The following is a 65,074-nucleotide window of genomic DNA, read 5'->3' as shown; positions in this document are numbered from 1 at the left end:
GCCAACAGGAAAAACACCCCCCAGTTTTAAACCCACAAAAAAAGCCCCAAACCCCGGCGCCCCGGCCCCCCGGGGTTTACCCCAAATTTAAAAAACCCCCATTAAAACAGCACAGACCCCTTGACCCCCCTTTTTTGCTTTTTTTAACCCCCCAAAAAAGACTAAAATCTCGGTTTTTTTTTACCAACAAAAAATTCCAAGAAAACTTTAAAAATTTAACCTAATTTTTAAAAACATTAAAGGGTTAAATTTTTTTTTTAAAATTTAAATTTTTGGGAAAAACATATAATTTTATTAAAACCACTTTTAAAAAAATTAACTTTTTTTGTTTAAATTTTTGGGAATTTATGGCTAAACTTAATTTTTAGGGGGGATTTTCACCTTTTAAACCCTTTTGAAAAAAAAATTTTTAGGGGGCTAATTCTGTAAATTTAAAGGAAGGGAAAATTTTTATTTTTTTTTAAACCAGCTTTTCCCTGCCCTAAATTTCTTTTTTTTAAAAAACAAAAAAAGACCGGGTTTAAAAAAAACCCAAATGCTAAAAACATTTAAAAAAAAGGAAAAAAAAACCCTTTAAAACTTAAAAAAAAGGGAAAACATTTTTTAAAAAAAAAATTTAAGGGGGGCCCGGCCAAGCATTTATGACAATGTTTTCCCCTTTAGATACCCCCAAAAAAAATAATGGCCAAAAAAAAGGGTTCCCCATTTTTAAAGGGGTTTTTTGGCGGGTCAGAAAACCAAAATTAAAAAAAAAACCGAGAAAAGCAAAAAATTTTTTAAAAAAAAAATAGTCGGCGGTAATTAAACTTTTTTTAGCAAAACCCGGAATTTTTTTTTTTTTGGCGAAAAAACCCCCAAAATTTTTTTAAAATGAAACCCCTGTCTTTAAAAATCCATTTGAAAAATTTTTTTTTAAAAAGGGTTTCGCGAAAAAAGGGGGGGGTTTTTTTTAAAATTTTTCCCGTGCGGGGGTTTTTTTTTTCCCCCAAAAAAGTTTAAAATCCGGACTTTATCTCTCTTTTTAAGGGGTGAATCACAATTCCAAACAAAAAGGGGGATTTTTTTGCTCTAAGCGTCCTTTTTTTGGGGGCCCCCGTTTCCCCCATCCTGATTTGTTTCCCCTTTTTAATGAACCCAATGCTAAATCCCCTTTTACAAGGGGTTTTAAAAAAAAAGCAATTTAAAAATATTTTGGGGTTTAGTAAAAGAAAAAATTTTCTTTTTTTGGGGAAAAATTTGGTTGGGTTTTTGGGATTTTTTCCCTTTTATTTCGCTTCAAAATGCCAAAAGGGGCCCAAAATTAAATTCAATTTTAAAAAAAAAAAGGGGTTTTTGAAGAAAAAAAATGGAAAAAATTGTCAACTTTTTGGGGTTTCGTCTGGGGTTTTGGTTTAAAAAAATCAAAGATTAAAAATTTCTTTTATGAAACTTAGATAGGGTTAAATAAATTTTAAAACAAACAAACAAAAAGAAAATGAAAAAAATTTCCCCCTAAAAGCAAATCAAAAAAAGGAAAAAAAAACTAAATCAGGAAATAATTTTTTAAAAATTTTTTTTCCCCCGAACGGGCGGGGCCCCCTTTTAAAAAAACCCCAAACCCAATTTTTGGGTTAATTAAACTGAAAAGTATGGAGCCAAATTTTTTCTTCCCCCCAAAATTTTTTTTAATTTAAAAATTGCCCATTTAAAGAAAATTCGTTTTTTTCCCAAATTTTAAAAATAACTAAAACAGAAATTAAAATTTTTAAAAAAATAAAAAAATCCCCATTTTTTTTCCTCCCTTTTTACCCAAAAAATTTTTTAAAAAAAAAATTTTTTTAAAAAAAAGGGTTGATTTGGGAAATTTTTTTTCCCCCCAAAACAAAAAAAAAAAAGGAAAAAAACCCAACAAAAAAAACCCTTTTTTTTTAATAAAAGGCTTTTTTTTCCCGGGGTTTCTTTTAAACAAAAAAATCATTAAAAAAAAACTTTAATAAAATTTAAAAATTTTAAAAAAAAAACCTTTAAAAAAATAAAATTCGGGGGGCACTCCTTTTTAAAAAAACCAATTTTTTAAAATTTTTTTGGCTTTTTCAGTTTTCCCAAAAAAAAATTTCCCAAACGGGAAACCCTTACAATTTTTTTTTTCATTTTAAATTAACTTTTTGTCGGGAAAAGGTCGGGAAAGAAAAATATAAAAACAAAATTAAACAAAAAAAGCAAGAAAAAGATTAAAAAAAATTTTTAAAACAAAATTTAAGCCCCCAAACGGGGTTAAAAATTTTTAAAAAAAGAAATTTTTTAAAAAAACTTTTTTTTTAAATAGAAAAAGGCCTTTTTTAGGTTAAAAAAAAATTTTTAATTTTTAACCCCCCTTTTTAGAAACTTGTTAATAATTTTCCCTTAAAAGGGGGTTTTGGGGGAATTAGGTTGGGGGTTTTTTGTTTTTTTTTTTTCCCCCGGGGTTTATTTTAAGGGGCCTTGGGGGTTTTAAAAAATTTAAAAAAAAAGGGGGGAAAAAACCTTTCAAAAAAGGAATGTTACCTCTCAAATGAAAAAATTCCCCGGGGCCTGGCGTTGGGTCTTTTTTAATATTAAAAAATTTTTTTCGGTTTTTTTAAAAAAAAAAGGGGAAAGGTTTTTTTCTTTTTCCCTTTTTCAAAAAAGGTTTAGTTTTTGTTTTACTGCGGTTTTATTTTAAAGGGGTTTATTTTAAAAAAAAAATTTTTTAATAAGGGGTTCATTCCCTTGAAAAGGGGAAAATTCTGAATGTTTTTTTGAAAAGTAACCCCCCAAAATAAGGGGGAAAAAAAAAAAAAAGGGTTTTCCCAAAAAAAAAAAAAAAGGGTTTTAAAAAATTTTTGGATGAGTTTTTTTGGGTTTTAAATTTCCCATAAAATTAAAAAATTATTTTTCAGGGTTAAATTTTTAAAACTACCTTAAAAATTTAAAAAAAAAAAAAACCCAATGGGGGGGAAAAAATTAGTTTTCAGGAAAATAATTTATTTTTTTTTCCCATAAAAAAGGGCTCTGAGTTTTCCCAAAAACCCGGAAAACTTAATTTTTTTTTTTCCCTTCACCAATTTAATTTAAAAAATATTTTTTGTATTTTAACAAAATCTTTTTAATTTTCCCCCAAGCTTTTGAAAATGTGCCTTTCTTTTTTCCTTTTTTAAAAAAAAAGGGAAAACTTTTTTTAAATAATTCAAAAAAAACCCCTTAAAATTTCCCGAAAAAAAATTTTTTTAAAAAAATTTTAAATTTTGGGTATTTTTTTAATCGAAAAAAGGGGGTTTTTTGGGCACTAATTATTGTTTAAAAACCCTAATAAAAATTCAGGATTTTCCCAGTAAAAAAATTTTTTTTAAATAAATTTTCCCCTTTAAAAAATTTTTTTAAAATTAATCTTTAAAAAAAAAAAAAGGGGGGAAAAAGGGGCCCTAAAATTTTAAATAATTTTGAAAAAATTTAAATTTTAAAACATTCCTTTAAAAAAAATTTTGGCCCCCGGGGGCTTTTAAAAAACCCCCCAAAAATGGGCCCAAAACCCAGGGGCCCCCAAAAACTAAGACCTTGGAAAGGGGGCCCCAAAAAAAAAACCCCCAAAAATAAATGCCGAAAAATGATTTAAAAAGTTTTTGGGGGGCCTCCCTCCCCCGGTTTTGGAATTTCCAAAACCAAAAATTTAAAGGGTTTAGGGTTCCCCATTTTAAAAACCCCCTTTTAAAAAAAAACGTCAAAAACCCCTTTTTTTTCCCGGCCAAAAATAAAATTTTATAGGGAAAAAAGGGGCCCAAAGGGGTTTCTTGGGGCCCTGAACAAAATTTTTTTCCCCTGGGTCTTTTTAAAACCCCGGGAACCCTGTCCCCCAAAAAATCAACCACTTTTGGGAAATTTTAAAAGGGTACAGCAAAAGGTTTGGGGTTTTAATTTTTCTTTGGAACCCCCCAGCCAAAAAAAACCCCTCCCTTTTTTCCCCCCCCAAATTCTAAATAGCCACTATGAAATAAAAGCTAATCAAAACCCCCCCCCTTTTTTTCCCCAAAAGGGGAAAAATTTTATTTTTTTTAAAAATTTTTTTTAAAAAAAACCCCCAAAAAATTAAAATTTTCACTTAAAAATTTTGTTTTCACTTTTTGGAAATTTTGGGGAAAAATTTTCCCAAATTAAAAAGGGGGGAAAAAAAAATTTTTTCTTTTTTGGGGGTCCATGTTTTTAGCCGAGGCATTGTTTTTTCCTGGCAAAAATCGTTTCTAGGTTGGGGGAAATTTTTTTTCCCCAAATTTGTATTTTTTTTTCCCCCCCATTCTTTTTTTACAATCCCCAAAGGGTTCTTCCCCTTTTAAGGGGTTTTGGGAATACAAAAGGGTTTTTGTTCAAACCCCTAAAAACTTCTGGTACTCTTTTTTTTTGGGGAAAAGTCGAAGCCCCCCCTTTAAACATTTGTGTGTCCCTTCAAAAACATTTGGGTTTTTTAAAACAAATTTGGGGGCCCCCTTTTTTTTCCAAAAATTTTGGGGGAAATTCGGGCTTTTTAAAAACAAACCCCAGTGACAAGTAAACCCAAAAACTAGAAACTCCCTCAAAAAAAAAGGGAAAAACTCCCCCGAAAAAAATTTTAAATTTTTTTATTTTTTTAAAAAAATTCCAACCCAGAAAACAAAAACCCAAAAAACACCCCCAAAGGAAACAGTCAACAGATTTTTAAAATTTTCCGGTTTCTCCCAAAAAAAAAACCCTCCCAAAAACGGTTTCCCATGACCTTTTCCCTACTTTCAAATTTTCCCAAGCCTTAGGTAAAACTGGTTTTCAGACAAGGCACCCTTTCCATTAAAAAAGGGGGTAAAAGGTTTTTTACACCACGGCCTTTTTTTGGGAAATTTTAAAAATTTTAAAAATCCAAAACCCCCGGTTTTTTTGCGATTTTTCCCGCAAAAACCCCTTTTTTTCCCCCCCCCTTTTGGGGGCTTACTGCCCTTAAAAAATTTTCCCTTTCGCTTTTGGGGTCCAAACCTCCCTTTTTCCAAATTTTCTTTCCCCCGGTAAATTTTCCCGGCCCCAAAAAAAAACCCCCAGGGCCCCACCCTTCCCATTCTGGAGGCTGCCCCCCCAAAAAAAAAAATTTTCGCTTTTGGCCCAAAAATTTATAAATTTTCCCCTAAAATTTTCCTAAAAAATTTCTTTGGGTTTTCCTTTTTTCTGCTTTTGTTGGGGGGGGGCAGGAAGAAACCCCCTTAAAATTTGGGGCCTTTGTTTCGGGGGGGCCTCCTTTTCCAGGGGTTTTTTTTTGGGAAAAATTTTTTCAATTGCAGAATTTTTTCCTCCCCTTTCCTTCACAGTTAGTTTAAAAAAAGGGGGCCCAAAAAGGCTACGCTCTTTTACCCTTTGGGTTTTTGGGTCTTCATTTTTTTGTTCAGGGGAAAAACCAAAAAACCCCGGGCTTTTTTTCAAAACGCCCCACCCCCGGCCCCCCAAAAAAATTTTTGGGGGGCAAAAAAGGGACAAAGGTTTGCGTATGTAGAAAAAAGGCCCGCCGGCGCCCATTTTTTTTTGGGCCCCCCATTTTTCTCTTTTTTTTTTTCCCCCGATTTTAAATTTTTTTTTACTTTATTTTAAGTTTTTAAAAAATTTTAAAAAATTTTAAAAACCCCTTTTTTGTGGAAATATAAAATTTGGGTTTGGAGAAAATAAAAAAAAAAAAGGACTTATTTTCCCCCTTTTTTTATTTTTCCCACTAAAATTACTTACCCCTTTTTTCCGGGCTTTGGGTTTTTTGCGCGCCAAAAAATTTTTAATTTTTATTTTCATTTTTTCTTATTTTTATTTTTAAAGTGCATCTAAATTTTCCCAGAAAATGAAAGTGGAAAAAGGGGGGAAAACCCCCCGCCAAAAAATCCAAATGGGAAACTTTGGTTAAAAGGATGGAAAAAGGGAAGAAAAAGGGGGGGAAAAAGGGGGTCGGGGAAAAAAATTTCCCCTTGGTTTTCAATCTTTACGAATTTGTTTACCCTTCCTTTTTAAACCGACCCCAACCAAATCCCGGTTTATTTTGTTTAAATTCAGTTGAAAATTTTAATTTTAAAACCCCCGGGGCCAAAAGGCTTACAAAAACAAACCCCCGGGTGTATTTTAAAAATTTAAGTAAAAATTTTTTTCGGGGGTTTCCCAAAATCTTCCCTTGGCTTCCATTTAAATACTTCATTTGGAAAAAATTTAAAAAATATAAATTCTTTTCCTTTTTTTAAAAAATTTAAAAAGATCCCTTTTAAAAATTGGGGTAACTAAAACGTTTTTTGTTTTGGGAAAAGGGGAATAATTTTACAAAATTTTTTAAAAATTTTTTTAATTTTTTCCCCCCCTTTTCTTGGACTTTTCAATGGAAAACTGCCCAGATAATATGTTGGGTTTTTTAAAAGCCTTTATTTTTGGGTTGGGAGGTTGGGAAAAAAGGGGGGGAAGCCCAAAAACCAGAACAAAAATTTTTTTTAATCCGAATCAAATTTTAAAAATTTAAATTTTTGGAAAGATTTTTGGGGAAAAAAAAAAAAGGGCATCAAAAGGGAATACAATCCTGTAAAGGTGCCAAATTTTTTCCAACAACAATTTTAAAAAATTTTCGAACGGGTTCCCTTTAATTTAAAAAAAGGAAAAATGCTTAATCCTAAAAAAGGGCCGGAAAAAAGGGGAAAACTTCCCTTTCTACAATTCCCCAATTTAAAGGGAGACTTATGGGGTTTGGGGGTGCCCCCCTTTAGAATTTAAACCCAAAAAAATATAAAACCAAGATTTGAACTTTTTTATGATGGAAAAAAGAAAAAACTTCTAAAAACTCGGAGAAGAGGGGGGCCAAAACAGTGTTTTTAGCCCCCCCGCATTTCTTAAATGGGCCAACGGGGGGACAATCCTTTAAAAAAACCAAAAGGGACCTTTTAAATTGCATAAGGGAATTTTGAGGAAAAACATCATTGGGTTTTTTCTTGGGGGGAACAGGAATTGAAAAAGTGAAATGGTAAAAAACAAAAAAGCCCAAAAAAGGGAAAAATTTAAAAAAAACCCTTTTTCAAAGACCCGGTCAAGGAAAAAATTTTCTTTTTTTTTATTGAAAAAGGGAAAAATTTTTTAAACCCTTAAAAATGTTTTTCCAAATTTTCCTTTAAAATTTCTAAAATCCCCCCTGACTTTAAACACCAGAATTTTATTTTAACCAAAAATTTTAAGAAGTTTTTAACCCCCCAAACTTTTCCATTTCCCCCGGGGGAAAAATTTTTTTTTTTGGGAAAAAAACACCCTAAGGGTTTTAATTTTTTAAATGGGGGGGTTTAATTAATTTCCCTCTTTTAACCGGGAAGGGAAAAAGGGGGCCGGGAAAAACCCCTCCAAAAATTTTTAAACCAAAAATTTTAAAATTAAAGGGCCGTTTTTTCATTTTTTAATTAATTAAACAAGCATTAAAAATATTTAATTTTTAAAGATTAAAATAACTAAAAATTTAAAAAGAAAACCGTTTTTCCAAGGAAATTTTTAATTTTTTTAAAAATTTGGAAAAAACAAACTTACAAAAAAAAGGAAATTTTTAAAAATTTCCGAAAAAACCAAATTAAAAGGAAAAAAGGGACAATTTCTTGGGGGGGCAAAATTTGGAAACCTAATTCATCCATCCCCCTCCTAATCCAATTGGGGAGGGATTACCGGGGCCCCACAACTAGAACCAAAAGGTTTTTGGTTTCCTTTCCTTTTTTTTTATTGGGAAAGAGCCGGGAAATTTTGGGTTATTTTAGCAAATGCTTTGATTTTTTTGGGGTCTAAAATAAAAAAAAAAATTTTTTGGAAAAAAGGGGGCGGAAACAAAAAAAAAAATTTTAAATAAAAAATTTTTTTTTAGTTTTTTAGTTTTTAATTTTTATATTTCTATAAAACTTTTTTCCTTTTTTTTTAGAAAAATCAAACCTTGCCCCTTTTTATTGGTTAAGTTAATTTTTCCCACATTCTTGTTTTTATTCCCAAAAAAAATCTTTTTGATTATAAATTTTCTAATAAAAAAAAATTTAAAAAAAAAATAGGAAAATTTTTTTAAAAAAGTAAATTTTTTAATAACAAAAATTTTATTTTTTTTTTTAAAATCTTTAAATTTTTGGCCCAAACCCGAACCCAAAGGGGAAAAAATAAATTTAAAAGGGGGTTCTTTGGTTTGGGTTTAAATTGTTTCCTTATTTAAAAAAAGGGAAAAAAAAGGGGGGCAAAAGAAAATTTAAAAAAATTTTTCAGCCAGCCTTTTTAAGCCATGGGTTTTTCCCCCTTAATTTGTAGGGTTTTTTTGTAATTTTTTTTAAATTTTTTAAAACCCTTTTCTTTTTTTCAGGGGGTGGGAAAAAACCCTTTCCTTAAAATGTCAATCGGAAATTTTTAAACAAATAAAAAATAAAAAATTTCAAATTTTTTTTTTCTATAAGACATTAAATTTAACCCAAATAGTCAAAGGGGTTTGTTTTTTTGGGTTTTTTTATTTTTTTGGGGGGTTTAAATGGGGCCTTTTTAAAATTTTTGAAATGCCTGGGGGGGGGTAAAAGCGGGCAAATGGGGATTTTTTAGAACCCCTTGGTGGGGCCCCCAAAGGAAAAGGGGAGGAGAAAAGGGGCTGGTGACCCATTCCCCCAAAAGGCCCTTGGGGGTTAAAAGGACTTTTTCCTCCCCCAGGGGTAAGGACACTTTAAAATTCCCCTCAGGGGTAAAAAAGGACAATTTTAAAAAAAATTAAAACAAAAAGGGGGGAAGGGTGTTGCTTTTTGGGTTTTTTTATTAAATTTGTTTTGAAATTTGGGAAATTATTTTTTTGGGGAAAAAAAGAAAAGGGATTTCCCCATTCCAGGGGGGGGGCCCCCGGTTTCGCCCGGGGCACCGGGGTAGGGGTTTAAAGGGCCGTTTTTCGGGAAGGGCCCCCGGATTAGGTAAAGGTCCCCCCCCCAAAACCAAAAAAAAAGGTAAAAGGGAAAAAAAAAAAAACGAAGGGAGAGGGGAAAAGGTGAACCCGGGAGGAGTTAAGGACCCTTAAACAAAAAATCCGGAAAAAGCACCCCTTTGGTTTTTCTTCCGGGTAAATTAAACCCTTTTTTTCCCCCGCCGGAATGGGGGAGCCTAAAAAAAAAAACCCCCCGGGGGGGCCCCCCGGGAACCCCCCCAAATAAAAACCCCCCCGGGAGAGGGGGAGCCCCGGGCTTCGGGAAAGGGGGAGCCCAGCCCCGGGGTTTCCCCGGAAACACGGTTTTCCGGGGGAAGGGACCTTTTCTCCCCCCGGGGAAAGGAGGGAAAAAGCCCCGGGTCCGAAAAAAAAAGAAAAGGCTTAGAAAAAACCCCGCCCCTCGGGAACCCAAGCCCAAACCCCCCCCCGGGCCGCCCGGGGTTTGCCCGCGGGGGGGTTACCGGGGGGAGCGAACAAAGTGAGGGGTTCGGGGAAAAAATTAATTTTTAAATTGGGGGGCCGAAACTAATACCCGGGGCTTTCCCCAAAGGTCCTAGAAAAGAGATTGGGGGTTTGGGGGGTTGGGGGGGGGGGCCCCGGGTTTTGGTGGGGACCCCCCGTAAAATATTATACGGTAAAAAAAACGGTGTAGAAAAAAATTGTGGATGACGGGGAAAAGGGGGGGGAGGGGCCCCCCAAAAAGGGAGCCCTTTGGGGAAAAGGTAAAACCGGGAGCGACTTGACCCCGGGCGGGGCCAAAAAACCCGCCATAAAAAAAGTGGGGTCCAAAAAAGGGGTAAACCAAAAATAAAAGGGCTGGGCAAATAAAAAACCCCAAATGGGGGGTTTAAAAAAAATTTTTCCCCTTAAAGGGGGGGGGGTTTTTTCCCCCCAGAAAAGGGTCCCCTTAGTTTTCTCCGGGAAAAAAAAGGGGGAAAAGGGGTTTGGGGGGGCCCAATTTGGGGAAAAAACCCCTTTTTTGGGGGGGAGAAAGGAAAAACCCCCTTTGGTTTCGGGGACCAAATGTTTTAAAGGCCCAAGGGGCCCCTTTGGAAAATTCCCCCTTTTGGGGGGGCAGGGCCCCGAAAAAGCCCCGGGGGGAATCTTGGGGGAGCTTTTCCGCCCCCCCCCCGGGTGGGTGAGGGGGGTCCCGGAAAAAAAGGGCCCCATGGAAAAATTTTTTTAAAACCCCCGGGGAGATCCGTAGGGGCCACAGGGAATGGGGAACCCCCAGGGGGCCCGGGGCCCGGGGGCCGGAGGTTTTGGGGAAGAAAGGACTTTACACCCCAAAAAAGGGGGACTGTTAAAAAACCCGGGGTCGGGGGGGAAAAAGGACAATGGAAAGGGTAGCGAGCTGGGGGGGGGGCCGGGGCTGGGGTTTTTTTTTTTTGGGGTTTTTTTGGGGGTTTTTGGGTGGGGGGGGGTTTTTCAGGGGGGAAAAAAACCAAAGGGTTTTTTCCTGGTGCGGGTGGACAGGGGGCGGGGGAGGCCCCCCAGTCGGTCAAGTCGGTCAGGTTGGGGCCCAAATTTTACCCCCCACCAAAAAAAACTCAAACCCGTTGGGAAGCCCCGACAGAGGCGTCAGTCCCATATCTGGAAAAGACCCTCTGTCTGCCCCGTCAGGTTTTGGGGTGTCTCCTTGGCCTGGGCAGCCACTTTTCCCCGGTGATGATCCGGGGGGATCCTGGGAATATCCACATGGCCGATCAACTGGCGGGGCCCCCCACAAAGTTGGTAATGGCCTCATTGGGATTTGAGCAACTTCTTCCCAAAAACAGAAAGGGCCAAGAATTCTCTGAAAAGGGTACGGGGACCTGGGTCCCGTCTTCATCCCGGTCACTGGATATCGCCCAAATTCCCCTCCATATATATAAAGGACGGGGCTCTGACGACCTTAACTTTTATAGATATCAGGGGGCAACCCCCCAGTCCTCAGGCCCCCCCCACCCCCCAATCCCCTACTGACTTGGAAGAGTCACCAGGCGGTCACGCCAAGGTAAGTAAATTCAAGGTTGACCCTCCTGCAAACAACAAAACCGTGTTCCTAAAAGGCTTAACACTAAATTTCCAGGGCCTTTCAAAACTCGTGATTTTCCCAACAAAACCCCACCTCCGCCGCCTTTTGTCCTTTTAAAAGTGTTGATAAGCAGCAAACAGTCTTATCACATCCCCACCGGCCCAGTTTTTCAGCTTAATCGCATTTTTGGTTTTATGTCTGAAGATCGTATCAGGGGAACCCTGCAGGGGATTTTAAAATGACCAGGCAAAAAGATCAAAAAAATTATATATATATATAATATATATATATATTTCACCACGGACATGGGGGGGCAGCTAAAAAAACAAAAAGGGAAAAGGATGCGGGAGGGGAGTCTGACTCTTTTTTTCACTTCCCCGGGAAATTGGGGGACTCCACCTGGCCCCTTGATATACTTTGGACCATCCCAATGGAAAAGACCTTTCCGTCCCGGTATCCCCTATCCCAAAGGCGTAACATCCCCCTCCTTGCCACCCCCCGCTTCCCCCAAAAAACCCCCCCCCCTTTTCCCTCTCTTGGGGGTCGGTTGAAACCCCGGGGCTCTGTATTCCAACAAAGACAAAACTATATATATATATATATATATATATATATATATATATATATTATATATTAAAAAAAGAAGGGGTGTAAAAATTACATTTTCCTTTCATTTACTTGAGTAATTTTAAAAAAATTGCACCCAAAATAGTTTTTCTGCACCATTTTTTACTTTTCAGGGACATTTTGAAAAAGAAAATTTTCTCCCTCCTTCAAACCCCTTTTAATATTTTTTTCCAAGATAAAGTCGCAGACAATTTTAACTTCCTGTGTACTGTCAAATTAAAAGCCATCCCTTTGCTCAACTTGATTTTGTTCCCTCTCCTTTTTTCTCAGGGGAAGGAAGTCAGTTTTTAGTTTTTTTAAAAGTTTGAAAGTGCCTTTCCCCAAATTTTCCCTTTTTTGGAATAAAGGGGGGTTGGAAAATCAGAAAAACCTTATTGTAATTTGAAAAAATTTCTTTAATTCACATCCAGCCCCAAATTTTTTTTAAACCCCTTTTTTATGGGAAAATTAGGCTAACTGATCCTTAGATGCTGGGTTTTCATTTGTCATGCTTTGGGGGAAGTGTTTAGAAGAAAAAAGGTCTCCCCCTGGCCCCCTTTTGTCAATCAAGTGGGAAAATTTGGAAGGAAAAAGATAGACAACATTTAAAAAAAAATTTTAAAATTGATGTTAAAATTACTGAAATGCATTTTAACTACCTAATTCAGTTTAGGGCGATTAATATACATATATTTTTGGGGGGAAAAAATAATTGATATCCATAAAAAGCCGTTTTACGAAAAAAAGGTAAAGTTTCAAAAAATAATTTAAATTAGATAATTTTGTTAAACCCCAAAAAAGAAAAAAAACCCTTTTAAAAAAATAAATACCCTATAAAAAATTTTTCAGCAACATAATTTAAAATTTTTTGGGGGGGAAAAAATTTTTTTGGGCCAGTAAAGGCCGGGCTTGGGTTTCCACGTAAAAAATGCAGGTTAGCATTGGGATCCTAAAGTCCCAGGTGGTTGGTGTGTGGGTCCCCAGTTTGTTTTCCCGCCTTTTGCCTGTGTTGGGTTTGGGGGTTTCCCCGACTATGACACTGTGTTAGGTTGTTGGTTGGTTGGGGTGGATGGATAAATTCCGGGGCCATCAAGAGCAGAGAAAAAGAGAGGCGTGACAGAAAAGCAAACAATCAAAAAACAATACATGCTGTTGGGGTTAAATACCCGATAAAGCACAAAAGAAGGGCAAGGAAAGGGGTCTTTTGCATTTTATCCCTTTTACAAAAAACCCCTTTTTAAACGCCCCTTCTCACACCCCTTCCGCAGAACGAAGAGAGGGGGAGAAATTGAAAAACACCAAAAAATTAATGCTTTTTTTTATGCGAAACCCCCGTGATAAAACTGCTTTTTGGGGGCGTCCGACCCCGCCCGCCCTGGAAACATCCCCTCCACCCCCCCCGCGGAGGGGGTTAAAAGAGAGTGGACAGGCGAGAAAAACAAAATCAAAAACCAGGGAACATATTTTTATTTTGAGGGGTTTGTTCGTAATACATTTCTGTTGGGGGGCTTCTAAAACCTCTGCCAATAAACCCCTTTGTAAAATCAACTGGGCCAAACCGGGGGCATGAAACCCCAAAAATTAAAAACCCCTTGTCCGAAATCCGAACCAGCGAAAACCCCGATATTTAATTTAAAAACCGGAAAAAGCCGATATATGAGGGATTATTTTGTGTTTTTTTGGGACGAGTGTTTCTCTTTTTTTTTTTTTTGAATAACTGTGGGGTCTGCCCCTGCCCTTCAATCCCAACCCCTCGGGCCGTCTAGTCATTTTACCCGGGTCTCCATTTGGGAATCATGCTGGATTTTGGGTAGTTCCCCAAATTAGCTCTTTCTTTTATATTCCCTCTTTTTGGCCTTTTACAATTTGTCACTGTTGGTTTTTTTTTGGGGTTTTTGTTTAAGAAAACGCTTTTTTCCGGAAAAATTTTTCGTAAAGTACAAATTTTTGGGCTTGGATTTTATCCATTATTATGGGTTTTTTAATATTCCATTGTTTAAGTCTTAGTCTATTTGCATGGGTTCTTTTTTAAAATTAAATTTACAAAAGTGGTTTCTTTAAATTTAAAACTCAAATTTTTCTGGCCACAGATTCCCCTTAGCGATGGTCCTCTTAAAACTACATTTTGAGCATTATTTAAAAAAATAAAAATACCCCCGCCCAAAGGGAGAAGTAGGTTAAAAAAAATTTGGAAAGGGAAAAATTTTAATAATGGGAAAAAATGTTGAAATGTAATTGTTTTTTTATTGTCATAGTGTTGTGGTATTATATATATATATTATATATATATATATATATATATATATAAATATATATAACAAACCCCATATAAACATATATATACCCCAAAAAAACACACACATATATATATATATACATACAGGGGAAACCCTTTGAAAGAGTTTTAAATTGTTTCCCCCTGAGCTTTTTAGCTTTTTTGTATCTAGCAAAAATTGAAAATTGAAAATAATGGCTCCCCCCCTCTCTCTCTATCTCCCCTTTTCCGCTAAAATTTTCCTTCTCCTTACTCCCTTGCTTTCCTTCTCCTATCTCCTTCAGGGGGGAAAAGGCCCGACACCTTTTTTTGGGTAACTAAAAGATTTATGCAACTTTGGGGGGAACCCGGCCCCCTTTTTCCAGGCGGTTGTAAAAAAGTTGCATGTTTGATCTTGGTTTCTCTTTTAATGCTTCAAAAAACCCCAAGTCCCTCCAGGGCAATCATTCCTTTTTCCCTCGCATGTCCCAATATTTTTTGGATATTTCGGAACTCACAGCCAAACAAATGAAAAACAGGTAAAATTAGATCCTCACCTAGGAGACAAAGAAAACTGGTGAGCGGCGGGGTGGGCGACGGGGGAATCCAGGTGGGGATTGGGAAGCCCCGCATAACCCCAGTCGGTCGGGGGGGTTCCCCGCAGCCGTATTTGTCCAATTTTCGCCATACTTTTTCCCCTTATCTTGAATTTTTCAAAACAGAGGTGTCGTATCAAATTCATAAAAAATATATTGCATATACATATATTAAAAACATATACAAAATATAAAATACCCCGCTTTGAGAGAAAAGGGGAAAAAGTAATAAAAGAAAAAAGGGAAAAATTTGAAAATAACGTAACATGTTGTAAAATAAATCAATGTAATTGTTTTTTCAATTTTTGAGGTTTGCTCTATATATACAGTGGGAAAAAGGGAAATTTCAGACCCCCCTTTAAATTTTTTTACTCTTTTTTTTTTACTATATTGCGTTTTGCAAAAAACATTTAAATTAATTTTTTTTCCCTATTAATGTACACCCCAAGACGGGCAAAAAATGAAATATCACATGGTCCTGTTTCAGACCCTTTTAATTTTAGTAGAAACCCCTTTTTAGCAAAAGCCATGAGTCTTTTTGGGAAAAAATGCCTTTTCCCACCTGGTTTGGGATCCTCTCCATTCCCCCTTTCAGATCCCTCCCGTTCTTCAGATTGGATGGTAAACTTGGGGGAAGTTTTTAGTCTCCAGGGTACAGGGTTTAACAGGGCTCTGGCTGGGCCATTCAAGAACATCACAAGGGGTTTTTAACCCACTCCTTATTATTTTGCCGGGGTCAGCAAGGTAAACCTTTTCCCCCGGTCCTTGATTTGGAAGGTTTTTTTCCAGGATACCAAATTGGGGTTCATCCCCATTGCAAAAGTGCCTGTCCCCGGGGTGAAAAAACCCCCCGCTAATCTGCCGCCATCTTTATGTGGGGGTGTATTGCAATGATGGAAAATCCGGGTTTTCCCGACACAGGGAGGCAAGATACAGCTTGGATTTTTCTAAAAAAACCCCCAAGGGGCTCTTAGAGATGGGGAGAAATGATTCTCTTCTGATGGACCAAGATAGAACTTTGGCCTTAATTTTGCGTATTTTTGGGGGCAACCAGGCACTGCTCTCACTCCTTTTATATTCCCCTTTGGGGGAGAGCTGTTGCTTATTCCAGAATCCATCGGGAAAAAATTAAAAAAATTTTTTGTACAAAATTTAATTTATCTATCCATTCCTAAATAATTAAAGGGAAATTTTTTTATCATCAATGCTGCTTTTAAAACAATGCTCCGCTTTTTTTCATTATAGGGGGGTTTTAAACTTTATCTTTCAAGTTTTTAAATTTTAAATATTAATTTTTATTTAATGAAAAATTTTATGAATGTAAGTTTAAAAATTACATTTTTTTACCAAGAAATTTAAAAACTAAATTCAACCCGTTCCTCCAAAATATTTCAGGCTAAAAGAAAAATTTCAAATTCAAGCTATTGAGCTTTTGCCCCTGAATAATCCCCCCTTTCTTTTTACCTTCTTTTAACAAAATTTTAAAAAGGAAGGAGGATTACCGGGTTTTTTTTCAAAACTTATTGTGGCTAAATCCATTTTCTAAAGCCAATGGTTTTTTTCTAATTTAAATTTTTTTATTTTTCTCAAATCAAGGAGGCGGGTTAACGGGAGCTAGTATATATATATATATATTATATATAAATTTTTAAATAGTTTTTCTGTCAAAAAGCAACTTTCGCCCACGGTTTCACCCTAATTTGGGCTCATCACTAACACCCCACCCCCTCCGGAATCAACCCCGTTCAGTGGGGCGGGTTCTCAAAACGGCCAAAATATATACATATATAAAAGTTCCCCCTTTCCCAAAAAAATCCTTTTTGAATAGAAAAAAGGGATGAACAATTCCTTTTTACTGCAGCCCAGCCCCAAAAAACAAAAAACATCAATAAAATCATAAACTTAAAATTTTTTGGAAAATGCCAAAATTTTACACCAAAAAAAAATTTTTTTAAAAAACCCATCATCCTCCCCTAAAAAAAAATTCAATTGGTCTTCCCCGGATTTCCATGCACTTCGTTCCATAAAAACCTCACTTTCTTGCCATCAAAACTAACTGAAAAGACCACCTATTATTTTGGCATAAGTTTTACCCCCTTTGGGGGTGAAAACCTTTTGACAGAAACAGGGACAGGGTTTAACGAAATATAAATGCACTTTTTCCTCATTCAGATTTTTAGGGGAAAAAAAAGATCAGTGGGAGATTTTCCACCAAAACCATGGGATACCAGTCGTTTTGTTTTGAAATCAAAAAACGCCCGTTTTGTGTTAAAATGGGGAAAGGGGCATTTAAAATTTTTCCCAAAACTTTGGGGCTCAAGGGTGACAAAAATCGGTTTTTTGGTCTTGAAATCTTCTTGTCGGGAAAAAGTCCCGAATCCGCCATGGAGTTGGCCATAGTTAATGGGCCCCTTTGAGAAGTTTTTGTGTTCTGGCCCGGGGGTTTCCCCCCGGGGTTTATCCAATCAATGGGTCTGAATATGGGGGCCATCCTTCCAAGTTCAAACTCAAAAAACTGACTGGTTAAAACAGGTTAAAAATTTTTTTTGTGTTGGGGGCCCCCACAAAGAGGAAACCATCTGCCTGGCAACAAATAAAGGCTAAATGTGAATGGTTAAAATTTTTAATGAAAAACCCCTCCCACCTTCGAGCGCATTCTAAAATTGGACAAAATCGTTCCCGTTTGCCATTTCGGAATTTTGAAACCGCCCAACTTTTTAAGTGGTGGGGGAAAGCCTGCCAAATTTCCCTTTTCCTACAGGGGGGTTTGGGGAATTAGTATAGTGGTGGTAGGGCAGTCAGTCGGGGGCTTTGCCTTTTTTTTATATATAATGTTTAAAATTTTTTGCCTTTGGTGTTTGTATTTAATTTCACCAAATAAAAAATCTTTTTCCCCGGATACACCTTTCAAAAAAACTACTTTTTTATGCCCAAAAAAAGATGATATAAAGTCTTGACTTAAAAATTTAAAACTTTTAAAACAAAATTTATCAACCCATGTCCATTTATCTCTTTTTGCTGTTCTTTTTTCCTGATTTTTATTTGTTTGTGTAAGAAATTTTTTTCATTTTTTATTTTCAGAAAATTTTTTTAACTCTTTCTCCTTTTTTTTTCCTTTTTCTTTTTTTTCCACCTGGGTGGTTAAATCTCTTTGGTCTTGTCTCAGGACTTAAATTTCCCCCGAAAACCCTTTTTTAGGATTTTTTAATAGAATACCAATTCTAACCCCCCTTTTCCATGCAAATCAACCCAATTGGAGGGAAAACTTCTATGGTCCCCCCTATAAAGCTCTTTCATGCATCTACTAATTTTGGCATTTAGTTCAAACAACCTTCTTTGGTTAAATTTTTGACTTTTGTGAACTTAAATCAAAAGTACCGTGGGGCATGATTTTTTATATGAGGATCAGGAGCTCTTGCGGGAAGGTCAGCCCCTTTTTGGGTGGGAGATAAAAAAAAAAATTTGGGAGGACTTTGCCCATTATCCACATTTGGGACCCCAAAGGTTTTGTTATTTTCTTTACCCAATGGGGGAAAAAATTGAGAAGGCGCGCCTGACTCTTTGGTTGTTGTTATCATTTCGAAAAATGCGGATTTTTCTTTTCCTTCCATTAATTCACACAAAAAATAGCAAACTTCATTCTGGAAAAATTCTTGAATGGGCTTCCATTTTCTTTTTTGTGGATAGAATTTTAAATTTTTTATTCATTTACCCTTTTTTGTTTGTGAGACAATATGGAACTATGACCTGTCCCTAAAGGGAATGTTAATTTTCCAACAGGATGATCCGACTATATTAAATGAATTTTAAAGGATCAATTCCCCTTTCCAGCTATTTGTTTTTGGTATACTGTGTATGGGTCATTCTGGATCCCCCTTTGGGGTGTTGAAGTTCATCTAAAACAATGAACCCTTTTAGATTTTTTACTTTTTTTTGAAAAAAGAATTTTTGGAGGTGCCAACAAATTATAAGGAAAACGCTTGTTTAAAAACTACCTAAAATTTAAAAATTTATTTTTAACTAGATGGAGAAAAAACGACAAACATTACTATAATTTTCAAATGGCATCAAATCGGGCATCACCCTCAGAAGATGTTTTTATTGTTATTACTCGATTCGTCGACAGAAAATTTGGGATGTCAGAAAAAAGTGTATCATCGGTTGGGGTCGTGTGACTTGCTCATTAATTTTGGGCAAATGGTTCCTCAGTCCCTCCCAAACAAACAATGAAAAAATATGACAGAATATAACACTCAAAAAATGGTTTAGAATATAAATTAATATATAGGGTAAATATGGTTTGAAATCAAAACCCCAAACACTTTTTCTTTTTTTTATTTTTTTTAATTTTATTGCATTTACAAAATCAATCAAGTTTCACATAAAGAAAAAATTTAGTTAAGAACAAATCCCCCACCCCCAAAGGTAAGCCAAACACATAAATTTAAGCCTTGACAAACCCAAAAAAAAGAACGGGCCCTTAAAAAATTTTTTGAAAAAATTTTTATTAGATCCTTTTTTGGGAAAATGCTTTTCGGATTCTCCAGTATTAGATTTTTCCAATTTCTGTAAAACATGGCCCCCTGACTTAAAGGGAGGGTTTGGGGTTCTTCCGTTTATCAGGGTAATTGCTAAAAAAAGTGTGAATGCAATCCCGTTTTTTTGTCCTTCTCCCCTTTGCCCCCCTGGGAAAAACACCCAAAAACAGGGTTTAAAGGTTAGGGGGATTGGGGTCCAAAGGGTGCGAAAAAATTTAAAAAATTTTTGTGTAATTTAATTTTGCAGGCCCAAAACATGCGCCCCGTGGGTGAAAGTTTGCAGCTCACAGGTTGGACAACCCTGGAAACATTTTGGCATAAAAATTTTTAAACCATTTGGTAAAAGTCATTTAAAAAAATCCTATTTTCCATTAGAACCAGGCATTTTTTTAAAAACCTTTTTTTATAAACACAAAACATTTGTTTTTGGCCCCAAAATTTATTACCAACCCTTTATCCTAGTTTTGGGTTTTCTGGGGCTTCGGTTACCCTTTCATCAAAAACTTGGCTGCCTTTTTTTTAAAAAATCACAATCTTTTACCCTCACCCAATCTCCTTTTTACATTGGACAATGAATCTCTGTATACTAACAACCTCCCTTACAATGTTTTCAAAAAGGGAAAAACCGTTATTTTATTAAAAAATAATAATTATTATTATTATTATTATTAATATTATTTTTATTATTATTATATTAAAAATACATACATTTTCAAAATAACATCGAATTCAATTTATAAGTTTTTCCAAAAAACTTATCCCCTTTGAATACAATGGTTTAAATTTTTTTTGTTTTCCAATTTGAAAAACAGGAGGTGACCCAGGGGAAAAGTGTGTGGGAGGTTGGGCCCCCCCGGGGCCCGGGGGTTAAACCCCCAAATAAATTTAATTTAAGAAAAAAAACCCTTTTCAAATTAAAATTATTTTTCCAAAAAAAAAACTGTTTGTTTTGCATCAATATCACGTTCCCAATTCTCTGTCATTTAGTTGGTTATTTCATTTTAAAAAGGCTTTGGGGGTTTATGTACCCATAATTTTAAAAGGGGGCCATGTTTTTTCCCAAATGTTAAACATGTTCTAATCAGCCTTTGTTTGCTTGGATTTGCCCCGGGAAACCTTAAATTTTGACTACTGAAAAATTTTTGGAATGCAAGTCACATTCCAACTCTCCCCTTTTTTCACTCTAATAACAAAGGGGAGTTCCAACCCCCCCCCTCCCGTTTTTGAAAAATAGATAAAGGGGGGAACTCCTCTTCTGTTTGTGAGGGCTAAAAACACCGATTCCTTTTACCACCATTAAAATTTTTGGGGTGAGCATTCATTGATAGTCAGCCCCATGCACAAAAACTTCCCCCAGGAAAATCCAACCATTTCCTTTTATTGGTGCAGTTGAATTGGGTTGGGGGATCGGACATTACATTGCATTTTTTTTGAAAGGGTCGCACCCCTGTCCAACCCCTAAGATTTTAAAAAATCCCTTTGGGGAACTTTGCTGGAAATATCCATTTCTTGCCCAAAAGGGAACTTTAGAGGAGATTCATTATATATGGATGACATAATTCCATTGCATTCTAAACTTTTGAAATTTTTTTATGTGACTGGAAAAAATTTCCAACCCCCGGTATGACCTAATACCAAAAACTTTGTTATGAGGAAAACCAGAACGAAAAAAAAATGCCAGGAAAATCTCCTTTAAAAAAGGTATTGGTTTGGGGTATTGGGTCACAGAGGGGGCAATTAACACCTGTCTCAATAACATTTTTACCAGCTGGGGGGCAGCCAAAGGGTTGGTGATGGGGGTTCTGAGACGGGGGCCGTCAGTGCCCGCTCTTTTTCTCCTTCCCCAGACCCTCCCGGGGGACTCCACCCGGCCCCCGTGACATCACTTCGGGGCCCAACCAATGGAGCAAAACCACAGGCCTGGCCCCCCGATGCCTCGACCCAAATAGACAACCCCCATTCCATGCCTCCCTTCCTGTTTCCCCCTTAAAAACCGCCCCTTTTCCCTTTTCCCTCGTTTCTTGGGTGTTTTTAAAACAGTGCTGTTTTGGGTGAAAAAGTTTTTGGGGGTAAACCAAATTTGGCTTTAGCCTTGGTTTTTGGTTGGGTGGGCAGGATGGAGGCCGGAGAAGGGGCAGGGAAAAAAGCCAGGTGGGGTTTGGGGGCATTTTCAGGGGGGAGGGGGCCCCGTGTTTGGGCCCCCAGGCTTGCCCCCATCCAGGCAAATGGGCAGGGCCCGGGGGGGGGGGCTCCGGCTGGGGGGGGGAAGGGGGGGGCCTTTTTGCTCCGGAGGGAGTGCCCGGGCCCCCCTTTAAGCCAGAGCCCCCATTTCCCCCCAGGGGGGCCCAGACTGGCAGGTGGCCTGAAAACTGGGGGTTTGACCCGCCCCCCAGCAACCTGGTCCCTGGGAAAAGTAGGGGAGTGGCTGGCCCGAAACCAAAACCCCCAAAATCCCGCAGGTGGCTTTCTACCTGTTCTATACACCCGGGGGTTTCACCCCCCGGGCTGGGGGGGAAAAAAATTTCAGAGCTCGGGTTTTGGGAAACAAAAGGCCCTCAAACTGGGGAGTGAACCGTCCCCAGCGAACCAACCCGGGGTGTCCCAAACCTACCCCCCCCTGCAACCCGGGTTTGCGCCCGGGGGGGCGGGGGCCCAAACCCCCGGGGTGGGGTGCAGGTGGAGGGAGGGGGTGGTGGCTCGTAAACCCCTTGGGGGTTCCACACACAGGCGGGGGATGCCAAGTTCTCTGGGGCCGCAGAACACCCCATTTTTGCTGCCGTTTTGTGTACCAGTGGTTAAAATTTTAAAATGAAAACCCCGTCCCCCGGGGGAAACCCGCGGCGGCCCCCCGTGTTTCAGTTCGGGCGGGAAATTCGGGAAAACCCTTCCCGATTTCCCACCCGGTGTACGGGAAGGCCCGAAATTAAAAGCTGAGACAATACCCCCGGGAATTTTGGCCTTTTTGACGGGTCCTTTGGGGGCCTCCAGGGTAACCCCGAGGCGGGGGCTTCCCCTGGTGGCGTGGTTTCCCGGGCCCCTGCGTGCCATCGTCATCCACTGAAGCGGGCGGGGGGGACCCGCCTTTGGGGGTGACCCTCTCTGTATTGCGGTTTTAATTTAAAGGCGCCCGGGTCTTTTGAGGGAATGGGGGCTCCTGAAATTTGCAAAAAGTGTTTTTTAAAAGGCCAAGCATAAACAGTTACCACAGGGCCCCCCCAAGGGGCACGACCTTCTTTTCGGGGCAATGCAGATGGGGAGGAAAGCTGGGTGTTTTATTTTGCCCACCCCTTGGGGCAAAAGAAAAAACCTGGAGCGTCAAGCCCCTTTCTGGCCGGGGGTCAAGAGGGGGGTTGGCCCCGCGCCCCGGGGTACCCCACAAATTCCCCGGGGGACTCTCTTCCCCATACCCCCCTTTTTTTTCAAAAAATGGGGGGGGTTTTTGGTTGGACCCTTTAGACCCCCCCGGGACCAAAATACTTTGTCCGGGGGTTAGCCACGATACCGAAATGTTCCGTTTAAAAACATCCAAAGCTTCTCCGCGGGGAAATTTCCAGGGGGCTTTTATGTTGTTAAAAGGGGAACTTCCCCTGGGGGGATTGAGGGGACGCCGTGCTGAAAATAAAGCCTTTAAAAGGGGGTGTATCATTCAAACCGGCGGGGTTGGAGGTTTTAACCCCAACCTCAACAAATTAAAGGGGGTCGGGGGTGGAAAGGGCTGGGGTCACTCCCCCCCCCTTTTTTCTGGAAATCCCCAAACCCCCCCGGTTCTCCCCCTTTAATTTTTATGGGGACCCCGGGGGATAATGGGCTAAAAGGGTGGGGAAAAAGAGGCTCTTCCCCCTACAAAAATATTAAGTATATCTGATTAGCGAAGATTGGAAAATTCCCTCTCCAAAAGTCCTGGGGGCCAAACGGTTTTAAAACCGGCTTTCGGGAGTTCCCCCCGGGAGGGGCGGGTCATGGTCCTTTACCCCTCTGCTCTTATTGGCGGCCCCCCGGTTGGGGGGAAGGGGCGGTCTTTGGTGGTCTTTGGGGCCCAAAAGGGGCGGTTTATTGGAACAAAAAGTGGAACGGCCCCGTCCCTCTTTGCCGCCCCATCGCCCCTTGGGTGGGGCAAATCCCCGACGGGACTGGGGCATTATGGACCCGGGAGGGTGGGCCGCCCCGGGAAAGGCCCCTTTTGGTTGGCTTCGCGAGCCGGATTTTTGAAGCTTTCCCCCTTCCGGGGCAAAAGGGCGGGGGTGAGGGTGGCTGTGGAAAGGGGGGTTGAGGAAAAGGGCCCCGGGGCCCCCTTTTTTTAAAACGAAATTGATTTTGACTGGGCAATCAATCTCCCCCCATTGCCTGGGGGCATCCCCCGGGGGGGCAGTTGATGACCCCTTGGCAAAGGTCGGGGTTTCCCCGAAAAGGAAAAAAAACCAACGAAATGGAATGCATTGTTTGGAAGGGGAAAACCCCTCGGTGGAAAAAGTGGCCCCTTTTCAGGGTTTTTAGGCTGGTCCCCGCTGCCGAAACAATCCCGTATCGAAAACTTGGGGGGGGTTGATTTAGAAATTTTTTTAAGTTTTAAAACCCCAAAGGCCGGGGATGAGGCCCGTTCCAAAATTGGTTTTGTTCTTGAACCAAAGGGGAATTTTGGGGAAAACCGGGCTACCCCCTTTTGCCCCCCTCGGGGGCCCCCGTTTAAAAGGGAAAGGGGCCCCAACATTTTTTCTAAACCGAAGCTTTGGATTGAAAAGGTTCCGTTTTTAAGGCCCTAAAATTCTTTTTTTTTCCCAAGTGGGAAAACCCGGGGCGGGGCCACCTTTTTGGAAACACCCCTTGTTTCCCCCCCGGGAAGGGCCCTTTCCGGGGGGACCAATTTGGGGTTTCGGGACCCGGGGGGGTTCCTCTCCAAGCGCCCTCTCTTTCTCGGGAAACCCGGCCCCGGTTTTTTGAAAGCCCGAAATTTTTCCCCCCGGGGTTCACCCCCTGAGCCCATTTACCTCTCGGGGCGCCCCCAAGGGCTGGGTGGGGGGTTTCTAGAGGGAGGCAGGGGGGTTGGGGTACTGAAACCCGTAAACCGTTTTTTTACTTCCCGTGGGCTCCCGGGCCCGGGGGTTTCAAGGAGCCCAAAAGGGGGCGAAACCCCGGCCCCGGGCAGGGGCCCGATCAATGGTCCCAAAAGCCCCTTTGATTCCCTTTCCCTTCTTTAAAAAAATCCCTTTTTCCCACCCTCAGTCGTTTTACTGGGGTTGAACAATTTTTTTGGGAAAAACGTTTTGGCGGATCCAAAATTTGGGGGGCTCCCCAAAAGAGTTTTATTTTTGGCTTTTAAATGACTGAATTGCTACTATTACATAAATAATATAAATAAATGTCTTTTATGACAAAGATATGACGAAGAAATATTTAAAATGCTGTCAATATCTGTATCTCTACATCTTGATAATGTTATAATTATATGGAAAGGTACATTCCTTAAATTATAAAAATGTAAGTAGGTAAAGATACTCCACTGCTATGAAAAGGTTAGAGATGCAACATTTCAGCTGTGTGGCTTAGGTGTGTGAAGAACACACAGCTGAAACTTATGTATTTAACCTTCTTTTCTCACTTTGTTACCATAGGAATTACCTTTAAGTATTTTTTTCTTTTGCAAATGCACACTGACACTGCCTTTTACCAATATATTCCTAAATGATTCCCTGTTAGTCATTTGTTCACATTCTAATAAACATAAAAAACGTTTTTAATATTCAATATTTTAAATGTAATTAGCAGTAAATAGCAGTTCTTACTGATGAACTATACAAAGATTATAGCTCTAACTACATTATAACATGAAGCTGCTAGAATTTTCAGCATTAAAATTTAATAACAGCTTGTGGGTGGAAAAATAGAATGATTACTAATTATAATATTCTTAAACAAGAGTACGCTTAGGTGAAAATTTATGTGTTAAAAAGAAACAACTGGATGATCATGTAGTTTAAGTTATAAATTAAAATCTCTGAGAAATGTTTATTGGTTTAAGTCATTACATTAAGTTGCCTAGCAGCAAGGTGAGTCTTGCAATTAAAAAATTGTATATTAAAATAAAACAGAGTTGTACTTTACATAGATACTGGTTTAGAAATTTGTCAGATTTTATTATGCATCAAAACTTTTTTAGGTCATAGAGAGTTTCATTTCTCTAATCAAAAACATCCCCTGAAGACTTCATTAACATAAAAGTTTTTGTACGTTGACAGTCACACTAAAACTTTTTAAAAGTTCAAAACTCTTTATATACTGTATATTTTAGGCATGGAACTTTTAATTACACATAATCTACTACACTACCTCTGTGTTTAGAATATTCAACAATTTTATTTCAACTTAAAAATTTTTTCATTTTAAAATATCAAAGTTATAAAAGACGGATAGATGTTAAAAAGTATAAATTGTTTTATTAATTAAACAGGAAAATAAGTATGTTCATTTTAGCAGTTAATTTTGCATGTAATAAAATAATTAAACTCGAAGTCTACTCTGTCATGGAGGATTTAATCAGGTAAAACATTCAAGGAAACCATGCACATTTAAGCTGGTTTTATCAGACACTAATAGCTCTTTCATTTGATTACTTCCACTTTGATTTAAAATTGTAAATAGATGTTGTCATTACAAAGACAAGAACTCACATAGGTTAATCTTGCTGCTGACTCCAGATAAATGAATGAACTGCCTGTGAGTGAAATATGCTGCAGCCATAAGTGGAGAAAAATCTATAATACATAACTGTGTTCTTGAAGACTAATTGTTTTAAATACGTATATGTTTAGGGGTCATGTAGCGATCCATTTAGTCACACTGTTTATCCAGTTCAGCACGGGCTGTGAGGAGCTGGTTCCTATTCTGATAGTACTGGGCACATACAGTGAATGCAGAAAGTATCCCCTTCAATTTTGCTATGTTGCAGCCTTGTGCTAAAAATATGTAAATTTATTTCTTCACTACAGCAAGCAATACTCAATGTCATTGTGAAAAATGGATTTTAGAAATTGTCGCAAATTTATTAAAAATAAAAAAACTGAAATATTTACATTGTCATAAGGATTAAGGCCCTTTACTCTGTACTTAGTTGAAGCAATTCTGGCTGTGATTACAGTATGGAGTCTTCTTGGGCATGACTCTCAAGCTGTGTCAGGTTGGATGAAGACTGTTGATGGATAACTATTTTAGGCTTCTCTAGAGATTTTAGATTGAGATTAAGTCTGGAATGTGGCTGGGCAACTAAAGGATATTCCTAGAGTTGTCCTTGAGCCACTATGTTGTCTGTACTATGTGTTTTGGGATACTGTCCTGTTGGAAATTAAACTTTCAGCCCAGTCTGAGGTCCAGTCTGCTGTTAAGAATATTTTTATTAATGATATCGTTGTACTTGGCTTCATTCAGATTTCCCTCAACCTTATGCAGTCTCCCAGTCCCTGCTTCTGTAAAACAACCCCAAATCATGTTGTTTCTACCTCCCTGCTTCACTGCTGGAATGGTATTACTGAGGAAAGACTTCTTTCTGGCCACTATTAATGTCCATATCAGTGGAGTGCTGCAATAAGGGTTGTACTTTTGGGTGTTTCTCCTATTTCCACATTTGTTCTTTAGAGCTCAGACAGAGTAACCACAAGGATCTTGATCACATTTCATTCCATGACCCTTCACTCACAATTGCTTGGCTAGTCTGGGTGGCCAGCTCTAGGTAGAGTCATGGTTGTTCCAAACTTATTCCATTTAAGAATTATGGAGGCCACTGTGCTCTTGGAAACCTTCAATGCTGTAAGAATTTGTTGTAACCTTCCTAGGATTTGTTTCTTTACAGGCAAATTTTTCTATCTCATGGCTTTTGTCCATCCATTCATCCTCTTCTGCTTATCCAAGGTCTAGTCGTGGGGGTAGCAGCTAAGTAGAGAAGCCCAGACTTCCTCTCCCCGCCACTTCTTCCAGCTCTTCCGGGAGAATCCCAAGGCGTTCCCAGGCCAGCCGGGAGACATAGTCCCTCCAACGTGTCCTGGGTCTTCCCCGGGGTCTCCTCCGGTTGACGCGTCCCGAACACCTCACCAGGGAGGCGTCCCAGGAGGCATCCTGATCAGATGCCCGAGCCACCTCATCTGACTCCTTCCTTTTGTTCTGATACAGATTATCAGCTGTGAGGCCATCTATAGATAGGTGTGTACTTTCCTGATCAAATCCAATATATTAAATTGACCACAGGTGAAATCCAAACAAAGTGTAGAAACGTCTCAATGATGATCAATAAGATGGGATACACAGAGCCAAATTGCAAGTGTCACAGCAAAGGCTTTAAATACTTGTGTTGATATGGTATTTCATTTTTTTTTTGTTTTTAATAAACTTGTAAAAATGTCTAAAATCTTGTTTTCTCTATGAAGAAGCAGGGTAGAATGAAGAGTCATCATCAAAATATTTACTTTGAAAATATTGTGGTATTTGACTTTATAAAATTAACCACAGTCACAATTTCAACTAGACCGTCTTTTAATTCACCAGGCAGTAGCTAAGATACAAGGCATTGCCTATGTGTGCAGCAGTGTTTCCAGGTTAAATTGGAGGCTACCTTCATAACATGAGCATGAAGACCAAAGTAACAACCTGACATAGACTTGCCTCCATCAGTACATAGTTCACAGCAATTACACCAATTAATGTCCTTTACTTTAAATGGTAATCAATGCTCTGACAGAGGAGAACAACACAAAAATTTTCCTTCAACCTTACTGCCTTTCAAATACCTCACGATAACAAGCAAAAAGGCAAAATTTGCTAGATCTGTGCTTTTGTCAACTTGAATAACAAAATATTTACTATTTTTAATTCTATTATTTTCTCTTCCACATCATCAGACACATCCTGAATACTTTAAGAAACTAGATTGTTCGAAAGCATACACAGAACAGGACAAATATAATTCCCAGCTATAATATGGGTTTTGCTACATTTACCAATACAATAAGTAATATGGTAAGAAGCTTCAACTGCATTTTCATTATCTTTGTTAGCTGATGAAAAGTATGATGTCACATTCTGATATTTTGATAGGTAATGCTCTCCTTATTTTTATAGCTGGTGTGTTTTGTTTGTAAATGCTGCATCAGTAAAGATGGTTTCATGCTGCCGTTGGGTAATACTACCCCACACATTATACACTGGGGTTTCATTGTTCACACCTAACGTGACTAACTGAACTGCTGGTTGAAGTGCCCCTTTAATATTCTCTCAAGGAAGTTCAGCAAGCACTTTGGTAGAGAGGTCAGCCCTGCTACTGTCACGATAACACACACATGTTCTCAAAGCCAAGAAGAGAGATAGCTGAGCCTGTAGAGTGCTGTGTCACTCAGCAAGTTCACTCCAGAGGCCTGGTCACCACAAAATTTTGAGACAGGGTCTACTCACCACTTATAAACAAGGTAAAATTGCTTTTCTTAAGGTGAAATAAGGATGAAAACCTGTGCATTTTTACGCCATTCTTTTTCATACCCCTGAATGGAATGGGATGGGAGCCGCTGTTCTAGGCCACTGAACTTGACACTGCACAAAATTTATTTTTAGACTATTAAGTAACTTAGGGTTTAAACATGTTATGCACATAATCACCCCAAAATCCACAGACAATACTTAAAAAAGAAAAAAAATCTAACAAAGTGAACTTCATTTTTGCAACGTTAGTTCTAGAAACTACTTTCATGCATCTTTCTGTTTCATGAGCATTTAAAAGAAAGAATACACTTGCATCTTGGGAAATGTATGCATCATTGATTAACTGCACTAGAGCTTGACTTGCAGTCAAAACTTGTCTCTACAGATTCCATAGTGCCCAGTCAGTCAATAAAGTTTTACTATCTGTTGATTTATTATGTACAGTTCATCCAGAAAGTATTCACAGTGCATCACTTTTTCCACATTTTGTTATGTTACAGCCTTATTGCAAAATAGATTAAATTAATTTTTTCCTCAGAATTCTACACACAACACCCCATAATGACAACGTGAAAAAAGTTTATTTGAGGTTTTTGCAAATTTATTAAAAATAAAAAAACTGAGAAATCACATGTACATAAGTATTCACAACCTTTGCCATGAAGCTCAAAACTTTCCCCTGATCATCCTTGAGATGTTTCTGCAGCTTAAATGGAGTACACCTGTGGTAAATTCAGTTGATTGAACATGATTTGGAAAGGCACACATCTGTCTATATAAGGTCCCACAGTTGACAGTTCATGTCAGAGCACAAACCGAGCATGAAGTCAAAGGAATTGTCTGTAGACCTCCGAGACAGGATTGTCTCGAGGCACAAATCTGGGGAAGGTTACAGAAACATTTCTGTTGCTTTGAAGGTCCCAATGAGCACAGTGGCCTCCGTCATCCGTAAGTGGAAGAAGTTCAAAACCACCAGGACTCTTCCTAGAGCTGGCTGGCCATCTAAACTGAGCGATCGGGAGAAGGGCCTTAGTCAGGAGGTGACCAAGAACCCAATGATCACTCTGCCAGCGCTCCAGAGGTCCTCTGGAGAGAGGAGATTCTTCCAGAAGGACAACCATCTCTGCAGCAATCCACCAATCAGGCCTGTATGGTGGAGTGGCCAGACAAAGCCACTCCTTAGTTAAAGGCACATGGCAGCATGCTTGGAGTTTGCCAAAAGGCACCTGAAGGACTCTCGGACCATGAGAAACAAAATTCTCTGGTCTGATGAGACAAAGATTGAACTCTTTGGTGTGAATGCCAGGCCACGTTTGGAGGAAACCAGGCACCGCCATCACCAGGCCAATACCATTCCTGCAGTGAAGCATGGTGATGGCAGCATCATGGTGTGGGATGTTTTCCAGCAGCAGGAACTGGGAGACTAGTCAGGATAAAGCAAAAGATGACTGCAGCAATGTACAGAGACATCCAGGATGAAAACCTGTTCCAGAGCGCTCTTGACCTCAGACTGGGGCGACGGTTCATCTTTCAGCAGGACAACAACCCTATGCACAAAGCCAAGATATCAAAGTAGTGGCTTCAGGACAACTCTGTGAATGTCCTTGAGTGGCCCAGCCAGAGCCCAGACTTGAATCTGATTGAACATCTCTGGAGAGATCTTAAAATGGCTATGCACTGACGCTTCCTATCCAGCCTGATGGAGCTTGAGAGAAGCTGCAAAGAGGAATGGGCGAAACTGGCCAAGGATAGGTGTGCCAAGCTTGTGGCATCATATTCAAAAGACTGGAGGCTGTAATTGCTGCCAAAGGTGCATCGACAAAGTATAAGCAAAGGCTTTGAATACTTATGTACATGTGACTTGTCAGTTTTTTTTATTTTTGCAAAAACCTCAAGTAAACTTTTTTCATGTTGTCATTATGGGGTGTTGTGTGTAGAATTCTGAGGAAAAAAATTAATTTAATCCATTTTGGAATAAGGCTGTAACATAACAAAATATGGAAAAAGTGATGCACTGTGTATACTTTCTGGATGCACTGTATATTTATTATGTCAGCTGTTACTCGCACAAAGAAAAAGTGCCCAGAGGACACAAATGATACCATACGAATTTCTTTTATATATATTATTGGGCAACTGATTAGGATCTGGCTTGAGGAAATTTTACTGGTTGGCTAGTCAGGCAATGTCTTTTCTAATCTGGACAAAACACAGAGGCAATATGTTGAGTGCACTGCTAACATATTAGCTGGTGTGCTTAAAGTCAACACTTGGTTCAAATGTCACCTGCTGAAGCTGTGCAGCAAATTATCAGGAACTTCCTGTTTTGAATTGAACTTGGCCATAATGCAATATACTTTCCAGTTTCTCCTTCTAAATATTGATAGCTGCAAAGACTCAAATCCTGTTGCACAGGTTAGAGCAGAGTTCAACAGAAAAACATTTAATATACGTTCTGTCTAATGTTTCTAAGAACAAGATGTATTTTCTCCTGAAATATGACTGCAATCAATTTGGAGAGAGAGATAGAGCATTCCGGGGGTAAGTTCAAAAGTTTATTTAAACTGTTCATATTTTGAAAAATCAGTTTTGATAGTATTTAAAACTAAGGTTCTTTTAATGACTTCTATGGTTCAAGGTTATTAATAGTTTTCATAGAGATAATCTAGTTACCTATTGCCTTTGCATATATTTTTCCTATTTTTGTTTCAAACCTAAACAACTACAATCGCACTTCTCCCTCTCGCTCTTCCCTTCAGTACATCATGTCAGATGTTCTATTTGTCAAAATTATTACACATTAGTGCACATTGAGATGCAGGGAATGTTACTGCTTATGCTGATTTTAGTGAGTATATGGAGGTTACTGATTTCTTAGGGCAAATACAAGAAATGTATGATCAAATCTAACATGGAGGCTCTTGTTCAGCCAGCCCATTTGACTTTTTTTGTGAACTTGCATAGGTTGCACTAGGTTGTTATGTGAGGTCAATAAATCTGTTACCATTGTTTCAAATTTGGTTTTGCATGTATTAATGTGTTTTATTCCCCTTCTTTTAGATAAGTATCTCCAGCAACTGAAGTTGGAAATCAACCTGACACTTGAAAGATAATCAGCAACAGGCTTTCATCACAGTACCAGCAGGATAAAAGAACGGGGGTAGATTTCCTTCTGCCATGAAGCCTCTGAGACCAGTCACCATTCAGAAGGAGGACATGGAAGTGATTCAGAGTTACAAGTACCTGGGGGTTCACATTAACAACAAACTAGACTGCTCTGACAACACAGTGGTGATGTACAAGAAGGGCCAGAGCAGACTGTACTTGCTAAGAAGACTCAGCTCTTTTGAGGTTTGCAGCAAGCTGCTGGAAATGTTCTACTAGTCCATAGTAGCCAGTGTACTATTCTATGCTGCAATCATCTGGGGAAGCAACCTGAGCACAAAAGAATCACAATGTCTGATTCAAATTTAGCAACAAAGACAGCTCCATCACAGGTCAAACCCTGGATATACTGGAAGCTGCTTTAGAAAAAAAAGATAATAGCAAAATTGAATGCCATCATTGAAAATCCCATCCAGGAGGTGGTCTTTTGGAGCACTTTTAGCCACAGGCTCATTCCATCTTGGTGTGCTAAGAATCACCTCAGGGAGGTCTCTTCTTCCCACTCCTGTGGCAATTCAAAGCTTTCATCTGATGTGCTCATTAAGTTGATTTATTTTAATTTTTTTAATTGATTGTTTGGATGTACTATCTAACCTGTGATAATGTATTCTTATTTTTTATGTTTCTGCTGCTGTATGCATTTTAATTTCCCCATGGAATTAATAAGGGTTTATCTGATCTAATCTAAATTGGTGCTATGTCCAGGATTGTTCCTGCTTTGCATCTGGGGCCTGCTGGAATAGCCTATACCTCCACCATGACCTTTTCTTGGATAATCAAGTCAGAAAAATGGAGAGTTATATGGATATCATTTATTTGTGCACAAAGCACTGCCTTTGTCAATTGGGCATATTGCTTTAAAAAAAACTATATGTAATATCCATCCATCCAAAATCTAACCCGCTAAATCCTAACTACAGGGTCACAGGGGTCAGTTGGAGCCAATCCCAGCTAACACAAGACGCAAGGCCGGAAACAAACCCTGGGCAGGGCTTTAATAAATGTAACGTAAATGTAATAAATTAATCAAAATAGTAAAATAAACCAGTGATTACACTGATTGCCTACTCAATACAGACCTGTTTTATTAAGTACTACTAACAAATGTTTTGGGAACAACGACAAAGAGAACATCCAAACTTACTCTGTCTACATACAAGCAAACTTTTCTTGCAGATTACTATGATTATGAAACAAAATTATTTTGCACAAATTTTTGTCACCAAAATCATAATTAATATGATTTTCTTGTAGTTAATTACAGTGGTGATAACGAAACAAATTTCTGCACCTAAAATACGCATAAGAAGACTGTTTACAAGTTTATTCTTTGTAGAAACGTAAAGCTTGTTGATGCTTTTGCCTGCATTAGATGTTGTTACTTTTAACTTGCACCGAAAATGTGTTTATTCAATTTTAAACCTTCCTCTCATATCTTGAGGTAGATCACAGTTAATATATACCACTCTCACAAGTGGAGAAAGGGAAGGCTTCATTGATTTATCAACATTTGCCCAATTATATAAGAGCTATTACTAGTATCACAAGACTTCTTTTACACTGTTTCATAATATAAGAAACATGCAAGAGGACAGATGGTTAGATTCATCTTTTCTATGACTGTCTGTACTAGTACAAAAAAAGCCATTGAAAAGGGCTGAAATTCCCCAAGTTTGCCTTTACCTTCAGATATTGGATTGAAACGAATGAACACAAAAAACTGCATACAGCTCAGTTTTTTTTATTACGTTTTTATGCACCTGTTTGCTCTGCCTACAGTAAAATAATGTAACACACAAACCAATCATACAACTTTCTGAAAACAGAGATGAGTGTAAATCTTCATATCTTTGTATGTCATATATATAATTAACCCTTAACTCGTTATGTTAACACTAGAATCCCAGAAGTGTTAACATGCTTTAAAACGCTCAACTTGGAAAGAGATTTCACATTCACACTCTCCAGTGATGTGTTTCCATTTGTATTATTAATTTTCATTTCTTTTTCTAAGAATAATTGTGAGAAACTGCAAAGAAGAGGGGACCTTTTCAGTCCTTTTAATGGCTTTTTTCATCCTCCTTAAGGCAGGCTTACTGGAGGTGAATCTAAGCATCTCCATCTGTCCTCTTGTATGTTTCTTATTATAAAACAGTGTGAAAGAAGTCTTTCTGATGATGGTGAAAACTCTTGTACGATCGGGCAGATGTTGATAAATCAACGATGCTTCCCTCTCTCCACTTGTGAGAATGGTATATGCTAATTGTGATCTAACTCAAGATATGAGAGGAAGGATTAAAACTGAATAAACAAATTTTCTGTGACCAAAAAAGTAACAACTTCTAAAGTAGGCAACAACGGCAGCAAATTGTAAGGTACTGCAAAGAAGAAACTTGTAAACGGTCTTCTGAGGGACATTTACATTTTAGGAGTAGAAATTCATTTCCTTATCACCTCTGTGACCAGCTACAAGTATAATACAGTCATTGGTTGCTTCAAGTGATTTTGGTATGAAAAATACATACAAAATAATGTTGCTGCAGAATCAGAGGAGGTTGCAGGAAAAGTTTGTTAGTATGTAGCCAGAATAGCTGAGGATGTTCTCCTTGTCGTTGTACCCTAGGTGTATGGGTCCAGAGGCTAATATTTCGGGCAAAAAGTCCATATAGTAGAACGTTACCTGTGATGGATCTCACAAAGGACAATTTGTGAGAAATGCCAAAAACAAAAAATTACTTACAAGACCTATCTCCAGTGGTGAGTGTTTATATTTGTGCTATTCATTTTCCTTTCTTTCTCTAAGAACAATTGTGAGAAACTGCAAGGAAGAGGGGACCTGATGGCTGAATGAGTTATATTAACATACCAATCAGTGGGCTGTAGCTTTGCTGTGACCCAGTGGCCTAATGGATAAGGCATCAGCCTTCGGAGCTGAGGATTGTGGGTTCGAGTCCCATCTGGGTCAATGAACATTGGGTTTTGAAAACACTGTCGAAGCAAAAAATATTACTCGACTATTTAGTCTTCACTCAAAGGCAAACTCCTCTGAGACGTGCTAGTGTTCTCGAGATAGCTGTCTACCTGGCGGGAAAACAATAAAAGTAGAAGAGCGCAGTGCTTGACCGGTATTCCACCTCCAAACTGTGAAAGTAGCAAAGAGCAAAAACACCCTAACAATGTTTTTAAGGTTTTGCTTTACAACACTTGAACTGGGAAATAGATTTTACAAAATCCGGTTCCATCCTGCGGAGTACATTCAGATGGCATTCGTTCCATAGTCTTACAACTCTGATCCTGTATTACTAATCTGGTGACCTTTATTGGTGCCAATCAGAGGAACACACCCTTATATAAACGAGCTCTGGACTTGATCGCATGTAGACCTTAGAACATCTGAATCATGAGGCCATAATTATCCGGTGTGTTTACCATGAGTTCTCATTTAACGAGTAGGGAGAATTTGCCAAAAAGAAGTTTTCCTGACTTTCGTAAGGAATCCTCGCCTTCTTCATAATTCATGACAATGCTCCAAGCGATGACTGATGTTGGTATAAATAGCACACCTCTTTGTTCTCTTGAAAAGTGCGATATGTAAAATTCGTTGGTTTGCTCTAGGAGCCTTATTTGAACAGTTTGCAGCCTAGAATTTTACGCGTTCCAGTTACCATCTCGATGGTTCAGCCATTACACGGAGTGCTCACAAGCCTGGACTTGAACCTGGATTGGGGGGTTGAGGCGCCTTCCGGTGACAGTGCTACTGAAAGACCCAGGCTGCCACCCCTAGTTATTGCATTCAACAGTTAACCACTTGAGGATAAGCATTTACTTTCCTTAGGAGGAAGATGGCTTTCTTGTGGCCCAGTGGCCTAATGGATAAGGCGTCAGCCGCTGGAGATTGTGGGTTCAAGTCCCACCTGGGTCGTTCGTGGCTAGAAAAGGGGTCCATTTCTGTATGTTTCTTTTCAAAGACAATATGAGAATCCAAAATAGCCGTTTAAGATTTGGTGCAAAGGAAAAGGACCCATTTAATGAAAAAAAAACAAGAACTTTGTAGCAGGCTGTTCTTTGGATTCATTTGCTGCACTCCAATTTCTGAAGGTAAAAACAAACTTGGGGAATTTCAGTCCTTTTTAATGGCTTTTTTTCATCCTCCTTAAGGCAGGCTTACTGGAGGTGAATCTAAGCATCTCCATCTGTCCTCTTGTATGTTTCTTATTATAAAACAGTGTGAAAGAAGTCTTTCTGATGATGGTGAAAACTCTTGTACGATCGGGCAGATGTTGATAAATCAACGATGCTTCCCTCTCTCCACTTGTGAGAATGGTATATGCTAATTGTGATCTAACTCAAGATATGAGAGGAAGGATTAAAACTGAATAAACAAATTTTCTGTGACCAAAAAAGTAACAACTTCTAAAGTAGGCAACAACGGCAGCAAATTGTAAGGTACTGCAAAGAAGAAACTTGTAAACGGTCTTCTGAGGGACATTTACATTTTAGGAGTAGAAATTCATTTCCTTATCACCTCTGTGACCAGCTACAAGTATAATACAGTCATTGGTTGCTTCAAGTGATTTTGGTATGAAAAAATACATACAAAATAATGTTGCTGCAGAATCAGAGGAGGTTGCAGGAAAAGTTTGTTAGTATGTAGCCAGAATAGCTGAGGATGTTCTCCTTGTCGTTGTACCCTAGGTGTATGGGTCCAGAGGCTAATATTTCGGGCAAAAAGTCCATATAGTAGAACGTTACCTGTGATGGATCTCACAAAGGACAATTTGTGAGAAATGCCAAAAACAAAAATTACTTACAAGACCTATCTCCAGTGGTGAGTGTTTATATTTGTGCTATTCATTTTCCTTTCTTTCTCTAAGAACAATTGTGAGAAACTGCAAGGAAGAGGGACCTGATGGCTGAATGAGTTATATTAACATACCAATCAGTGGGCTGTAGCTTTGCTGTGACCCAGTGGCCTAATGGATAAGGCATCAGCCTTCGGAGCTGAGGATTGTGGGTTCGAGTCCCATCTGGGTCAATGAACATTGGGTTTTGAAAACACTGTCGAAGCAAAAAATATTACTCGACTATTTAGTCTTCACTCAAAGGCAAACTCCTCTGAGACGTGCTAGTGTTCTCGAGATAGCTGTCTACCTGGCGGGAAAACAATAAAAGTAGAAGAGCGCAGTGCTTGACCGGTATTCCACCTCCAAACTGTGAAAGTAGCAAAGAGCAAAAACACCCTAACAATGTTTTTAAGGTTTTGCTTTACAACACTTGAACTGGGAAATAGATTTTACAAAATCCGGTTCCATCCTGCGGAGTACATTCAGATGGCATTCGTTCCATAGTCTTACAACTCTGATCCTGTATTACTAATCTGGTGACCTTTATTGGTGCCAATCAGAGGAACACACCCTTATATAAACGAGCTCTGGACTTGATCGCATGTAGACCTTAGAACATCTGAATCATGAGGCCATAATTATCCGGTGTGTTTACCATGAGTTCTCATTTAACGAGTAGGGAGAATTTGCCAAAAAGAAGTTTTCCTGACTTTCGTAAGGAATCCTCGCCTTCTTCATAATTCATGACAATGCTCCAAGCGATGACTGATGTTGGTATAAATAGCACACCTCTTTGTTCTCTTGAAAAGTGCGATATGTAAAATTCGTTGGTTTGCTCTAGGAGCCTTATTTGAACAGTTTGCAGCCTAGAATTTTACGCTTCCAGTTACCATCTCGATGGTTCAGCCATTACACGGAGTGCTCACAAGCCTGGACTTGAACCTGGATTGGGGGGTTGAGGCGCCTTCCGGTGACAGTGCTACTGAAAGACCCAGGCTGCCACCCCTAGTTATTGCATTCAACAGTTAACCACTTGAGGATAAGCATTTACTTTCCTTAGGAGGAAGATGGCTTTCTTGTGGCCCAGTGGCCTAATGGATAAGGCGTCAGCCGCTGGAGATTGTGGGTTCAAGTCCCACCTGGGTCGTTCGTGGCTAGAAAAGGGGTCCATTTCTGTATGTTTCTTTTCAAAGACAATATGAGAATCCAAAATAGCCGTTTAAGATTTGGTGCAAAGGAAAAGGACCCATTTAATGAAAAAAAAACAAGAACTTTGTAGCAGGCTGTTCTTTGGATTCATTTGCTGCACTCCAATTTCTGAAGGTAAAAACAAACTTGGGGAATTTCAGTCCTTTTTAATGGCTTTTTTTCATCCTCCTTAAGGCAGGCTTACTGGAGGTGAATCTAAGCATCTCCATCTGTCCTCTTGTATGTTTCTTATTATAAAACAGTGTGAAAGAAGTCTTTCTGATGATGGTGAAAACTCTTGTACGATCGGGCAGATGTTGATAAATCAACGATGCTTCCCTCTCTCCACTTGTGAGAATGGTATATGCTAATTGTGATCTAACTCAAGATATGAGAGGAAGGATTAAAACTGAATAAACAAATTTTCTGTGACCAAAAAAGTAACAACTTCTAAAGTAGGCAACAACGGCAGCAAATTGTAAGGTACTGCAAAGAAGAAACTTGTAAACGGTCTTCTGAGGGACATTTACATTTTAGGAGTAGAAATTCATTTCCTTATCACCTCTGTGACCAGCTACAAGTATAATACAGTCATTGGTTGCTTCAAGTGATTTTGGTATGAAAAAATACATACAAAATAATGTTGCTGCAGAATCAGAGGAGGTTGCAGGAAAAGTTTGTTAGTATGTAGCCAGAATAGCTGAGGATGTTCTCCTTGTCGTTGTACCCTAGGTGTATGGGTCCAGAGGCTAATATTTCGGGCAAAAGTCCATATAGTAGAACGTTACCTGTGATGGATCTCACAAAGGACAATTTGTGAGAAATGCCAAAAACAAAAAATTACTTACAAGACCTATCTCCAGTGGTGAGTGTTTATATTTGTGCTATTCATTTTCCTTTCTTTCTCTAAGAACAATTGTGAGAAACTGCAAGGAAGAGGGGACCTGATGGCTGAATGAGTTATATTAACATACCAATCAGTGGGCTGTAGCTTTGCTGTGACCCAGTGGCCTAATGGATAAGGCATCAGCCTTCGGAGCTGAGGATTGTGGGTTCGAGTCCCATCTGGGTCAATGAACATTGGGTTTTGAAAACACTGTCGAAGCAAAAAATATTACTCGACTATTTAGTCTTCACTCAAAGGCAAACTCCTCTGAGACGTGCTAGTGTTCTCGAGATAGCTGTCTACCTGGCGGGGAAAACAATAAAAGTAGAAGAGCGCAGTGCTTGACCGGTATTCCACCTCCAAACTGTGAAAGTAGCAAAGAGCAAAAACACCCTAACAATGTTTTTAAGGTTTTGCTTTACAACACTTGAACTGGGAAATAGATTTTACAAAATCCGGTTCCATCCTGCGGAGTACATTCAGATGGCATTCGTTCCATAGTCTTACAACTCTGATCCTGTATTACTAATCTGGTGACCTTTATTGGTGCCAATCAGAGGAACACACCCTTATATAAACGAGCTCTGGACTTGATCGCATGTAGACCTTAGAACATCTGAATCATGAGGCCATAATTATCCGTGTGTTTACCATGAGTTCTCATTTAACGAGTAGGGAGAATTTGCCAAAAAGAAGTTTTCCTGACTTTCGTAAGGAATCCTCGCCTTCTTCATAATTCATGACAATGCTCCAAGCGATGACTGATGTTGGTATAAATAGCACACCTCTTTGTTCTCTTGAAAAGTGCGATATGTAAAATTCGTTGGTTTGCTCTAGGAGCCTTATTTGAACAGTTTGCAGCCTAGAATTTTACGCGCTCCAGTTACCATCTCGATGGTTCAGCCATTACACCGAGTGCTCACAAGCCTGGACTTGAACCTGGATTGGGGGGTTGAGGCGCCTTCCGGTGACAGTGCTACTGAAAGACCCAGGCTGCCACCCCTAGTTATTGCATTCAACAGTTAACCACTTGAGGATAAGCATTTACTTTCCTTAGGAGGAAGATGGCTTTCTTGTGGCCCAGTGGCCTAATGGATAAGGCGTCAGCCTCCGGAGCTGGAGATTGTGGGTTCAAGTCCCACCTGGGTCGTTCGTGGCTAGAAAAGGGGTCCATTTCTGTATGTTTCTTTTCAAAGACAATATGAGAATCCAAAATAGCCGTTTAAGATTTGGTGCAAAGGAAAAGGACCCATTTAATGAAAAAAAAACAAGAACTTTGTAGCAGGCTGTTCTTTGGATTCATTTGCTGCACTCCAATTTCTGAAGGTAAAAACAAACTTGGGGAATTTCAGTCCTTTTTAATGGCTTTTTTTCATCCTCCTTAAGGCAGGCTTACTGGAGGTGAATCTAAGCATCTCCATCTGTCCTCTTGTATGTTTCTTATTATAAAACAGTGTGAAAGAAGTCTTTCTGATGATGGTGAAAACTCTTGTACGATCGGGCAGATGTTGATAAATCAACGATGCTTCCCTCTCTCCACTTGTGAGAATGGTATATGCTAATTGTGATCTAACTCAAGATATGAGAGGAAGGATTAAAACTGAATAAACAAATTTTCTGTGACCAAAAAAGTAACAACTTCTAAAGTAGGCAACAACGGCAGCAAATTGTAAGGTACTGCAAAGAAGAAACTTGTAAACGGTCTTCTGAGGGACATTTACATTTTAGGAGTAGAAATTCATTTCCTTATCACCTCTGTGACCAGCTACAAGTATAATACAGTCATTGGTTGCTTCAAGTGATTTTGGTATGAAAAATACATACAAAATAATGTTGCTGCAGAATCAGAGGAGGTTGCAGGAAAAGTTTGTTAGTATGTAGCCAGAATAGCTGAGGATGTTCTCCTTGTCGTTGTACCCTAGGTGTATGGGTCCAGAGGCTAATATTTCGGGCAAAAAGTCCATATAGTAGAACGTTACCTGTGATGGATCTCACAAAGGACAATTTGTGAGAAATGCCAAAAACAAAAAATTACTTACAAGACCTATCTCCAGTGGTGAGTGTTTATATTTGTGCTATTCATTTTCCTTTCTTTCTCTAAGAACAATTGTGAGAAACTGCAAGGAAGAGGGGACCTGATGGCTGAATGAGTTATATTAACATACCAATCAGTGGGCTGTAGCTTTGCTGTGACCCAGTGGCCTAATGGATAAGGCATCAGCCTTCGGAGCTGAGGATTGTGGGTTCGAGTCCCATCTGGGTCAATGAACATTGGGTTTTGAAAACACTGTCGAAGCAAAAAATATTACTCGACTATTTAGTCTTCACTCAAAGGCAAACTCCTCTGAGACGTGCTAGTGTTCTCGAGATAGCTGTCTACCTGGCGGGAAAACAATAAAAGTAGAAGAGCGCAGTGCTTGACCGGTATTCCACCTCCAAACTGTGAAAGTAGCAAAGAGCAAAAACACCCTAACAATGTTTTTAAGGTTTTGCTTTACAACACTTGAACTGGGAAATAGATTTTACAAAATCCGGTTCCATCCTGCGGAGTACATTCAGATGGCATTCGTTCCATAGTCTTACAACTCTGATCCTGTATTACTAATCTGGTGACCTTTATTGGTGCCAATCAGAGGAACACACCCTTATATAAACGAGCTCTGGACTTGATCGCATGTAGACCTTAGAACATCTGAATCATGAGGCCATAATTATCCGGTGTGTTTACCATGAGTTCTCATTTAACGAGTAGGGAGAATTTGCCAAAAAGAAGTTTTCCTGACTTTCGTAAGGAATCCTCGCCTTCTTCATAATTCATGACAATGCTCCAAGCGATGACTGATGTTGGTATAAATAGCACACCTCTTTGTTCTCTTGAAAAGTGCGATATGTAAAATTCGTTGGTTTGCTCTAGGAGCCTTATTTGAACAGTTTGCAGCCTAGAATTTTACGCGTTCCAGTTACCATCTCGATGGTTCAGCCATTACACGGAGTGCTCACAAGCCTGGACTTGAACCTGGATTGGGGGGTTGAGGCGCCTTCCGGTGACAGTGCTACTGAAAGACCCAGGCTGCCACCCCTAGTTATTGCATTCAACAGTTAACCACTTGAGGATAAGCATTTACTTTCCTTAGGAGGAAGATGGCTTTCTTGTGGCCCAGTGGCCTAATGGATAAGGCGTCAGCCGCTGGAGATTGTGGGTTCAAGTCCCACCTGGGTCGTTCGTGGCTAGAAAAGGGGTCCATTTCTGTATGTTTCTTTTCAAAGACAATATGAGAATCCAAAATAGCCGTTTAAGATTTGGTGCAAAGGAAAAGGACCCATTTAATGAAAAAAAAACAAGAACTTTGTAGCAGGCTGTTCTTTGGATTCATTTGCTGCACTCCAATTTCTGAAGGTAAAAACAAACTTGGGGAATTTCAGTCCTTTTTAATGGCTTTTTTTCATCCTCCTTAAGGCAGGCTTACTGGAGGTGAATCTAAGCATCTCCATCTGTCCTCTTGTATGTTTCTTATTATAAAACAGTGTGAAAGAAGTCTTTCTGATGATGGTGAAAACTCTTGTACGATCGGGCAGATGTTGATAAATCAACGATGCTTCCCTCTCTCCACTTGTGAGAATGGTATATGCTAATTGTGATCTAACTCAAGATATGAGAGGAAGGATTAAAACTGAATAAACAAATTTTCTGTGACCAAAAAAGTAACAACTTCTAAAGTAGGCAACAACGGCAGCAAATTGTAAGGTACTGCAAAGAAGAAACTTGTAAACGGTCTTCTGAGGGACATTTACATTTTAGGAGTAGAAATTCATTTCCTTATCACCTCTGTGACCAGCTACAAGTATAATACAGTCATTGGTTGCTTCAAGTGATTTTGGTATGAAAAAATACATACAAAATAATGTTGCTGCAGAATCAGAGGAGGTTGCAGGAAAAGTTTGTTAGTATGTAGCCAGAATAGCTGAGGATGTTCTCCTTGTCGTTGTACCCTAGGTGTATGGGTCCAGAGGCTAATATTTCGGGCAAAAAGTCCATATAGTAGAACGTTACCTGTGATGGATCTCACAAAGGACAATTTGTGAGAAATGCCAAAAACAAAAATTACTTACAAGACCTATCTCCAGTGGTGAGTGTTTATATTTGTGCTATTCATTTTCCTTTCTTTCTCTAAGAACAATTGTGAGAAACTGCAAGGAAGAGGGACCTGATGGCTGAATGAGTTATATTAACATACCAATCAGTGGGCTGTAGCTTTGCTGTGACCCAGTGGCCTAATGGATAAGGCATCAGCCTTCGGAGCTGAGGATTGTGGGTTCGAGTCCCATCTGGGTCAATGAACATTGGGTTTTGAAAACACTGTCGAAGCAAAAAATATTACTCGACTATTTAGTCTTCACTCAAAGGCAAACTCCTCTGAGACGTGCTAGTGTTCTCGAGATAGCTGTCTACCTGGCGGGGAAAACAATAAAAGTAGAAGAGCGCAGTGCTTGACCGGTATTCCACCTCCAAACTGTGAAAGTAGCAAAGAGCAAAAACACCCTAACAATGTTTTTAAGGTTTTGCTTTACAACACTTGAACTGGGAAATAGATTTTACAAAATCCGGTTCCATCCTGCGGAGTACATTCAGATGGCATTCGTTCCATAGTCTTACAACTCTGATCCTGTATTACTAATCTGGTGACCTTTATTGGTGCCAATCAGAGGAACACACCCTTATATAAACGAGCTCTGGACTTGATCGCATGTAGACCTTAGAACATCTGAATCATGAGGCCATAATTATCCGGTGTGTTTACCATGAGTTCTCATTTAACGAGTAGGGAGAATTTGCCAAAAAGAAGTTTTCCTGACTTTCGTAAGGAATCCTCGCCTTCTTCATAATTCATGACAATGCTCCAAGCGATGACTGATGTTGGTATAAATAGCACACCTCTTTGTTCTCTTGAAAAGTGCGATATGTAAAATTCGTTGGTTTGCTCTAGGAGCCTTATTTGAACAGTTTGCAGCCTAGAATTTTACGCGTTCCAGTTACCATCTCGATGGTTCAGCCATTACACGGAGTGCTCACAAGCCTGGACTTGAACCTGGATTGGGGGGTTGAGGCGCCTTCCGGTGACAGTGCTACTGAAAGACCCAGGCTGCCACCCCTAGTTATTGCATTCAACAGTTAACCACTTGAGGATAAGCATTTACTTTCCTTAGGAGGAAGATGGCTTTCTTGTGGCCCAGTGGCCTAATGGATAAGGCGTCAGCCGCTGGAGATTGTGGGTTCAAGTCCCACCTGGGTCGTTCGTGGCTAGAAAAGGGGTCCATTTCTGTATGTTTCTTTTCAAAGACAATATGAGAATCCAAAATAGCCGTTTAAGATTTGGTGCAAAGGAAAAGGACCCATTTAATGAAAAAAAAACAAGAACTTTGTAGCAGGCTGTTCTTTGGATTCATTTGCTGCACTCCAATTTCTGAAGGTAAAAACAAACTTGGGGAATTTCAGTCCTTTTTAATGGCTTTTTTTCATCCTCCTTAAGGCAGGCTTACTGGAGGTGAATCTAAGCATCTCCATCTGTCCTCTTGTATGTTTCTTATTATAAAACAGTGTGAAAGAAGTCTTTCTGATGATGGTGAAAACTCTTGTACGATCGGGCAGATGTTGATAAATCAACGATGCTTCCCTCTCTCCACTTGTGAGAATGGTATATGCTAATTGTGATCTAACTCAAGATATGAGAGGAAGGATTAAAACTGAATAAACAAATTTTCTGTGACCAAAAAAGTAACAACTTCTAAAGTAGGCAACAACGGCAGCAAATTGTAAGGTACTGCAAAGAAGAAACTTGTAAACGGTCTTCTGAGGGACATTTACATTTTAGGAGTAGAAATTCATTTCCTTATCACCTCTGTGACCAGCTACAAGTATAATACAGTCATTGGTTGCTTCAAGTGATTTTGGTATGAAAAAATACATACAAAATAATGTTGCTGCAGAATCAGAGGAGGTTGCAGGAAAAGTTTGTTAGTATGTAGCCAGAATAGCTGAGGATGTTCTCCTTGTCGTTGTACCCTAGGTGTATGGGTCCAGAGGCTAATATTTCGGGCAAAAAGTCCATATAGTAGAACGTTACCTGTGATGGATCTCACAAAGGACAATTTGTGAGAAATGCCAAAAACAAAAAATTACTTACAAGACCTATCTCCAGTGGTGAGTGTTTATATTTGTGCTATTCATTTTCCTTTCTTTCTCTAAGAACAATTGTGAGAAACTGCAAGGAAGAGGGGACCTGATGGCTGAATGAGTTATATTAACATACCAATCAGTGGGCTGTAGCTTTGCTGTGACCCAGTGGCCTAATGGATAAGGCATCAGCCTTCGGAGCTGAGGATTGTGGGTTCGAGTCCCATCTGGGTCAATGAACATTGGGTTTTGAAAACACTGTCGAAGCAAAAAATATTACTCGACTATTTAGTCTTCACTCAAAGGCAAACTCCTCTGAGACGTGCTAGTGTTCTCGAGATAGCTGTCTACCTGGCGGGAAAACAATAAAAGTAGAAGAGCGCAGTGCTTGACCGGTATTCCACCTCCAAACTGTGAAAGTAGCAAAGAGCAAAAACACCCTAACAATGTTTTTAAGGTTTTGCTTTACAACACTTGAACTGGGAAATAGATTTTACAAAATCCGGTTCCATCCTGCGGAGTACATTCAGATGGCATTCGTTCCATAGTCTTACAACTCTGATCCTGTATTACTAATCTGGTGACCTTTATTGGTGCCAATCAGAGGAACACACCCTTATATAAACGAGCTCTGGACTTGATCGCATGTAGACCTTAGAACATCTGAATCATGAGGCCATAATTATCCGGTGTGTTTACCATGAGTTCTCATTTAACGAGTAGGGAGAATTTGCCAAAAAGAAGTTTTCCTGACTTTCGTAAGGAATCCTCGCCTTCTTCATAATTCATGACAATGCTCCAAGCGATGACTGATGTTGGTATAAATAGCACACCTCTTTGTTCTCTTGAAAAGTGCGATATGTAAAATTCGTTGGTTTGCTCTAGGAGCCTTATTTGAACAGTTTGCAGCCTAGAATTTTACGCGCTCCAGTTACCATCTCGATGGTTCAGCCATTACACGGAGTGCTCACAAGCCTGGACTTGAACCTGGATTGGGGGGTTGAGGCGCCTTCCGGTGACAGTGCTACTGAAAGACCCAGGCTGCCACCCCTAGTTATTGCATTCAACAGTTAACCACTTGAGGATAAGCATTTACTTTCCTTAGGAGGAAGATGGCTTTCTTGTGGCCCAGTGGCCTAATGGATAAGGCGTCAGCCGCTGGAGATTGTGGGTTCAAGTCCCACCTGGGTCGTTCGTGGCTAGAAAAGGGGTCCATTTCTGTATGTTTCTTTTCAAAGACAATATGAGAATCCAAAATAGCCGTTTAAGATTTGGTGCAAAGGAAAAGGACCCATTTAATGAAAAAAAAACAAGAACTTTGTAGCAGGCTGTTCTTTGGATTCATTTGCTGCACTCCAATTTCTGAAGGTAAAAACAAACTTGGGGAATTTCAGTCCTTTTTAATGGCTTTTTTTCATCCTCCTTAAGGCAGGCTTACTGGAGGTGAATCTAAGCATCTCCATCTGTCCTCTTGTATGTTTCTTATTATAAAACAGTGTGAAAGAAGTCTTTCTGATGATGGTGAAAACTCTTGTACGATCGGGCAGATGTTGATAAATCAACGATGCTTCCCTCTCTCCACTTGTGAGAATGGTATATGCTAATTGTGATCTAACTCAAGATATGAGAGGAAGGATTAAAACTGAATAAACAAATTTTCTGTGACCAAAAAAGTAACAACTTCTAAAGTAGGCAACAACGGCAGCAAATTGTAAGGTACTGCAAAGAAGAAACTTGTAAACGGTCTTCTGAGGGACATTTACATTTTAGGAGTAGAAATTCATTTCCTTATCACCTCTGTGACCAGCTACAAGTATAATACAGTCATTGGTTGCTTCAAGTGATTTTGGTATGAAAAATACATACAAAATAATGTTGCTGCAGAATCAGAGGAGGTTGCAGGAAAAGTTTGTTAGTATGTAGCCAGAATAGCTGAGGATGTTCTCCTTGTCGTTGTACCCTAGGTGTATGGGTCCAGAGGCTAATATTTCGGGCAAAAAGTCCATATAGTAGAACGTTACCTGTGATGGATCTCACAAAGGACAATTTGTGAGAAATGCCAAAAACAAAAAATTACTTACAAGACCTATCTCCAGTGGTGAGTGTTTATATTTGTGCTATTCATTTTCCTTTCTTTCTCTAAGAACAATTGTGAGAAACTGCAAGGAAGAGGGACCTGATGGCTGAATGAGTTATATTAACATACCAATCAGTGGGCTGTAGCTTTGCTGTGACCCAGTGGCCTAATGGATAAGGCATCAGCCTTCGGAGCTGAGGATTGTGGGTTCGAGTCCCATCTGGGTCAATGAACATTGGGTTTTGAAAACACTGTCGAAGCAAAAAATATTACTCGACTATTTAGTCTTCACTCAAAGGCAAACTCCTCTGAGACGTGCTAGTGTTCTCGAGATAGCTGTCTACCTGGCGGGGAAAACAATAAAAGTAGAAGAGCGCAGTGCTTGACCGGTATTCCACCTCCAAACTGTGAAAGTAGCAAAGAGCAAAAACACCCTAACAATGTTTTTAAGGTTTTGCTTTACAACACTTGAACTGGGAAATAGATTTTACAAAATCCGGTTCCATCCTGCGGAGTACATTCAGATGGCATTCGTTCCATAGTCTTACAACTCTGATCCTGTATTACTAATCTGGTGACCTTTATTGGTGCCAATCAGAGGAACACACCCTTATATAAACGAGCTCTGGACTTGATCGCATGTAGACCTTAGAACATCTGAATCATGAGGCCATAATTATCCGGTGTGTTTACCATGAGTTCTCATTTAACGAGTAGGGAGAATTTGCCAAAAAGAAGTTTTCCTGACTTTCGTAAGGAATCCTCGCCTTCTTCATAATTCATGACAATGCTCCAAGCGATGACTGATGTTGGTATAAATAGCACACCTCTTTGTTCTCTTGAAAAGTGCGATATGTAAAATTCGTTGGTTTGCTCTAGGAGCCTTATTTGAACAGTTTGCAGCCTAGAATTTTACGCGTTCCAGTTACCATCTCGATGGTTCAGCCATTACACGGAGTGCTCACAAGCCTGGACTTGAACCTGGATTGGGGGGTTGAGGCGCCTTCCGGTGACAGTGCTACTGAAAGACCCAGGCTGCCACCCCTAGTTATTGCATTCAACAGTTAACCACTTGAGGATAAGCATTTACTTTCCTTAGGAGGAAGATGGCTTTCTTGTGGCCCAGTGGCCTAATGGATAAGGCGTCAGCCGCTGGAGATTGTGGGTTCAAGTCCCACCTGGGTCGTTCGTGGCTAGAAAAGGGGTCCATTTCTGTATGTTTCTTTTCAAAGACAATATGAGAATCCAAAATAGCCGTTTAAGATTTGGTGCAAAGGAAAAGGACCCATTTAATGAAAAAAAAACAAGAACTTTGTAGCAGGCTGTTCTTTGGATTCATTTGCTGCACTCCAATTTCTGAAGGTAAAAACAAACTTGGGGAATTTCAGTCCTTTTTAATGGCTTTTTTTCATCCTCCTTAAGGCAGGCTTACTGGAGGTGAATCTAAGCATCTCCATCTGTCCTCTTGTATGTTTCTTATTATAAAACAGTGTGAAAGAAGTCTTTCTGATGATGGTGAAAACTCTTGTACGATCGGGCAGATGTTGATAAATCAACGATGCTTCCCTCTCTCCACTTGTGAGAATGGTATATGCTAATTGTGATCTAACTCAAGATATGAGAGGAAGGATTAAAACTGAATAAACAAATTTTCTGTGACCAAAAAAGTAACAACTTCTAAAGTAGGCAACAACGGCAGCAAATTGTAAGGTACTGCAAAGAAGAAACTTGTAAACGGTCTTCTGAGGGACATTTACATTTTAGGAGTAGAAATTCATTTCCTTATCACCTCTGTGACCAGCTACAAGTATAATACAGTCATTGGTTGCTTCAAGTGATTTTGGTATGAAAAATACATACAAAATAATGTTGCTGCAGAATCAGAGGAGGTTGCAGGAAAAGTTTGTTAGTATGTAGCCAGAATAGCTGAGGATGTTCTCCTTGTCGTTGTACCCTAGGTGTATGGGTCCAGAGGCTAATATTTCGGGCAAAAAGTCCATATAGTAGAACGTTACCTGTGATGGATCTCACAAAGGACAATTTGTGAGAAATGCCAAAAACAAAAATTACTTACAAGACCTATCTCCAGTGGTGAGTGTTTATATTTGTGCTATTCATTTTCCTTTCTTTCTCTAAGAACAATTGTGAGAAACTGCAAGGAAGAGGGACCTGATGGCTGAATGAGTTATATTAACATACCAATCAGTGGGCTGTAGCTTTGCTGTGACCCAGTGGCCTAATGGATAAGGCATCAGCCTTCGGAGCTGAGGATTGTGGGTTCGAGTCCCATCTGGGTCAATGAACATTGGGTTTTGAAAACACTGTCGAAGCAAAAAATATTACTCGACTATTTAGTCTTCACTCAAAGGCAAACTCCTCTGAGACGTGCTAGTGTTCTCGAGATAGCTGTCTACCTGGCGGGGAAAACAATAAAAGTAGAAGAGCGCAGTGCTTGACCGGTATTCCACCTCCAAACTGTGAAAGTAGCAAAGAGCAAAAACACCCTAACAATGTTTTTAAGGTTTTGCTTTACAACACTTGAACTGGGAAATAGATTTTACAAAATCCGGTTCCATCCTGCGGAGTACATTCAGATGGCATTCGTTCCATAGTCTTACAACTCTGATCCTGTATTACTAATCTGGTGACCTTTATTGGTGCCAATCAGAGGAACACACCCTTATATAAACGAGCTCTGGACTTGATCGCATGTAGACCTTAGAACATCTGAATCATGAGGCCATAATTATCCGGTGTGTTTACCATGAGTTCTCATTTAACGAGTAGGGAGAATTTGCCAAAAAGAAGTTTTCCTGACTTTCGTAAGGAATCCTCGCCTTCTTCATAATTCATGACAATGCTCCAAGCGATGACTGATGTTGGTATAAATAGCACACCTCTTTGTTCTCTTGAAAAGTGCGATATGTAAAATTCGTTGGTTTGCTCTAGGAGCCTTATTTGAACAGTTTGCAGCCTAGAATTTTACGCGTTCCAGTTACCATCTCGATGGTTCAGCCATTACACGGAGTGCTCACAAGCCTGGACTTGAACCTGGATTGGGGGGTTGAGGCGCCTTCCGTGACAGTGCTACTGAAAGACCCAGGCTGCCACCCCTAGTTATTGCATTCAACAGTTAACCACTTGAGGATAAGCATTTACTTTCCTTAGGAGGAAGATGGCTTTCTTGTGGCCCAGTGGCCTAATGGATAAGGCGTCAGCCTCCGGAGCTGGAGATTGTGGGTTCAAGTCCCACCTGGGTCGTTCGTGGCTAGAAAAGGGGTCCATTTCTGTATGTTTCTTTTCAAAGACAATATGAGAATCCAAAATAGCCGTTTAAGATTTGGTGCAAAGGAAAAGGACCCATTTAATGAAAAAAAAACAAGAACTTTGTAGCAGGCTGTTCTTTGGATTCATTTGCTGCACTCCAATTTCTGAAGGTAAAAACAAACTTGGGGAATTTCAGTCCTTTTTAATGGCTTTTTTTCATCCTCCTTAAGGCAGGCTTACTGGAGGTGAATCTAAGCATCTCCATCTGTCCTCTTGTATGTTTCTTATTATAAAACAGTGTGAAAGAAGTCTTTCTGATGATGGTGAAAACTCTTGTACGATCGGGCAGATGTTGATAAATCAACGATGCTTCCCTCTCTCCACTTGTGAGAATGGTATATGCTAATTGTGATCTAACTCAAGATATGAGAGGAAGGATTAAAACTGAATAAACAAATTTTCTGTGACCAAAAAAGTAACAACTTCTAAAGTAGGCAACAACGGCAGCAAATTGTAAGGTACTGCAAAGAAGAAACTTGTAAACGGTCTTCTGAGGGACATTTACATTTTAGGAGTAGAAATTCATTTCCTTATCACCTCTGTGACCAGCTACAAGTATAATACAGTCATTGGTTGCTTCAAGTGATTTTGGTATGAAAAATACATACAAAATAATGTTGCTGCAGAATCAGAGGAGGTTGCAGGAAAAGTTTGTTAGTATGTAGCCAGAATAGCTGAGGATGTTCTCCTTGTCGTTGTACCCTAGGTGTATGGGTCCAGAGGCTAATATTTCGGGCAAAAAGTCCATATAGTAGAACGTTACCTGTGATGGATCTCACAAAGGACAATTTGTGAGAAATGCCAAAAACAAAAAATTACTTACAAGACCTATCTCCAGTGGTGAGTGTTTATATTTGTGCTATTCATTTTCCTTTCTTTCTCTAAGAACAATTGTGAGAAACTGCAAGGAAGAGGGACCTGATGGCTGAATGAGTTATATTAACATACCAATCAGTGGGCTGTAGCTTTGCTGTGACCCAGTGGCCTAATGGATAAGGCATCAGCCTTCGGAGCTGAGGATTGTGGGTTCGAGTCCCATCTGGGTCAATGAACATTGGGTTTTGAAAACACTGTCGAAGCAAAAAATATTACTCGACTATTTAGTCTTCACTCAAAGGCAAACTCCTCTGAGACGTGCTAGTGTTCTCGAGATAGCTGTCTACCTGGCGGGAAAACAATAAAAGTAGAAGAGCGCAGTGCTTGACCGGTATTCCACCTCCAAACTGTGAAAGTAGCAAAGAGCAAAAACACCCTAACAATGTTTTTAAGGTTTTGCTTTACAACACTTGAACTGGGAAATAGATTTTACAAAATCCGGTTCCATCCTGCGGAGTACATTCAGATGGCATTCGTTCCATAGTCTTACAACTCTGATCCTGTATTACTAATCTGGTGACCTTTATTGGTGCCAATCAGAGGAACACACCCTTATATAAACGAGCTCTGGACTTGATCGCATGTAGACCTTAGAACATCTGAATCATGAGGCCATAATTATCCGGTGTGTTTACCATGAGTTCTCATTTAACGAGTAGGGAGAATTTGCCAAAAAGAAGTTTTCCTGACTTTCGTAAGGAATCCTCGCCTTCTTCATAATTCATGACAATGCTCCAAGCGATGACTGATGTTGGTATAAATAGCACACCTCTTTGTTCTCTTGAAAAGTGCGATATGTAAAATTCGTTGGTTTGCTCTAGGAGCCTTATTTGAACAGTTTGCAGCCTAGAATTTTACGCGTTCCAGTTACCATCTCGATGGTTCAGCCATTACACGGAGTGCTCACAAGCCTGGACTTGAACCTGGATTGGGGGGTTGAGGCGCCTTCCGGTGACAGTGCTACTGAAAGACCCAGGCTGCCACCCCTAGTTATTGCATTCAACAGTTAACCACTTGAGGATAAGCATTTACTTTCCTTAGGAGGAAGATGGCTTTCTTGTGGCCCAGTGGCCTAATGGATAAGGCGTCAGCCTCCGGAGCTGGAGATTGTGGGTTCAAGTCCCACCTGGGTCGTTCGTGGCTAGAAAAGGGGTCCATTTCTGTATGTTTCTTTTCAAAGACAATATGAGAATCCAAAATAGCCGTTTAAGATTTGGTGCAAAGGAAAAGGACCCATTTAATGAAAAAAAAACAAGAACTTTGTAGCAGGCTGTTCTTTGGATTCATTTGCTGCACTCCAATTTCTGAAGGTAAAAACAAACTTGGGGAATTTCAGTCCTTTTTAATGGCTTTTTTTCATCCTCCTTAAGGCAGGCTTACTGGAGGTGAATCTAAGCATCTCCATCTGTCCTCTTGTATGTTTCTTATTATAAAACAGTGTGAAAGAAGTCTTTCTGATGATGGTGAAAACTCTTGTACGATCGGGCAGATGTTGATAAATCAACGATGCTTCCCTCTCTCCACTTGTGAGAATGGTATATGCTAATTGTGATCTAACTCAAGATATGAGAGGAAGGATTAAAACTGAATAAACAAATTTTCTGTGACCAAAAAAGTAACAACTTCTAAAGTAGGCAACAACGGCAGCAAATTGTAAGGTACTGCAAAGAAGAAACTTGTAAACGGTCTTCTGAGGGACATTTACATTTTAGGAGTAGAAATTCATTTCCTTATCACCTCTGTGACCAGCTACAAGTATAATACAGTCATTGGTTGCTTCAAGTGATTTTGGTATGAAAAAATACATACAAAATAATGTTGCTGCAGAATCAGAGGAGGTTGCAGGAAAAGTTTGTTAGTATGTAGCCAGAATAGCTGAGGATGTTCTCCTTGTCGTTGTACCCTAGGTGTATGGGTCCAGAGGCTAATATTTCGGGCAAAAAGTCCATATAGTAGAACGTTACCTGTGATGGATCTCACAAAGGACAATTTGTGAGAAATGCCAAAAACAAAAAATTACTTACAAGACCTATCTCCAGTGGTGAGTGTTTATATTTGTGCTATTCATTTTCCTTTCTTTCTCTAAGAACAATTGTGAGAAACTGCAAGGAAGAGGGGACCTGATGGCTGAATGAGTTATATTAACATACCAATCAGTGGGCTGTAGCTTTGCTGTGACCCAGTGGCCTAATGGATAAGGCATCAGCCTTCGGAGCTGAGGATTGTGGGTTCGAGTCCCATCTGGGTCAATGAACATTGGGTTTTGAAAACACTGTCGAAGCAAAAAATATTACTCGACTATTTAGTCTTCACTCAAAGGCAAACTCCTCTGAGACGTGCTAGTGTTCTCGAGATAGCTGTCTACCTGGCGGGAAAACAATAAAAGTAGAAGAGCGCAGTGCTTGACCGGTATTCCACCTCCAAACTGTGAAAGTAGCAAAGAGCAAAAACACCCTAACAATGTTTTTAAGGTTTTGCTTTACAACACTTGAACTGGGAAATAGATTTTACAAAATCCGGTTCCATCCTGCGGAGTACATTCAGATGGCATTCGTTCCATAGTCTTACAACTCTGATCCTGTATTACTAATCTGGTGACCTTTATTGGTGCCAATCAGAGGAACACACCCTTATATAAACGAGCTCTGGACTTGATCGCATGTAGACCTTAGAACATCTGAATCATGAGGCCATAATTATCCGGTGTGTTTACCATGAGTTCTCATTTAACGAGTAGGGAGAATTTGCCAAAAAGAAGTTTTCCTGACTTTCGTAAGGAATCCTCGCCTTCTTCATAATTCATGACAATGCTCCAAGCGATGACTGATGTTGGTATAAATAGCACACCTCTTTGTTCTCTTGAAAAGTGCGATATGTAAAATTCGTTGGTTTGCTCTAGGAGCCTTATTTGAACAGTTTGCAGCCTAGAATTTTACGCGCTTCCAGTTACCATCTCGATGGTTCAGCCATTACACGGAGTGCTCACAAGCCTGGACTTGAACCTGGATTGGGGGGTTGAGGCGCCTTCCGGTGACAGTGCTACTGAAAGACCCAGGCTGCCACCCCTAGTTATTGCATTCAACAGTTAACCACTTGAGGATAAGCATTTACTTTCCTTAGGAGGAAGATGGCTTTCTTGTGGCCCAGTGGCCTAATGGATAAGGCGTCAGCCTCCGGAGCTGGAGATTGTGGGTTCAAGTCCCACCTGGGTCGTTCGTGGCTAGAAAAGGGGTCCATTTCTGTATGTTTCTTTTCAAAGACAATATGAGAATCCAAAATAGCCGTTTAAGATTTGGTGCAAAGGAAAAGGACCCATTTAATGAAAAAAAAACAAGAACTTTGTAGCAGGCTGTTCTTTGGATTCATTTGCTGCACTCCAATTTCTGAAGGTAAAAACAAACTTGGGGAATTTCAGTCCTTTTTAATGGCTTTTTTTCATCCTCCTTAAGGCAGGCTTACTGGAGGTGAATCTAAGCATCTCCATCTGTCCTCTTGTATGTTTCTTATTATAAAACAGTGTGAAAGAAGTCTTTCTGATGATGGTGAAAACTCTTGTACGATCGGGCAGATGTTGATAAATCAACGATGCTTCCCTCTCTCCACTTGTGAGAATGGTATATGCTAATTGTGATCTAACTCAAGATATGAGAGGAAGGATTAAAACTGAATAAACAAATTTTCTGTGACCAAAAAAGTAACAACTTCTAAAGTAGGCAACAACGGCAGCAAATTGTAAGGTACTGCAAAGAAGAAACTTGTAAACGGTCTTCTGAGGGACATTTACATTTTAGGAGTAGAAATTCATTTCCTTATCACCTCTGTGACCAGCTACAAGTATAATACAGTCATTGGTTGCTTCAAGTGATTTTGGTATGAAAAATACATACAAAATAATGTTGCTGCAGAATCAGAGGAGGTTGCAGGAAAAGTTTGTTAGTATGTAGCCAGAATAGCTGAGGATGTTCTCCTTGTCGTTGTACCCTAGGTGTATGGGTCCAGAGGCTAATATTTCGGGCAAAAAGTCCATATAGTAGAACGTTACCTGTGATGGATCTCACAAAGGACAATTTGTGAGAAATGCCAAAAACAAAAATTACTTACAAGACCTATCTCCAGTGGTGAGTGTTTATATTTGTGCTATTCATTTTCCTTTCTTTCTCTAAGAACAATTGTGAGAAACTGCAAGGAAGAGGGACCTGATGGCTGAATGAGTTATATTAACATACCAATCAGTGGGCTGTAGCTTTGCTGTGACCCAGTGGCCTAATGGATAAGGCATCAGCCTTCGGAGCTGAGGATTGTGGGTTCGAGTCCCATCTGGGTCAATGAACATTGGGTTTTGAAAACACTGTCGAAGCAAAAAATATTACTCGACTATTTAGTCTTCACTCAAAGGCAAACTCCTCTGAGACGTGCTAGTGTTCTCGAGATAGCTGTCTACCTGGCGGGAAAACAATAAAAGTAGAAGAGCGCAGTGCTTGACCGGTATTCCACCTCCAAACTGTGAAAGTAGCAAAGAGCAAAAACACCCTAACAATGTTTTTAAGGTTTTGCTTTACAACACTTGAACTGGGAAATAGATTTTACAAAATCCGGTTCCATCCTGCGGAGTACATTCAGATGGCATTCGTTCCATAGTCTTACAACTCTGATCCTGTATTACTAATCTGGTGACCTTTATTGGTGCCAATCAGAGGAACACACCCTTATATAAACGAGCTCTGGACTTGATCGCATGTAGACCTTAGAACATCTGAATCATGAGGCCATAATTATCCGGTGTGTTTACCATGAGTTCTCATTTAACGAGTAGGAGAATTTGCCAAAAGAAGTTTTCCTGACTTTCGTAAGGAATCCTCGCCTTCTTCATAATTCATGACAATGCTCCAAGCGATGACTGATGTTGGTATAAATAGCACACCTCTTTGTTCTCTTGAAAAGTGCGATATGTAAAATTCGTTGGTTTGCTCTAGGAGCCTTATTTGAACAGTTTGCAGCCTAGAATTTTACGCGTTCCAGTTACCATCTCGATGGTTCAGCCATTACACGGAGTGCTCACAAGCCTGGACTTGAACCTGGATTGGGGGGTTGAGGCGCCTTCCGGTGACAGTGCTACTGAAAGACCCAGGCTGCCACCCCTAGTTATTGCATTCAACAGTTAACCACTTGAGGATAAGCATTTACTTTCCTTAGGAGGAAGATGGCTTTCTTGTGGCCCAGTGGCCTAATGGATAAGGCGTCAGCCTCCGGAGCTGGAGATTGTGGGTTCAAGTCCCACCTGGGTCGTTCGTGGCTAGAAAAGGGGTCCATTTCTGTATGTTTCTTTTCAAAGACAATATGAGAATCCAAAATAGCCGTTTAAGATTTGGTGCAAAGGAAAAGGACCCATTTAATGAAAAAAAAACAAGAACTTTGTAGCAGGCTGTTCTTTGGATTCATTTGCTGCACTCCAATTTCTGAAGGTAAAAACAAACTTGGGGAATTTCAGTCCTTTTTAATGGCTTTTTTTCATCCTCCTTAAGGCAGGCTTACTGGAGGTGAATCTAAGCATCTCCATCTGTCCTCTTGTATGTTTCTTATTATAAAACAGTGTGAAAGAAGTCTTTCTGATGATGGTGAAAACTCTTGTACGATCGGGCAGATGTTGATAAATCAACGATGCTTCCCTCTCTCCACTTGTGAGAATGGTATATGCTAATTGTGATCTAACTCAAGATATGAGAGGAAGGATTAAAACTGAATAAACAAATTTTCTGTGACCAAAAAAGTAACAACTTCTAAAGTAGGCAACAACGGCAGCAAATTGTAAGGTACTGCAAAGAAGAAACTTGTAAACGGTCTTCTGAGGGACATTTACATTTTAGGAGTAGAAATTCATTTCCTTATCACCTCTGTGACCAGCTACAAGTATAATACAGTCATTGGTTGCTTCAAGTGATTTTGGTATGAAAAAATACATACAAAATAATGTTGCTGCAGAATCAGAGGAGGTTGCAGGAAAAGTTTGTTAGTATGTAGCCAGAATAGCTGAGGATGTTCTCCTTGTCGTTGTACCCTAGGTGTATGGGTCCAGAGGCTAATATTTCGGGCAAAAAGTCCATATAGTAGAACGTTACCTGTGATGGATCTCACAAAGGACAATTTGTGAGAAATGCCAAAACAAAAATTACTTACAAGACCTATCTCCAGTGGTGAGTGTTTATATTTGTGCTATTCATTTTCCTTTCTTTCTCTAAGAACAATTGTGAGAAACTGCAAGGAAGAGGGACCTGATGGCTGAATGAGTTATATTAACATACCAATCAGTGGGCTGTAGCTTTGCTGTGACCCAGTGGCCTAATGGATAAGGCATCAGCCTTCGGAGCTGAGGATTGTGGGTTCGAGTCCCATCTGGGTCAATGAACATTGGGTTTTGAAAACACTGTCGAAGCAAAAAATATTACTCGACTATTTAGTCTTCACTCAAAGGCAAACTCCTCTGAGACGTGCTAGTGTTCTCGAGATAGCTGTCTACCTGGCGGGAAAACAATAAAAGTAGAAGAGCGCAGTGCTTGACCGGTATTCCACCTCCAAACTGTGAAAGTAGCAAAGAGCAAAAACACCCTAACAATGTTTTTAAGGTTTTGCTTTACAACACTTGAACTGGGAAATAGATTTTACAAAATCCGGTTCCATCCTGGAGTACATTCAGATGGCATTCGTTCCATAGTCTTACAACTCTGATCCTGTATTACTAATCTGGTGACCTTTATTGGTGCCAATCAGAGGAACACACCCTTATATAAACGAGCTCTGGACTTGATCGCATGTAGACCTTAGAACATCTGAATCATGAGGCCATAATTATCCGGTGTGTTTACCATGAGTTCTCATTTAACGAGTAGGGAGAATTTGCCAAAAAGAAGTTTTCCTGACTTTCGTAAGGAATCCTCGCCTTCTTCATAATTCATGACAATGCTCCAAGCGATGACTGATGTTGGTATAAATAGCACACCTCTTTGTTCTCTTGAAAAGTGCGATATGTAAAATTCGTTGGTTTGCTCTAGGAGCCTTATTTGAACAGTTTGCAGCCTAGAATTTTACGCGTTCCAGTTACCATCTCGATGGTTCAGCCATTACACCGAGTGCTCACAAGCCTGGACTTGAACCTGGATTGGGGGGTTGAGGCGCCTTCCGTGACAGTGCTACTGAAAGACCCAGGCTGCCACCCCTAGTTATTGCATTCAACAGTTAACCACTTGAGGATAAGCATTTACTTTCCTTAGGAGGAAGATGGCTTTCTTGTGGCCCAGTGGCCTAATGGATAAGGCGTCAGCCTCCGGAGCTGGAGATTGTGGGTTCAAGTCCCACCTGGGTCGTTCGTGGCTAGAAAAGGGGTCCATTTCTGTATGTTTCTTTTCAAAGACAATATGAGAATCCAAAATAGCCGTTTAAGATTTGGTGCAAAGGAAAAGGACCCATTTAATGAAAAAAAAACAAGAACTTTGTAGCAGGCTGTTCTTTGGATTCATTTGCTGCACTCCAATTTCTGAAGGTAAAAACAAACTTGGGGAATTTCAGTCCTTTTTAATGGCTTTTTTTCATCCTCCTTAAGGCAGGCTTACTGGAGGTGAATCTAAGCATCTCCATCTGTCCTCTTGTATGTTTCTTATTATAAAACAGTGTGAAAGAAGTCTTTCTGATGATGGTGAAAACTCTTGTACGATCGGGCAGATGTTGATAAATCAACGATGCTTCCCTCTCTCCACTTGTGAGAATGGTATATGCTAATTGTGATCTAACTCAAGATATGAGAGGAAGGATTAAAACTGAATAAACAAATTTTCTGTGACCAAAAAAGTAACAACTTCTAAAGTAGGCAACAACGGCAGCAAATTGTAAGGTACTGCAAAGAAGAAACTTGTAAACGGTCTTCTGAGGGACATTTACATTTTAGGAGTAGAAATTCATTTCCTTATCACCTCTGTGACCAGCTACAAGTATAATACAGTCATTGGTTGCTTCAAGTGATTTTGGTATGAAAAATACATACAAAATAATGTTGCTGCAGAATCAGAGGAGGTTGCAGGAAAAGTTTGTTAGTATGTAGCCAGAATAGCTGAGGATGTTCTCCTTGTCGTTGTACCCTAGGTGTATGGGTCCAGAGGCTAATATTTCGGGCAAAAAGTCCATATAGTAGAACGTTACCTGTGATGGATCTCACAAAGGACAATTTGTGAGAAATGCCAAAAACAAAAATTACTTACAAGACCTATCTCCAGTGGTGAGTGTTTATATTTGTGCTATTCATTTTCCTTTCTTTCTCTAAGAACAATTGTGAGAAACTGCAAGGAAGAGGGACCTGATGGCTGAATGAGTTATATTAACATACCAATCAGTGGGCTGTAGCTTTGCTGTGACCCAGTGGCCTAATGGATAAGGCATCAGCCTTCGGAGCTGAGGATTGTGGGTTCGAGTCCCATCTGGGTCAATGAACATTGGGTTTTGAAAACACTGTCGAAGCAAAAAATATTACTCGACTATTTAGTCTTCACTCAAAGGCAAACTCCTCTGAGACGTGCTAGTGTTCTCGAGATAGCTGTCTACCTGGCGGGAAAACAATAAAAGTAGAAGAGCGCAGTGCTTGACCGGTATTCCACCTCCAAACTGTGAAAGTAGCAAAGAGCAAAAACACCCTAACAATGTTTTTAAGGTTTTGCTTTACAACACTTGAACTGGGAAATAGATTTTACAAAATCCGGTTCCATCCTGCGGAGTACATTCAGATGGCATTCGTTCCATAGTCTTACAACTCTGATCCTGTATTACTAATCTGGTGACCTTTATTGGTGCCAATCAGAGGAACACACCCTTATATAAACGAGCTCTGGACTTGATCGCATGTAGACCTTAGAACATCTGAATCATGAGGCCATAATTATCCGGTGTGTTTACCATGAGTTCTCATTTAACGAGTAGGAGAATTTGCCAAAAGAAGTTTTCCTGACTTTCGTAAGGAATCCTCGCCTTCTTCATAATTCATGACAATGCTCCAAGCGATGACTGATGTTGGTATAAATAGCACACCTCTTTGTTCTCTTGAAAAGTGCGATATGTAAAATTCGTTGGTTTGCTCTAGGAGCCTTATTTGAACAGTTTGCAGCCTAGAATTTTACGCTTACCAGTTACCATCTCGATGGTTCAGCCATTACACGGAGTGCTCACAAGCCTGGACTTGAACCTGGATTGGGGGGTTGAGGCGCCTTCCGGTGACAGTGCTACTGAAAGACCCAGGCTGCCACCCCTAGTTATTGCATTCAACAGTTAACCACTTGAGGATAAGCATTTACTTTCCTTAGGAGGAAGATGGCTTTCTTGTGGCCCAGTGGCCTAATGGATAAGGCGTCAGCCTCCGGAGCTGGAGATTGTGGGTTCAAGTCCCACCTGGGTCGTTCGTGGCTAGAAAAGGGGTCCATTTCTGTATGTTTCTTTTCAAAGACAATATGAGAATCCAAAATAGCCGTTTAAGATTTGGTGCAAAGGAAAAGGACCCATTTAATGAAAAAAAAACAAGAACTTTGTAGCAGGCTGTTCTTTGGATTCATTTGCTGCACTCCAATTTCTGAAGGTAAAAACAAACTTGGGGAATTTCAGTCCTTTTTAATGGCTTTTTTTCATCCTCCTTAAGGCAGGCTTACTGGAGGTGAATCTAAGCATCTCCATCTGTCCTCTTGTATGTTTCTTATTATAAAACAGTGTGAAAGAAGTCTTTCTGATGATGGTGAAAACTCTTGTACGATCGGGCAGATGTTGATAAATCAACGATGCTTCCCTCTCTCCACTTGTGAGAATGGTATATGCTAATTGTGATCTAACTCAAGATATGAGAGGAAGGATTAAAACTGAATAAACAAATTTTCTGTGACCAAAAAAGTAACAACTTCTAAAGTAGGCAACAACGGCAGCAAATTGTAAGGTACTGCAAAGAAGAAACTTGTAAACGGTCTTCTGAGGGACATTTACATTTTAGGAGTAGAAATTCATTTCCTTATCACCTCTGTGACCAGCTACAAGTATAATACAGTCATTGGTTGCTTCAAGTGATTTTGGTATGAAAAAATACATACAAAATAATGTTGCTGCAGAATCAGAGGAGGTTGCAGGAAAAGTTTGTTAGTATGTAGCCAGAATAGCTGAGGATGTTCTCCTTGTCGTTGTACCCTAGGTGTATGGGTCCAGAGGCTAATATTTCGGGCAAAAAGTCCATATAGTAGAACGTTACCTGTGATGGATCTCACAAAGGACAATTTGTGAGAAATGCCAAAAACAAAAATTACTTACAAGACCTATCTCCAGTGGTGAGTGTTTATATTTGTGCTATTCATTTTCCTTTCTTTCTCTAAGAACAATTGTGAGAAACTGCAAGGAAGTGGGACCTGATGGCTGAATGAGTTATATTAACATACCAATCAGTGGGCTGTAGCTTTGCTGTGACCCAGTGGCCTAATGGATAAGGCATCAGCCTTCGGAGCTGAGGATTGTGGGTTCGAGTCCCATCTGGGTCAATGAACATTGGGTTTTGAAAACACTGTCGAAGCAAAAAATATTACTCGACTATTTAGTCTTCACTCAAAGGCAAACTCCTCTGAGACGTGCTAGTGTTCTCGAGATAGCTGTCTACCTGGCGGGAAAACAATAAAAGTAGAAGAGCGCAGTGCTTGACCGGTATTCCACCTCCAAACTGTGAAAGTAGCAAAGAGCAAAAACACCCTAACAATGTTTTTAAGGTTTTGCTTTACAACACTTGAACTGGGAAATAGATTTTACAAAATCCGGTTCCATCCTGCGGAGTACATTCAGATGGCATTCGTTCCATAGTCTTACAACTCTGATCCTGTATTACTAATCTGGTGACCTTTATTGGTGCCAATCAGAGGAACACACCCTTATATAAACGAGCTCTGGACTTGATCGCATGTAGACCTTAGAACATCTGAATCATGAGGCCATAATTATCCGGTGTGTTTACCATGAGTTCTCATTTAACGAGTAGGGAGAATTTGCCAAAAAGAAGTTTTCCTGACTTTCGTAAGGAATCCTCGCCTTCTTCATAATTCATGACAATGCTCCAAGCGATGACTGATGTTGGTATAAATAGCACACCTCTTTGTTCTCTTGAAAAGTGCGATATGTAAAATTCGTTGGTTTGCTCTAGGAGCCTTATTTGAACAGTTTGCAGCCTAGAATTTTACGCGTTCCAGTTACCATCTCGATGGTTCAGCCATTACACGGAGTGCTCACAAGCCTGGACTTGAACCTGGATTGGGGGGTTGAGGCGCCTTCCGGTGACAGTGCTACTGAAAGACCCAGGCTGCCACCCCTAGTTATTGCATTCAACAGTTAACCACTTGAGGATAAGCATTTACTTTCCTTAGGAGGAAGATGGCTTTCTTGTGGCCCAGTGGCCTAATGGATAAGGCGTCAGCCTCCGGAGCTGGAGATTGTGGGTTCAAGTCCCACCTGGGTCGTTCGTGGCTAGAAAAGGGGTCCATTTCTGTATGTTTCTTTTCAAAGACAATATGAGAATCCAAAATAGCCGTTTAAGATTTGGTGCAAAGGAAAAGGACCCATTTAATGAAAAAAAAACAAGAACTTTGTAGCAGGCTGTTCTTTGGATTCATTTGCTGCACTCCAATTTCTGAAGGTAAAAACAAACTTGGGGAATTTCAGTCCTTTTTAATGGCTTTTTTTCATCCTCCTTAAGGCAGGCTTACTGGAGGTGAATCTAAGCATCTCCATCTGTCCTCTTGTATGTTTCTTATTATAAAACAGTGTGAAAGAAGTCTTTCTGATGATGGTGAAAACTCTTGTACGATCGGGCAGATGTTGATAAATCAACGATGCTTCCCTCTCTCCACTTGTGAGAATGGTATATGCTAATTGTGATCTAACTCAAGATATGAGAGGAAGGATTAAAACTGAATAAACAAATTTTCTGTGACCAAAAAAGTAACAACTTCTAAAGTAGGCAACAACGGCAGCAAATTGTAAGGTACTGCAAAGAAGAAACTTGTAAACGGTCTTCTGAGGGACATTTACATTTTAGGAGTAGAAATTCATTTCCTTATCACCTCTGTGACCAGCTACAAGTATAATACAGTCATTGGTTGCTTCAAGTGATTTTGGTATGAAAAAATACATACAAAATAATGTTGCTGCAGAATCAGAGGAGGTTGCAGGAAAAGTTTGTTAGTATGTAGCCAGAATAGCTGAGGATGTTCTCCTTGTCGTTGTACCCTAGGTGTATGGGTCCAGAGGCTAATATTTCGGGCAAAAGTCCATATAGTAGAACGTTACCTGTGATGGATCTCACAAAGGACAATTTGTGAGAAATGCCAAAAACAAAAAATTACTTACAAGACCTATCTCCAGTGGTGAGTGTTTATATTTGTGCTATTCATTTTCCTTTCTTTCTCTAAGAACAATTGTGAGAAACTGCAAGGAAGAGGGACCTGATGGCTGAATGAGTTATATTAACATACCAATCAGTGGGCTGTAGCTTTGCTGTGACCCAGTGGCCTAATGGATAAGGCATCAGCCTTCGGAGCTGAGGATTGTGGGTTCGAGTCCCATCTGGGTCAATGAACATTGGGTTTTGAAAACACTGTCGAAGCAAAAAATATTACTCGACTATTTAGTCTTCACTCAAAGGCAAACTCCTCTGAGACGTGCTAGTGTTCTCGAGATAGCTGTCTACCTGGCGGGAAAACAATAAAAGTAGAAGAGCGCAGTGCTTGACCGGTATTCCACCTCCAAACTGTGAAAGTAGCAAAGAGCAAAAACACCCTAACAATGTTTTTAAGGTTTTGCTTTACAACACTTGAACTGGGAAATAGATTTTACAAAATCCGGTTCCATCCTGCGGAGTACATTCAGATGGCATTCGTTCCATAGTCTTACAACTCTGATCCTGTATTACTAATCTGGTGACCTTTATTGGTGCCAATCAGAGGAACACACCCTTATATAAACGAGCTCTGGACTTGATCGCATGTAGACCTTAGAACATCTGAATCATGAGGCCATAATTATCCGTGTGTTTACCATGAGTTCTCATTTAACGAGTAGGGAGAATTTGCCAAAAAGAAGTTTTCCTGACTTTCGTAAGGAATCCTCGCCTTCTTCATAATTCATGACAATGCTCCAAGCGATGACTGATGTTGGTATAAATAGCACACCTCTTTGTTCTCTTGAAAAGTGCGATATGTAAAATTCGTTGGTTTGCTCTAGGAGCCTTATTTGAACAGTTTGCAGCCTAGAATTTTACGCGTTCCAGTTACCATCTCGATGGTTCAGCCATTACACGGAGTGCTCACAAGCCTGGACTTGAACCTGGATTGGGGGGTTGAGGCGCCTTCCGGTGACAGTGCTACTGAAAGACCCAGGCTGCCACCCCTAGTTATTGCATTCAACAGTTAACCACTTGAGGATAAGCATTTACTTTCCTTAGGAGGAAGATGGCTTTCTTGTGGCCCAGTGGCCTAATGGATAAGGCGTCAGCCTCCGGAGCTGGAGATTGTGGGTTCAAGTCCCACCTGGGTCGTTCGTGGCTAGAAAAGGGGTCCATTTCTGTATGTTTCTTTTCAAAGACAATATGAGAATCCAAAATAGCCGTTTAAGATTTGGTGCAAAGGAAAAGGACCCATTTAATGAAAAAAAAACAAGAACTTTGTAGCAGGCTGTTCTTTGGATTCATTTGCTGCACTCCAATTTCTGAAGGTAAAAACAAACTTGGGGAATTTCAGTCCTTTTTAATGGCTTTTTTTCATCCTCCTTAAGGCAGGCTTACTGGAGGTGAATCTAAGCATCTCCATCTGTCCTCTTGTATGTTTCTTATTATAAAACAGTGTGAAAGAAGTCTTTCTGATGATGGTGAAAACTCTTGTACGATCGGGCAGATGTTGATAAATCAACGATGCTTCCCTCTCTCCACTTGTGAGAATGGTATATGCTAATTGTGATCTAACTCAAGATATGAGAGGAAGGATTAAAACTGAATAAACAAATTTTCTGTGACCAAAAAAGTAACAACTTCTAAAGTAGGCAACAACGGCAGCAAATTGTAAGGTACTGCAAAGAAGAAACTTGTAAACGGTCT

The 65,074-nt window shown here is 39.7% G+C and overlaps 24 non-coding genes across 24 annotated transcripts; all 24 read left to right on the top strand.

Annotated features, from left to right (window-relative positions):
• Positions 1-34,459: 34,459 nt before the first annotated feature.
• trnar-ucg lies at positions 34,460-34,532 on the top strand. Its single transcript has one exon. It is a non-coding gene; the product is annotated as a tRNA-Arg (tRNA).
• A 1,997-nt stretch (positions 34,533-36,529) lies between these two features.
• Positions 36,530-36,602, top strand: trnar-ucg. The gene has a single exon. It is a non-coding gene; the product is annotated as a tRNA-Arg (tRNA).
• Positions 36,603-38,599: 1,997 nt separating this feature from the next.
• On the top strand, positions 38,600-38,672 carry trnar-ucg. The gene has a single exon. It is a non-coding gene; the product is annotated as a tRNA-Arg (tRNA).
• An 890-nt stretch (positions 38,673-39,562) lies between these two features.
• On the top strand, positions 39,563-39,635 carry trnar-ccg. Its single transcript has one exon. It is a non-coding gene; the product is annotated as a tRNA-Arg (tRNA).
• Positions 39,636-40,676: 1,041 nt separating this feature from the next.
• Positions 40,677-40,749, top strand: trnar-ucg. Its single transcript has one exon. It is a non-coding gene; the product is annotated as a tRNA-Arg (tRNA).
• Positions 40,750-42,746: 1,997 nt separating this feature from the next.
• On the top strand, positions 42,747-42,819 carry trnar-ucg. The gene has a single exon. It is a non-coding gene; the product is annotated as a tRNA-Arg (tRNA).
• A 2,000-nt stretch (positions 42,820-44,819) lies between these two features.
• On the top strand, positions 44,820-44,892 carry trnar-ucg. Its single transcript has one exon. It is a non-coding gene; the product is annotated as a tRNA-Arg (tRNA).
• Positions 44,893-46,889: 1,997 nt separating this feature from the next.
• Positions 46,890-46,962, top strand: trnar-ucg. The gene has a single exon. It is a non-coding gene; the product is annotated as a tRNA-Arg (tRNA).
• Positions 46,963-48,959: 1,997 nt separating this feature from the next.
• On the top strand, positions 48,960-49,032 carry trnar-ucg. The gene has a single exon. It is a non-coding gene; the product is annotated as a tRNA-Arg (tRNA).
• Positions 49,033-49,922: 890 nt separating this feature from the next.
• On the top strand, positions 49,923-49,995 carry trnar-ccg. Its single transcript has one exon. It is a non-coding gene; the product is annotated as a tRNA-Arg (tRNA).
• Positions 49,996-51,035: 1,040 nt separating this feature from the next.
• On the top strand, positions 51,036-51,108 carry trnar-ucg. Its single transcript has one exon. It is a non-coding gene; the product is annotated as a tRNA-Arg (tRNA).
• Positions 51,109-51,998: 890 nt separating this feature from the next.
• trnar-ccg lies at positions 51,999-52,071 on the top strand. Its single transcript has one exon. It is a non-coding gene; the product is annotated as a tRNA-Arg (tRNA).
• A 1,042-nt stretch (positions 52,072-53,113) lies between these two features.
• trnar-ucg lies at positions 53,114-53,186 on the top strand. Its single transcript has one exon. It is a non-coding gene; the product is annotated as a tRNA-Arg (tRNA).
• Positions 53,187-54,077: 891 nt separating this feature from the next.
• Positions 54,078-54,150, top strand: trnar-ccg. Its single transcript has one exon. It is a non-coding gene; the product is annotated as a tRNA-Arg (tRNA).
• Positions 54,151-55,189: 1,039 nt separating this feature from the next.
• On the top strand, positions 55,190-55,262 carry trnar-ucg. The gene has a single exon. It is a non-coding gene; the product is annotated as a tRNA-Arg (tRNA).
• An 888-nt stretch (positions 55,263-56,150) lies between these two features.
• On the top strand, positions 56,151-56,223 carry trnar-ccg. The gene has a single exon. It is a non-coding gene; the product is annotated as a tRNA-Arg (tRNA).
• Positions 56,224-57,262: 1,039 nt separating this feature from the next.
• trnar-ucg lies at positions 57,263-57,335 on the top strand. The gene has a single exon. It is a non-coding gene; the product is annotated as a tRNA-Arg (tRNA).
• An 887-nt stretch (positions 57,336-58,222) lies between these two features.
• On the top strand, positions 58,223-58,295 carry trnar-ccg. Its single transcript has one exon. It is a non-coding gene; the product is annotated as a tRNA-Arg (tRNA).
• Positions 58,296-59,334: 1,039 nt separating this feature from the next.
• Positions 59,335-59,407, top strand: trnar-ucg. The gene has a single exon. It is a non-coding gene; the product is annotated as a tRNA-Arg (tRNA).
• An 888-nt stretch (positions 59,408-60,295) lies between these two features.
• Positions 60,296-60,368, top strand: trnar-ccg. Its single transcript has one exon. It is a non-coding gene; the product is annotated as a tRNA-Arg (tRNA).
• A 1,040-nt stretch (positions 60,369-61,408) lies between these two features.
• On the top strand, positions 61,409-61,481 carry trnar-ucg. Its single transcript has one exon. It is a non-coding gene; the product is annotated as a tRNA-Arg (tRNA).
• An 890-nt stretch (positions 61,482-62,371) lies between these two features.
• trnar-ccg lies at positions 62,372-62,444 on the top strand. Its single transcript has one exon. It is a non-coding gene; the product is annotated as a tRNA-Arg (tRNA).
• A 1,040-nt stretch (positions 62,445-63,484) lies between these two features.
• Positions 63,485-63,557, top strand: trnar-ucg. The gene has a single exon. It is a non-coding gene; the product is annotated as a tRNA-Arg (tRNA).
• An 889-nt stretch (positions 63,558-64,446) lies between these two features.
• Positions 64,447-64,519, top strand: trnar-ccg. Its single transcript has one exon. It is a non-coding gene; the product is annotated as a tRNA-Arg (tRNA).
• The last annotated feature ends 555 nt before the right edge of the window (positions 64,520-65,074 follow it).

This window comes from Polypterus senegalus, unplaced genomic scaffold (genome assembly GCF_016835505.1).
Source record: "Polypterus senegalus isolate Bchr_013 unplaced genomic scaffold, ASM1683550v1 scaffold_5363, whole genome shotgun sequence".
Taxonomy (NCBI): domain Eukaryota; kingdom Metazoa; phylum Chordata; class Cladistia; order Polypteriformes; family Polypteridae; genus Polypterus; species Polypterus senegalus.
This window is presented reverse-complemented; position numbering and strand designations above follow the sequence as displayed.